Source organism: Amblyomma americanum, chromosome 2 (assembly GCF_052857255.1).
Source record: "Amblyomma americanum isolate KBUSLIRL-KWMA chromosome 2, ASM5285725v1, whole genome shotgun sequence".
NCBI lineage: Eukaryota > Metazoa > Arthropoda > Arachnida > Ixodida > Ixodidae > Amblyomma > Amblyomma americanum.
Genome location: NC_135498.1, coordinates 108,274,301 through 108,346,389, shown reverse-complemented (window position 1 = coordinate 108,346,389; position 72,089 = coordinate 108,274,301). Strand labels below are relative to the sequence as shown.

The window sequence follows — 72,089 nt, the reverse complement described above, 5'->3', positions numbered from 1 at the left end:
CTCCACCATTCCTTTGCACATTTAATGGTAAGGGTTCGTGCTTAGATGTTTCACCTCCAAGGAATCAATGAACTCAGTGATGATTTCGAAAGTGAAACAGGAACCCTGGTCTCAAAGGATCTTTCTCGGAAAACCTATTGTTCAGAACATCTCCACCAAACCTTCTTCCACGGTTGCTGAATCTATCTTCGGCAGAGCCACGGCGTCGGGGTACCGCGTGGCAATATTGACGAGAGTGAGAATATACCTATTCTCTTTCACCGATGTGGGCGACAGCAGACCGACAATATCAACAGCGACCCGATCAAATGGAGTGTCGTTAAGAGGTCTGTGTCCCAACGGAGCTTTCTCTACTTTGCCTTTAGGGCACGTACTTTGAAAGGAGTCGCACGACCCGAGGTACCTCTTAATGTCCTCCTGCACTCCCGGTCAGTAGAATTCTTCCAGAACTCGATGTGTAGACTCCTTAATGCCCAGGTGCCCCGTCATCGGGCTATCGTGGGCAAGCCTTAACACCTGTGGTCGGCAAGACTTGGGAAGTACTACCTGTCGAAACTCTGCCACAGGCGCGATGATAGAGACGGTACAGCAAACTCTTTTCAACAGAATACGAGTGCCAAGTGCCGTGCTTTCCATAGAACACCTTTCCTACTTTCACCCAGCGAGCCTTCAATGACTCATCGTCACTTTGCTGTGTTTTTAGCATTTCCTTGGTGAACCTCATGCGACCAACGCTTAAAACAGTATTTTCTCTCCTTCGTCCGGAAACTTCTTTTCCAGCCAACACCACTTTTGGGCCCTCGCCCTCACCATTTTCATTGGCGACCTCGTCATTGAATATGTGAGGACATAATTTAGCAACGCACTCCGATTTCTTCCAATTAATATCTGGATTTCACAGCTTACAGGCCACTCGTATATTTCCAATTACGACATCGTACAATGATGTCTCTATGCACTTTACCAAGGCCATGCCAGTGAAATTAGGGGAAGAGATATAGACTTCTGCTTCGGGAACTTCCAGACTACTGCAATCAACGACGAGCCGGTGAGAGCTGAGTCAGGAACTAGGGTTTTCCGCACCACTTTCATATTGCTCCCCGTGTCTCGTAAAACCCGTACGGGTAGGCTTCTGAGCTCGCCCTCTAGTACAGACATCTCTTGGGCGTCTGCAGAATTTTTCTGGACAAGTCTGACTACCACCTTATCCTCGACTGGTTCAAGCCTATCTGTTGTTGTGGCCACCGTTCCAGGCGCAACACTCTCTGGCTGAACACAACAGGACGACTGCTTCTGGTTTTCGTGCTTTCTTGAGCAGGAGCTTATATATCATGCCCTGTTTTTCAGCAATAAAGGGAGTAAAGTTGTTTTGGCTTAGAGTGACAGTCGTCAGCATTATGCCCAGGTCGGTTAAAAATGAGGCACCTTCCTGACTGTCTACTTGATGAAACATTCTTCTCTCTCGGGATGCCCACCTGGAACGATTCTTTGAATGAAGACAAGTTTGTTTCCCGCTGGGCCCCAAGAAAGTTGTAAGCTTCCTCACACATTTTGTACAGCGTGTTGCACTCTCTTTCTCGAAAGAAAATTGCTAGACGACTATGACAGTTCCTCATGAACTCTTCGGCCACCGCAAAGTCTCGTAAATCGTTGTACGTTGTGGCCGTTCCCGACATCCCGACCCATCGATCGAAAAGACTGAGCAAACGAGCTGCGTATTGCTTGCCTATTTCTTTATCATGCGGCCTACTTTCACAAAACCTTTCGCGATAACCTTCTGCTATAAACCAAAAATGTTGGAGCAGGGCTATTTTTACCTTAATATAATCCGCTCAATCTGCAGGAGACAGTCGACCGAACACACAGAGAGCCTCTCCAGTTAAAGGTACTCAGTCCTGTAGCCCATTTTTGCTAGGCCAGCTGTGCCCTTCTTCGATACGCTCAAAACGTTTGAGGTATGAGTCCAAATCACCATGCGATCGTCGGAAGGTGTGATCAATTTGTGTGTGCTAACAGCTTCTGAGGGCCACCATGCGGGTTCACGATTACCCTCACCAGCTTCTGCGAGCCTTAATTGGAGCTGCAATTTACGCTCTTCAGACTCTGCTAGCGATTTTGCATGCTCGCGTTCGGCTTCTGCTTGCGCCTTTGCATGCTCGCATTCGTCTTGTGCTTTACGCTCTTCAGCCTCTGCTAGCGATTTTGCATGCTCGCGTTTGGCTTCTGCTTGCGCCTTTGCATGCTCGCATTCGTTTTGTGCTTTACGCTTTTCAGCCTCTGCTTGCGCCTTGGCATGCTCGCGTTCGGCTTGTGCTTTACGCTCTTCAGCCTCCTCTTGCGCCTTGGCGCACTTACGTTTGGCTTCTGCTAGCACTTTTCATGCTCGCGTTAAGCCAGGGGTTTGGATGCACGTGCTGCGCGTTCCTTCTCTTGCTCGGCAGCAACCCACGTGCGCAGCTCAGCGTTTTTCAACCCCATGCGTTCGCCCAACTCGACAAAATCCTTTAGTGTCGCCATCGTTCTCTTTACGGACCCACGAAAGGGGAAAAAACGGCTTCGTCCTGTCGCGGAAGCCATTTGTCGCGAATCAGTAACGCGTCCCCGACATTCTGAAGGGGAACGCTATCGCGTGAAGGTTAGAAAACGATACTAAAGAGATTAAACAAAGCAAAAGGAAGCCGTATTTATAATTTAAAGGTAAAGGCCAATAAGAAACGGAAACTATAACAAGAAAAACGCACACTAAACACGCGTACAATACTAGAGAATAAAGGAAAACGTTCACCAGGTACTGAGCGCCCCAGGTAAAGCGGGGATGCCTTGCAGACCAGTGTGACGCGGGTGGATGGGGTGCGACGCATCGCTAGCGTTGCGTCGAAGGAAGCGGCTGAAGGGAACCAGGTGGTAGTAGGAGCGGAGAGGAACATAGGGAGCCGTCGGTGGTCTCCCGTCAACAGCCCGAAGAACTTGGCAGCAGCAGCAGAATCGTAGCCAGATCCACTAGACGGCGGCTCGAAAGGCCAGAGGCTTAAAACAGGCTATCCAAGGGTGCCATTAAGCGGTACTGACCCTCAGTTCATTGGCTGCCAACTCCAAGCTTGAAAGGGACGCAGTAGGCTTGCGCCGGTTATCCAAGGAAGGTCACGGCAGCCGGGACCCGACGTCCGACGGCTGCCACCTCTCCGCTTGAATGACACGAACTCCGCCGCACTGTCTGCCTTAACACCTCGAATTTCTGACACGTCAGCTCTCCGCTCCTCGTTCTCGCCACGCTCTTTGTCGCCGTCGCCCTTTGTCGACACACCCTTCGCACGCACAGACGCGCAACGCTGGGACGGCACGCACTGCGTTCCACTGTCCAACGCACCGCTTTCACAAATCCTCCGGGGATCTTTTATGCATTTAACAAGGATTATATGGCTCTTGAGGCGGAAAATCTGTCGTTGTGGTAGTTGTCCACGCCAGACGGTCCGGGAACCCACTTGACCTCTTGACGTTAGCGGTAGTGCCTCCATCATCAGGAATAATAAACAAAGGTCCTTCCGATGTGGATTTTGAACCCAAAACGGAGTGAAATATTAGCTTCGCTGGCCACTTCATTAGGGCGCTGCACCATTACTGCATTGTTTTTAATTCTCTGACTGAGCCATTGCCACAGCACAACACCACGCGCGCTAAACTGCGAGTTCCTCGTGCTGGGATTGGGTATCGTCGTTTTGATCAACTTATTTGGTTCGGTCTGGTTTGGTATATGGGGCCTTAAGGCCCCAAAGAAAATCAGGCTATGAGGAACGTCGTAGTAAAGGGCTCCGGAAATTTGACCATCTGGGGTTTTTTAACGTGCACTGACATCGCACAGTACACTGCCTCTAGACTTTCGCCTGCATAGAAATTCGACCGCCGCGGCCAGTATCGAACCCGCGTCTTTCGGGCCAGCAGCCGAGCGCCTAGCCACTGAGCCACTACGGCGGCTCTTCGTCAAATTCCATCAGACAAGCGAGAGAAGATCAGCTTTCCTGGACATTGCGTTACAGTAGAAAGGCATCGCCGCGGCCGAGCATCCCGCGTGCATGCTTACGCATTCATATTTGGTTCTGCCGAAATTGCCGTCGATAATTTATTAATCTAAGACAAGTGTACGCACTACATCTATGTTACGATAGCCATCGATTTCTTTTCTTAATCTTGCAATGGCATTCATGATAATTTTTTTATCGCCATATTTGTGCTTTTTCATTGCCTCTCATGCTATAATCTCTAGTCTTCATACTTTAATTCACAAGATCTTCGGAACGGATGCCGCGACAATTCAGCCGATCGTAGTTAATGTTTTTTTTTAATTCTGCCCTGATACGCAGGAATCATTGTCATTAAAAGGCGCTTTGTTTGATTTGAATTACGCGGTGCCGGTTTTGTAATTGCAAAAATTGTGATCTCTGACCTCATTTCCCCCGTTCAGTTGAATGCTCACTTCATTGCTTTTTATTGCGTTTTCTCTATATGGTGCTCTATAGACTTTATATGGTGCGCTATAGTAGAAGTAGCACGACAGAAAAAGGGCGGCTGCGACTTTTGATTCATAAGACGAAACTCCTGAAGTTGCAGCCTACATAAATATTCTTCTCAGTTTATGGCGTTTTTCTAGAAACAGGCAAAACCCTATTATACTTCTCTTAAACAGTATATTTCCATGCGCACCGGCAGTTGCATCGCAAGGTTACCTGAAAAGCCTTTTTTTCTAAAGCATGACAAATTTACCAGAGTTCATTTGTCAGGCTTACCCGAAAAGAATATAAACAAGGTATTTAACCTTTCTAATGAAATGTAGATTTGTATGTGCTATAGAAGAGTGCCAATTTTTGAACCAGGGCACCAGGACCATTGCCCAGATTGCAAAGTAGAGAGCGAAATCAAATTCTATGGCCGCTGCTTGTAGCCGCAAGTCGAAGACTTGAATAGTCGACATTTTGCAACAGGGCCGGTAAAGTTTCTGTGCGCTACAACCGACATCTCGTACTGTTGTCCTTTGCCTGTAGCTTCGTCTGTACAGAAGGCTAACACCTTTTCAGGTGCATCCTAACTTCCCCAGAGATCTTTGCGAAGCCTGTGGATGCCTTTTGTCGCGAGGAAGCTTTCGGCAGGCGACTATTCTGTCACTCGGAAGATTTCCACAAGCTCTTAATTCAATTGTTTAATGAAGGTAGGCAGACATATATGCACATGGAGGGAAGTGTTTCTGCTCTTGATGCTGAAAATGAAGCTCCACAACATTAATGAGTGTGTTAACCCTGCAGAACACGAACCGTCTATTGAGCTTTGTGCCTGGCATGCTTAATCTTCATCAGCTTTGACAGAATGTCAGCTTAGATGAAAGAGAGATAGATGACATTAGCTGGACATAATCAGCTAATGCCATTTCGACCACTAGTACCGAATACTGTTTTTCATTTTGATTGGAGCCATGAAAAAAGCGCGGTAAGATGCTGCGCGGAGCGTTCAATACGAATGGGTTGCACTTTCTACCCGTCGCAGAGTCTGACTTAAAAAAATACTTCCTGCGTTCGAAACTAACTAGTTCTCTTGGCTATAGAAAATCAGTAGTGTGTAAAAACAATTAAAAAATAATGGGTTAGTTTTTGGTGTTCTGAGTCATTAAGCTTATGTTGGCCGCCGCAAAAACTAGAAGCGCTTCTATATATATACTGGGCTTGCATATATCCTGATGCATTGCGAGTACCACTGAAACAAGAACAGTCCAAGTTTCCGAGGCTCGCGGCTTGAATGAAGTGGTTTCTTTACATATTCCCCTGAGAATATAAAACTCTTTGTGGCGTTACTTTTTAGGCTGGCTTTGTTATCAATTATTGTCAACCTTAATTTCTTGTATTTAGTGTTTGATGATCAGATTCTAGTTTCACCGTCACATATTGTGTTCACTAGGTTTAGCCCGTCCGGATTCAATGCAACTACAAAATGCTACGGCTGCAGCTAGAGTTCCGAGACTTCATGCGCACATGAAGCTCTTGCTGCTCTGTGAAAAGGAAGTTTGTTGACATTTCCTGGTATGCCAAGAAGTATGCATTATAAATATTAATCAAGGAAATTTTTTCAGCGTACGCAAATGTGAAGTATAATCAAGAATTCGTATAAACATCAGCTATACATGGATGGCCTTTTGCTTTCTAGCTAGTGGCTTCAGTGGTGCTGAATGTACGCCTAATTTCTGTGTTAAGCGATGCTCGAAACTCGAACTTGGGAGGGTTGGAGAGACATAGTTCGGATCAAAAAGATGGCTTGAAATTTTTAATTTTCCAGTGAGAACTCAAAGGCTTCCAGTAGTTACTTTTGCTTCGGGAGACCAGGAGCTCTAGAGATCTGCCGGACCTGCTGCTATATGTTCTCGAACAGATCATGTAATAGAAATCACCTATAAAAAAACGCGGCTGCGTAAGATTTTGTTCAATAACTTAATGGGGCGCATTACGAAAAAGAGAAACCAGAGGAGATGTATCACACGAATTCTTTCCTCAGATGCGCCTTGTTTACCATCATCCAGGAAGTCTAAAAACATGCATTCATATTTTTCTTTCGTTGGCGGATGGAAACTTTTAAAGGCGCTACGCCCTTTCAGCAAGTGTCAAACAAGTGCGTTCACTTGTTTGATGACGGTTGTGTCATTTAGCCACTATCAGTCCTTTCCTATTGAAAAATAAGTGAAACGATGAACTTCTGTTTTTTTCTGAGAAACTTTAAAGGCGGTACGCCCTTTCAACAAGTGTAAAACCAGTGCGTTCACTTTTTTGACGTCTGTTGTGTCCTTTAACACCTAGCAGTCCTTTTCCATTTCTAAACAAGTGCAACGATGAACTTGTGTTTTTTTCTGTGGAACATAAAACCTAAATAAAAAATAATAATAATTGGTTTTTTGGGGGAAAGGAAATGGCGCAGTATCTGTCTCATATATCGTTGGACACCTGAACCATGCCGTAAGGGAAGGGATAAAGGAGGGAGTGAAAGAAGAAAGGAAGAGGTGCCGTAGTGGAGGGCTCCGGAATAATTTCGACCACCTGGGGATCTTTAACGTGCACTGACATCGCACTTACCTGGTGCCGAGGAATTATAAAAATATACAACTTCAAATTTTGCGCCTGTAGTCTCAACTAAGAAAATCACTAAGAGGAGCATTTTCAAAGCGACAAGAACTAGTACAAGTAAATCTGGCAGTTCGAAATAGAGAATGGTTACATTGTTAGTGTTTCATTGTGTCAATTCAACAGCCATCATGACAAGTGAAAATATCATACGTTAAACACTGAGGTGGCGAAGCAGTGTTAACCGATTTTGCCGCGATGGTTATTGATAATGAATTCATGGAGTGTGCACTGCATGTGAGCCTTATGATGTTGCTTTCTGATTTGAGGTCGAGGACTAAAGATGAGGTCTAGCAGGTATTGCGCAACGTTTTTGATTACAAAGGTTGCGTTTCTAGAACGGTGACTTAGCGTCTGATGTCGGCAAAGAATTGTTTCTGCTTCCTACCCAGAAAACTTAACATTTTGGTGTGAGGATGCCTATTATAGCCCATCATAGTATGCCCATCATGTAGCACTGTCATGATAGGTGAAATCCAGCCCTATACGGCCAGTCGAAGAATTTGCGCCATCGTTTTCGCGGACATTGAGAGATGCTGCGGGACATGCACACTCCAGGAGGTAGATTACTGTTCTGTGTTTCACGGTGAACTGGATTCTTAATAAGCGTTCACTTGAGAGTCAGCGCTTGACTGCTGTCTACCTATGTACCTGCGTTTTTAGCGCTGTTTACCATGCGAGGCAAAGGGGGGAATCCCTCTAGCTAGAGGGGGTGCAGTGGGGAGATGGAGATATGGCTGGTGTGTAGTGTTTTTGTAGAGTAAGGCGGAGGGCTCGTGCTCCTCGCTGGGCTGCACGCTTCACTTAACAGACATCAGATCCCAGAGGAAGCAGGGATAGAGCTGCACTGCTTAAGCAATGAATTCCCCTACCAACGATAATGCTGCGTGAAGTACACTCCGCTCTATGACGTTTTACAAAGTATGCTGTAGAGCCTGTTGCTCAGACATTCTTAACAAAAACGTAGCGTAAAGACGGGACGAAGATAGGCGAGGACAGGGTGGTGCTACATGATGGGCACTACGATGGGCTGTGGTCGGCATCATCACATCAAAATGTTTAGTTTTCTGTGTAGGCCGCACGGACAGGAGCGGCTAAACCAGCGGGAAAAATGAGGGTGTGCCGACTGGAGTGGGAGCAGCACTGGTAAGAGGTAGCTCTCGTCACTCCAGCTTTTGTTTTTGAAATAATCACGTGTATAAGCCTATGAATCAGTTTTTTTCATTCGATTTTTTATTGAATCGGATAGCGTGTGGTACACAGCGAAGCGAGTTCACTATAGACGCAGGTCATGAGATATAAGAAGACAGGGGGGGGGGGGGGGGGGGCGGGTGGAGAGGTGCGGTTTGCTGGGTGGTGCTTAGGGTCACTGCACAAGTGTCAGGCTTTCAAGTGGCGCTATTGGTCGAAAGGAGTGCGTTGTGACAGGATGTAGAGACACGTCGGCATTCTTGTCGGGCTTAACATCGACTACCGTACACTTACAGTTGCGTCTGAAGGTAGCAGCCCAAATTTTTCTCTACACATTTAGTAGGCTAATATCGGTTTGAGTTTATTTCGCCGCAAATGTATAAAAGATTGACTAAAGACAAGTGGCGAGTAGAGCGGGGGAAAAAAGCTGCGTGTTATGGAGCTTGACTAGCTCCGCCTCACCTTGAATTTGGCAAACATAAATCGCAAAACTACTCAATCACAACAAAAATTGCACAGCACGTGGAATACTATTCATCACTAGGGAAAGAGAAAATAAATAAGAGGAGTAAAAGAAAACTAAAATGAAATCGAAATAAAAGTAATCAATTTTTTACAACTAAATATGGCATGCAATACATTCGTTTATAATCGATGAATAATAAACCTTCATTCATTTTCTATTGTTGCTCTCACGAGGCGCTGTATTAATTGTGAGCATTGTGTTCTGATCATCGTGGGTACAGAGAGCTTCAGCAGAAAGGTGCGCAGCCAGTTAGCACAAAGACAAATACGCGAATGTGTCTCATGGGCAAAACCTTTCTAGGCGATGACCATTGAGAACAGCTGAAAAAAAGTGTGATTTTCACTCACGGTTACGGAGAATTCATTTTTGATTGTGAATAATATTTGCCCTTTCTTCTAGAGCTGCGTGCACAGGCGCGGCTCTGTTCAGACCATTCTAATTGCGGGCTTCTCGCCATCCTTTATTTTCTGCTCCACCTGTTAGCATTGCGTCTACTGACATAGCCTGAAACTCGTATGCATGGTCATAGCTGTCTGAAGGCTACCTTCGCGTAGAGTGTGAATTAGTGGCTTTCGGTTAGTAGCTGTTTCACACTGTGTTTGACTCAGAGCTAGCTTTGGTTCCCAGAGACTGCCAAGGAGGGAAGCAACATCTGCATTAAGTATTCCTGAATGTAAAAAAAAGGTCAAAAGAAACGCGTCCCCGTTACTGCACTTTGCCGCTTTGAGACGAAAAAGAGGCTTTCAAGATATGAAAGGCATTTGACTTGTTCTTTGTACCATAATGCCTTCATAGAACCTGCGAACTCTTAAACATGTGTGGTATGGATTGCTGATTGGGGTGGCCAACCCTGTTCCCATTTTGAGTTATCGATCAATTCAGTCTGGCCCTACCTTGTGATAGCTGTCCCGGCTTGCTCATCTGGTAGAGCGACTACTCACGTGAAGCGGTGGTCTCGGATTCGAAGCCCGGAGCACGACGAATTTTTCTTTAACTGCGAAGTTTCCTAAAAGGCTGTATAGTTTTCCTTTGTAGCCGTATGGCTGCGCCTGAGTTAATGCAAATGAGTAACTACTTCTTTATTAGAAATCAACTCTACTTTGGGGGATTCCTTAATACATTTGACGATCTTTGTTCCCATTTCAAGTTATTGATCAGTTAACTCTCGCCCTCCCATATGCTAGCCATGCCGGTTAGCTGTATGCTCTATAGTATCCCTGTCATGCATGTAAAAACTGTAAATATCGTCAGTGGTCTGAACTTTTTCCTTATATCACTTCGTCCTAAAGCACCCATCCCGGGCCTTGAAATGTAAACTACTCCCTTTGGAATTAGCAGAAACGCTTTAATTTCCAATCTTTGATTTAGCCGTGCTAGAGAGCTCCAACGTTAGCTTATCCAGCATTTTCTTTTAGCAGTGTATATTTTCAGAGCGTCGGACTTTAGGTTTCTAGGTTGTCAAACTATCCGTTTCTTCACTTTGATATTGGTATTTATTATCAAGCATCTAGTTCTTCGCCGCCATGTATTATCGATACATGGAGGATCATAGTCGGCCTGACATGCTCACTGCAGGGCGAAGACCTCTCGAATATATCTCTAATTAACCCTGTCCTTTAAGTTGTCCAATTAACCAAATTAACCCCGGCAAACTTCTTATCTCATCCGCCCACCTAACTTTCTTCCACCCTGTGCTATGCTTGCCTTCTACTGGAATCCATTACGTTACTCTTAAGGACCATCGGTTACCTTGCCTTCGCACTGCATGGTCTGCCCACTCCCTTTTCTTCATCTTGATTTCCACTAGCATATCAATAAATTGCGTTTGTTCTCTGACCCACTCTGCCTTCCTTCTATCTGTAAACATTAAACCTATCATTTTCCTTTCCATAGCTCGCTGAGTGGTCCTGAATTTAAGTTGAACGCTTTTCGTTATCCTTCACGTTTCTGCTCCATAGTTCAGTACCGGTGAGGTGCAGCTTTTATGTACTTTTCTATTGATACTGATACCAATACTCCATCGGTATAAGTACCTGAAAATTCTTGCCACACATCATTTCTCATTTCATATGCCTCATCCGTTCTTCATACTGCGTCTTGCTTTTTGCCTTACAAGCTTAAAATGTTGACCAGCTCATATCACTTTGAACTGTTTCATTAGCAGTGTCTCCATGTGTCCCCAAGGTAAGTGTACCGACTATCATCTGCTTTATTTCAAGTCAACAAATTAGGGCAGGTCCCAAGCACACCACCGCATTTGCGAACGTCAAGCACGTACCATTGCGCCTTCGCAAATTTCCCGAAGAACTTCATGTTTGTTATATCCCCTGAATTGCGCGACTCATGATGACAGTTGCTTTTCTTTCCTTCCTTTATATTTTCCTGCCCTTTGTCTCACACGTAATCTCTGCCGCCATTTATTTATATAACAAGGTATTTGTACGTCTTAACTATAGGTAACAAATTTTTGTAGTTTGTTCGTACCAGGCTCATCATTATAATCGATGAATTCACGCTTTTTCAACGCTATATGTCAGTCCTAAAGCCACCGTCTCTAATCCTAAAGCCACTGTCGTAATCTAGAAGAGCGATATCATCGGCATATATCAGTTCCGGTATGCAATTTGTCTCTTTTTTTTGCAATGGAAGCGCTACCTGTGATAGAATGCCGACAGATATAGAGACGAGGAAAAGAACGACGAACGGAACAACTGCTTTTGAATTTTATTTTTCAGACAGGAAAACTTTTTTAAGGAATTGGGGGGGGGGGGTGTTCTACAATAATTAGTGCTTCCATTGCAAAACTGCTGTACCAACTAGCCCTATTCGGGCTTAATTAACTGGAGCCGTGTTACGGAACTGTCAAATAGCAACGTTGCCAAAACGTGTCAAAAACAGGCCAATTAGCTTCGCTCCTATTGGTCGGTCGTGACCGGCGGCCATATTGCGTTTTTGTGTCATGGGTGGCTTCAGATTACGTCACGGATATGGCAGAAGTGATGACGTTGCGCACTCAATTATACAGGCGCTAATTGACAGTTTTTTTGTGACAGCCTCGAGACGGTCAATTTGACCGCTGCGTTTTTGACAGGAAATTGCGCCGGCGTAAGCGGCGATACGTGTGAGGCGGCTGCGCCGGTGCGAGCAACGGCGAAGGAAAGCGCACGAAGACACGTTTGATTATGTTTAGCTTGCCGGACAAGCTGTTTCGACGCCTTTTTCGACTGGAGAAGCAGACCATGGAGTGACTGCGCGACGAAGTCACCGATGATCTGGGAGGATTGCGTGCGAGCGCGCAGTCGGTGAGGTGGCAGGTGCTCTGTGCACTGCGATTCTTTGCTACCGGCGGCTTTGAAGCTGCCGTTTATAACAAGGCGGACGTCAGCATCGCACAACCGACGGTAAGCAAATCCGTGCTGGAGGTGTTAGAGGCGATCTGCAAATTTAGCGAGCAGAAGGGATGGGTTCCCGTGGTCACCTCTGTGTCACAGGTACATATAAATAAAACACTCTTATGCTGCCAAATCAATTTGTTTTTTCGCAGAAAATCGCACTTCGTGGTCATCTGCTGTTCCTCAATAGAAACTAAACAGACAACCATACATCACATACTGCAACATCTCACCTTTTGGCATTTTTGCATCCATCGAAAGAGCCGAACAACGCAGACTTCCACAAGTTGTCTTCTTCGAGTTCATACCAAGCGCTTCTTGCAAGTTTGCTCGGTAGGCGCGTAGCCTTCACTGAATTCGTTCAACTTTTTTCTGCGCACTTAGGTCAAGAGTACAGTAGCTTGGTTTGAGTCGCCGCGTAAAAACAATAACACGGTATGAAATCGGCGGCTTTCGTGCAAAGCGACTTGACGTTTTACCGCCGTCAGCGCATCCCTGCGGCAGCAAAAGTTGCCCACCAGCAAATTTAATAGCAAAAAATGGAACGCTTTTTGCTTTGCTTAATATTTTCAATGTTTTGGCAAAATAAATAAATAGTTATTTTGATCACTGCGTATTTCTTAAGTCTCTTTACAAAAATTTAGCAGACGGCCCCTCGCCGTGCAAATAAATGCTCTCGAGGCGTAATTGGCTGATTCCTCTTTGCGTCAAGCGGTGATGTTTCATCGTTTCGTCATTCTAACGTCACTGCCAATAACTTTTGACAGTGACTTTTCAGTTATTTCTCTTATATGGCCCCTGGTCTCCATTTGGTCTCTTCGCTTCCCAGTCCGCCTGTATCTATCCCTCGTTCAATCTATCTGATAGAGAGCATAAATAGCACTGCGATAAACGACATCATTCCTTCAGACCCTTGTTACCGCAATTCATTTTGCGGCTTCGAGTTGACAGCTGAGTTGTTCACCTTGTAAACTTATTTTAATATACTTATTCAGAGAGAGACTTACTTTTAAGAAAGATTGGGGCCACGAAAAGGGGTATTCCTCCCATCTTCATGATGGGCCAGTCCTACGCCGGAGGCAAGGTGGCCGACCAGCAATTATGTTCGGCGACCTATTCGGACCTTCTTGTAACCCTGAGTTAAACTTTACGTTTCAGTATAAGCAGGACAGACAAATATTCGCCGAACCACACAAATCCTTAAGCAAACCGCAACAAATCTGCTGGAGGCAACTGCTGACAAACACATTCTTTAACAAGCACATGTAGTCAGAATAGCTCCCCGAAGAGTTCAGTCCCGTCTGTTCTCTTTGTGGGGACCCAAAAGCAAACACTCCTCGTTTCTCACGCCAGCTTCGTCGCTTGCAACACTTGGCGGGCCGACACTTCTCCCCGCAATCCTGCAGTATCTGATCGTTATCAAACTCCTGTAAATCGCTCCTACAAACACTAACAGACTCCTAAAATATGCCTTAGTAAACGCTAATCGACTTTTACCAAAATCAGAAGAATTATGCGTTGATATTTACTATAAACTGAATACTAACAACAACTCGCTTCTAATAGCGTGTTTTAATTAAAAATGGCACCAGCCAAACATGCCTTCTCTTTTAGGTTTCTCACCAATTTCCTGGAAAGGAGGCAACTGTCTGCCTAGAATACATAAACGACATTACTGGTGCTCCTGGTAGCTTGTTTATTATCGCTTCCGGATGTTGGCGAAAACATCATTTAATGAAGAAATTTGTTCACGATGGTCACATTCTTAAGCGATTTTTGTTATATCTGTCAAACAGTTGCCTTGAAAATTGGTTTTCTGGAAAGTGGCGCAGCAACTGTCTCACATACTTCGGTGGACACCATAGCCGCGCCGTAATGGAAGGGATAAAGGATGGAGTAAAAGAAGAAAGGAAAATATTTCAGGGGCACTTACGTCTGCTTACGTAGAGGAATGAGAATGCATGGAACTTTCTCGAACGCGAGTTTTTTCCAGCACGCCAGAATGCGTTCCATTTCTTTTTATTTTTTTTATTTCCAGTCTTGGCGTCCAGGTGCTATGTCGACGGCCGCGGCTGTTCTGATATCCAGGTGTTATGTCGTCGTCCGTGGGTATTATGACGTCCAAGTGCAATTTTTGCATTCGATTAATTAACTAATTCCAATTCATCAGCAAATTTTAATGACGGCAAGATGTCACAACGCACTATGTAACAAGATTTTTCACATTTATCTTTACGGGAAGACACAATCCTGCGGAGAAGCTTTTGCTGACGCAACATAAGAAATTGTAATTTTATCGTTTAATTAACTAATTAAAACTCATGAACCAAAGTTTTCCCACAGGAAGCTTTCAAAACTCACTATCTAACGCAATTAATCTTTATTAATAATAATAATTGGTTTTGGGGGAAAGGAAATGGCGCAGTATCTGTCTCATATATCGTTGGACACCTGAACCGCGCCGTAAGGCAAGGGATGATGGAGGGAGTGAAAGAAGATAATTAATCTTTATTCCGATTTATTTTTATGGCACGACACAATCGTACGGAGAAGGTTTTGTTTACACAACAAAGCCATATAATGCTTTCGCATTAAAAGCAGGTGCCGTAGTGGAGGGCTCCGGAAAAATTTCAACCACCTGGGGATCTTTAACGCGCGTTTACATCGCACAGCACACGGGCATTTTTTGCGTTTCGCCTCCATTGAAACGCGGCCGCCTCGGTCGGGTTCGAACCCGTCTACTCCGGATCAGTAGCCGAATGCCGTGACCTCTGAGCCTCCGCGGCGGGTACAAATAGTTGCCTTCATAGGCGTTTTTTTCACTGCTGTTTGCATCGCCGCGTTATTTTAATAGATATTGGTATTTCCGTGGGCTCTCACCTTCCAAGCTTTCTAAAGTATGCGCTGTGCAGAGAAGAGGTGAATTTTAAGGGCAGCGCTCGACATTCAGGTGTTTGATTTCTGGAAAAACTTCATGTATGAAAAATTTCATGTATGACCTTCATTTCTGAAGATTTTTTTTTAATTTATAACTTTCAGGCGTGTTTAAACCTTTGCAAAGTACTTTACTGTCTGCGAAAGCAGCTGCTCTCACGTCATGGAAAATTCGTTCCCAACCGACGTCAGCATTATCTATTTTAGGATTTAGCACGCGGCGTGTACGAAAACAAAGTTTCCACACAAGAGCTGCGTGATTTCGAAGTGCGTTGACGTGCGAAGACAGTTATAAAGGTCACGGTTGGAATAGCATTTATTTGCACTGGAAGTACTTACACCGTTTTATAATGAAATAAGCGATCAGTAAAAAATAAAAAAAACACTGCCGACGTTTGTGTATAAAACCCCGCAGGAATCATTCATCCCGTGAAATACGGCCCTCCGTCTAAGAACGCCTCGTTGTCTCCAGTGCAAAGAGGATGCATTCGACAATCGCCTACGTTTTTGTGTCTGCGCTGGCACTCTTTGCAGCTCTGCATGGTGAGTTCTGCGTTAAAATCTCTCATGAGTTCTTTTTTTAATTCTCTGGCGCGAAATATTTTATTGAAGCCGTCATTAGGAACCATAGCTTTTGCAACAACTGATAATAAAAGCTTATCCAGAAAGTGCCCTTGTTTTAAGCTATGAACACTTTCATTATTTCAGATCATAGTGTTTATTATAAACATATGGCCTGCCTTCGGTCAAGAGCGTGGCCACACTGTAGAACGACTTCGCCCTTTCGAACTGTGTGCTCTAGAATTCTAAGGCAGCTTGAGCATGCAGTGTGAGCAATTTCCTTCTTTGAGCCTAATACTAGTGTTGTCTGTTACTGCCCAGAGACAGCTATAATCAGCAGCTAACGATATTTTTCATGACGCGGCTTTAATTTAGTGAACCAGTGCTTTCTGTCACAAACTTGTCTTGTTTACACCGTATTGCCCGGAGTAGCTATATTTTTGGAATACGGGCGACCAGATCAGCATTTTAATTCAGGATCGCACAGCGAGACAGGTGGAAAACGTGAGCGTAGTTTTGTTTCAGTTCGAAATAAAACAGCAGGTTAGAATTAGTTGAGTGAATTATCAATATTTTGCCGGTCGGTGCCTTCTTACTTTCACCCCCGCCTGCGCACTTATTTTAGGGGAGGTAACGGAATAATTTAAACCGTGCTCCTGAGTGTTTCCTGCGCTAACATCATGGACCTTTTTCGGTGAAAAATCCGCGCTCTCTGTGTCCGCGTGAAGCACCCACACCTCATCGCCGCTAAAATATTGGAGCAGACCGGGGCACGTTTTGGAGATATCGCTGAGGTAAAACTTCCTAAAATAATATTATTATCATTTTCGTTGTCTTCTCCTGAAAATAAGACCTTTTTATTGTATGTTCTCTCGAGCCACGATGTTAAGATTAAAAACAGAATTCCTAACTGGGGTTGAAATTTACTTATTCACTTACGAAGCCGACGTGGAAGAAACTTTGGGAAACGGTGCAGACACAAGCTGGCCATTGCGTGAGCTAGTGTCGTGGTGTTGGAAGTCTTTGAATGTGCTTGAGTATACAAGGGAAGGGACGAGGCGGGCTCGTTATGGCATGAATGGCCGAAGCCAACATTCACTGACACTAAGAAGTAGAGGGGTTTTTGTTTTTTTATATTTAGTGACGCTTATCAATGGGTGATGATTAGGGCAATAATGTTTTCAAGATAATTTTCAAGAAGAAAAAACAGCAGTCCTGCTTCTGATGGCATCCGAAACAACGACCTCCGGTTTCGATTGTCGGCGTGTTGGCGGCCACTTTTGTAAGACGTTATAAACTTGAACACTTGAAGGCGTAATGCTAAGCGGGGCAGCCGACCGCAGGGTTTGCACAGATTCGCAAGCCAGCAAAAGAAGGATGGTTGTGACGACTGTAAGAGTACATAAAGGTACGAACGAAATCGTTGTACGCCGAAAACAAGGGCAATCCACTTTGTCACAGTGTAAATGCAATCAAACTTGCCAGAGGTGCGACTTACATAAGCGACACGTGCTAATTTCCTTCGTGCGTTAGATGAGCACAGCCCCAAGCCGATTCCGCTGGCGTCAATGTTGAGTTCAGTGGCCGCTGTCAGGAATAATAACTGGCGCAATATTGGCCCCGAAGTAAGGAGAAACTTGAGTTGGCAAAACGCGGAGTCGCATTCGAGAGTCCACTGAAAAGAAGTGTCTTTCTGCAAGAGATAAGTAAGCGGATAGGCTAAGTAAGAAAACTTCGGAACGAGGCGCCGAAAGTACGAGCAAAGTCTTTGGAACCTCCTGAGCTCTTCCAGCGATTTGGTCTCTTTGACACTGCTGGCAGCTTCAGTATTCCGCGGGTCGGGCCGGACACCATCGTTGTAAACGAGATGACTAGGCATATTAATTTACCGTTCACTGAAGCGACACTTCTTAGTGTTAAGCACGAGGCCCACTCTATGCAGTCAAGGGCAACGGCTAAGTGGCTGTTATGTTCGGCGAAGGTCCTTCAAATAACATCGTCCAGATAACACATACAAACTTGCCACATCTGTCCACGTAAAAGCCTATCCATAAATCGTTCAAAAGCAGCCGAATGGCAAAGGACCGAATAGCATCAGAATAAATTGACGCAACCCATCAACGGTGACGAACTCCGTCTTCCCTTTGTCGGCCAGGTGCACCGGGATCTGCCAGTAATCGCACCGTAAATCGGCGGAGTAAAAGTAGGAGTCTGAGTGAAGGTGCTAGACGGCATCATCAATGCGCGGAAGCGTGTATGCATAGTTCTTTCTGACAACGTTAAGGCGGCGATAGTCGATATAAAATCGCCATGTGCCATCTTTCTTTCGGTCGAGGATCGCTTCAGTGTCCCATGGGCTCAATATTACTCAATATTACTGTTCCAAAATACGAGGCGCCTGGGAGATACGTCTTTTTCAAGATTTGACTAACCCAGTGATGATATTTTCGTGGACCTGCAAGCGAAGCATAAAACATGTTATTGTGTGCCTTCAATGGTAATTTTAACGAAATTTTAAGAGTAACGCTAATTTCTTTCAATTCTGATTATATTCAATGTTTATTATTGATTATGATCAATTTATACATTCCTGTAGAGTTTATAAATGGTCATAGCTTTCATCTGCTGATATTGCCTGCTGTTGTCACGCCAGCTTGATCATTGACTTGACATGATACTTTTCTGATTCATTTGCCGGATAGATGCCATTAGCATAATATTATTATAATTTCTAGTGCTTGATGAAAGCCACTGCCCCCGCCATAACAGACAGGCATGAACTGAAGGTAGTGTAACGGAAGTCAATATCCCTTAGAAGACATTCTAATTGCTGCTCGCAACTTGTCGATGGTCTATCAGCATTTTGGGTCCACGCCAGCGGTCAAAGACTAGCTTTGGCACATGAATACGCTACTGGTTTTATTTATTGTTGGACTGAAGAATTTATTGTATTCTTTATTGTTGGAAATCGAGAGCTTGAACCAGAGGAGGACGATTTCAGTTTTGAACATAAATAACGTTTCGCAATTTTTCAGTGCACTCAAAAAGGTTCAATACCTTTTTGCTCTTTCATGTTGTGTTTTTTGTTGTCTGAATTGTGCTGAAAATTGTTTTTTTTCTGTTTTATTTTACCCTCCTAAAATTTGTCGCTACAGGTGACCTTATAAATATTAGAGGCTTGAAAGAACTGATTTAAATTTTAAAAAAAGTCACCAGTGGTCGTCAACTACAGTTTCAAAAAATATTCCGAAAATTAAAACAGTTAGGTCACAGTAGTGCATAATTGATCCCAGCAGAAGAAATTTTAACTGTCTACTGATATTCTTGGTCAAGTAATATGATTTACTTTGTGTTTTGGAAAACGTGAGTAAAATATTAGTTATCAGTTTATATTGACTTCCGTTTACTGTGCGCGCAAGCTTTACCTTGGAAGTGTGTTGTTCTTTCGGTTTTCCTAATGGTGAGTTTTTGCAAACCATAACGAGTCCATATGAATTTTTCAACAATTCGTTTTCCGACAGTCTGGAAGCCTGCTGTGACATATCCTTGCAATTATGTAATGATCAATGTTAAAATTAACATATTACTTTTCCGTAATATTTTCTGCAGGTTCAACATCAGCTCGCAATCATACGGAAGGTGAGTCCACAAAACCATCGTCTTCCTATATTGGAAATCGTACAGATTAAAACGGAAGCTGCTGTCCCTATACATGCCCAAGAATATGCTATGTAAAGATGCCATTCTCCTAAACAACCCCATATATGTATAGCGTTAAGTGGGAAAATTTCACATGTACACCACACCAAATACTTTATTTCAGTTAGGGCACCCACAATGCGCCGAACTGGACGTGCACTAACCAACCCACTTCCCTAATTAGATCTCAACCAGGCAGTGAGGCATAATTATAACATCTGTACTGTCTAGTGCAGTACAGCCAGCCTAATAAACAGCACCACCCGTTTAGCAGAAGTATGTGGCGTTGTACGTATTTGATAACTACAAATTTCATCGAATACCATTTATTTTTCTTGCCCTATAGAATAATAAGTGCTTTCGAAATAAAGAAATAAAAATAAACAGCGTGAAGTTCTACGGCGCGCGATGGAATACCTACCTGGCGCTGCCACTTTTTTCTTCTCTGGCGTGGGGGGAGTTCTTAATAAAAGGCTCTTTAGCAGTGTATTAGTTACGTAAACAGCTTCGGATGGTAACGGAAGTAAATAATTGAGCATAATAGAGTTTAATACAAGCAAATTCTGTGATTCCGCCAATGTCTCAAAGTTCCGCGTGGTGGAATTCCTAAAGTTCTTCAGCCATTCAGTTTTTTTTGTCATATATGAGGTTCTAAATAAACACACGCTAATTTCAAGATTTTTTCAATTGTGAAACATAATAAATGTTTTTATAGGTTAAGCGATTTGCTTTAATAGAGCATGGAAGATAAAAAATTAACTACGCAAGAAGGAAAACGCTCTTGTCAAGTTTTCATATTATTCACAGCTTTTGCCTCCGCGTTCCTGCGTAGACCGAAGGCTGCGAGCTCCGGCTCTAGAGTACTTTTCTTTCCTGCTACCTGTGGTCACAGAACGCGCGCCATGTCCTTTCTGTTGACCGCTCCATTCAACGTGCCCATGATGTCCATCTATCCCAAACACTGTGCGCCTAGCTGCTTGAGGGAGCTCCTTAGCAGTGTCCACAGAAATTCTGGGCGCCAGAGCAGCAGGATTGGGCGCCTAAAGAAGCTCAATGTGGCAGTAGAATGGAGGCAAGGCTGCTACGGCGTTGTCTTCGTACTAAACTACTGAGAGGACGCCTTCTGCCACGACCTGTTCCAAAAGAGAAGTCTCAAGGCAATCGTTAAACTGCACTCAGTCAGTAAAGTTTTCACTCGATGAAGAATGCCTGTCAAAGCAGGAAGATTGGCCACGGTCGAGTCGATGAGTTTGCTAGCCTTGTTGCGCAGAATAGTACAAAAAGCTCGACTGGCACAACGCCTTATACGCAGTGCATGATTTTTCGATTAACGGCTCATTTTCACCGTGTCGGCTCCATTGTTGAGTCCAGCATTTTAGCGCCGCAAATTATAACGAACAACCCTGAAATCAGGCTTAGTTCCGGGCATTGCTGCCACGTTTCGATGAAGCCGAAACGCATGAGTCGGCCGCGTGCTGTGTGATGACTGCGAATATTAAGGGACATCAGGTGGTTTAAATTATTCAGGAGTCCTCCACAGCCACGTCCATCACAGGCCTGCGTCACCTGGCAACGTTAAACCCAACATTTATTTTTATAAATCCACGTCTACCTACTTTCATCTCCTTCTGCTACTATGGCGCTCTCTTCAAATCTCTGCAGTTAATAAGGGCATGCAGATTGGCAATTAGCCTGCCGTATTTCGAGCGCTCAAATCTTGTATCTTCCTTAAGCGCCAGGCGCCAATCTTCAAGCACCCGCCGCGAGAAAGTGACGTTTCGTGAGCCGCTCGTGTGCGCCGATCACACACCTGAATATCGGGCGACGAATCACCTTCTATTTGATTCATTTCAAGGACCTTTATTTATCTAATCATTCTCCCAAGGCAAGCGGTTCTAAAGCGCTGACGCTTAACAGGACACTGAGGACAAATTGACGTCTATCATTCGCCGATGCGATCGCTCTGTCAGAAAGATCCCACGATCTCTCACGGCAGTGATTGAGTACACGGCGCACAGGTGAGAACTTATCAAGTCTGATAAGTGTCATTGATTCCTCGTTGCTCCATGAAACCCAAGAATTTCGGCGTGAGGAGATCCAACGGCAGCTTTCATTGATTTCTTGCTCCCAGGGCTCATCATGTCCGCTTGCTTCCGCTCTCATCCTCCCACTCGTCATCAGCCGGACAATGTTTACCGCATGGCAGATGCTTAATTCTCTCATATATCACCAATTAACCCTGTCCTGTGTAGCTTCGGCCACCCTACACCCTCCAAATTTATAATAAAATCCGCCCACCAAACATTTTGCCGCCCCCTGCTACGCTTCCGTTCTTATCAAATCCAGTCCGTTCCCTCAACGAGCACCGGTTATATTGTACTCGCATTACATCCCCTGTCTAAGCCCATTCCTTCCCCTCGACGTCGATTAGGTTATCATTAACACGCGTTTCTTCCGTGACCCACTCTGCCCTCCTCATCTCTCTTAACTTTACGCCTAGCATTTTTTTTTCCATAGGTAGTTGCATTGTCACTAACCCTATTTGTTCGCGGTGAGTACCAGTAAAATGCGCCTGTTGAATACTTTTCTCTTGAGGGATATTGTTGATATTCATGATCTCGGAGAACCTGCCTGATGCGGTCCAACAAGTTCTTATTCTCATAGTTATTTCCTTCCCGTGATCCGAATGTGCGCTCACCACCTGCCCTAAGCAGATGCATTTCCTTACTACTTCCAGCGCCTCGCTACTAATTGTATACTACTGCTCCCATCCGAGGCTGTTGAACATTAGTCAAGTTTTCTGCATACTAAATTTTACAACCACCGTCCTGCTCTGCTTGGATAAGTCATTGTTCATGTTTTGCAATTTATCTCTTGAGTGACATTGCAGCCAAAGCCATCAGCGACTTGGAAATTACTAAGTATTCTTCGTTAAATTTAAACCCCCATTGCTTCAAATCCATACCTCTAGATATCTCCTCTAAACAGGCGCTTAATAGCATTGGCGAGATCGTGTGTTCCTTCCTGACACCCTTCATTATATTAATTTTATTGCTGACTTTATGGAGGACTATGGTGACCGTGCACCCGTTAGAGCTATCTTCCAGCTTTTTACATAAGGATGTTCTAGATTTCATTATGAAATGCCTGAATGACTGTTGAAGTTTCGACTCTGTAAATTGCTCTCTCGTAATCTGTGAAGGCCACACACTTATATATATATATATATATATATATATATATATATATATATATATATATATATATATATATATATATATATATATATATATATATATATATATATATATATATAGAGAGAGAGAGAGAGAGAGAGAGAGAGAGAGAGAGAGAGAGAGAGAGAGAGAGGACGTGCTACGTCCACCGCTAAGACGTGGGTGGCACTGGTGAACACTCTCAAGGTTCGCTTACACGCAACACATAAATACCCACGAGACAGCAGTTTGGACAGCCGTCGCCGTAGCTCAGTTGGTAGAGCACCGAACGCGATATTCAGAGGTCGTGGGTTCGGATCCTACCGGCGGCATGGTTGTTTTTTTCTGCTGCTTTATAAGTAATTTTCTTTAAACCAATTGATTGGCATTACAAATAAAAAAATTTAGAAACATTCCCCTATGCACCTTGGTTTCAGTGATAGCGGCGGACGTAGCACGTCCTGTATTACCATATATATATATATAAGTGACACACACACACACACACACACACACACGCACACACACGCGCACACACACACACACACACACACACACACACACACACACACACACACGCACACACACGCACGCACACGCACGCACACGCACGCACACGCACGCACACGCACGCACACGCACGCACACGCACGCACACGCACGCACACGCACGCACACACACACACACACACACACACATATATATATATATATATATATATATATATATATATATATATATATATATATATATTAGTGATCCCCTTAGGCAACATTCGCAACGGACCAGCTGCATCCCACTTGGCATTAATCCTAACGCTTCCCCTCACCCACGCTATACGGCATGTCATCCAGGGTCATACCACAGCCGGTGTTCCTCGTGTCTACTAGGGAAGCCACCTGACTGTTCCACTCACGTATGGCGAAGCCGTCTCTAGGTCTGAAGTAAGCTTCCTTTCTTATTAGCTGCCCCCCCCCCACCATTCAGATGTCTGCATTCCCATGCGTTGTGCCACAAGCCGTCACCCGCTGTCGCAGAGGAGATACCCGCTCTGTATTTTGTGCCTGCGGCATCATTGGCCATATCGCGCGCTGGTGCCGACGCCGCACGCTCCCGGCGTGCAATCCACCGCTACCAGCCTTCTATGCTCCCGGGCAAAGTGCTGTCTGGTCATGCCAGACTTCTCAGTCACAGCCAACGTCACTCAATAGCACTTGCCTACTCTACATCACTTCCGGTCCATCTCAACCCGTCGTCGTTCGCGGGCCCTGATGCGGCACCGCTGCAGCCCAGTCCCGACAGGAAACCATTAGCTGCAGCTCCCGAAGCAATAACTGCGCTTCTGTACTCATTTGAAAGCCCTCCTCTGTGGCCTGGCAATGTTATTCACCTTTGCGTCGAAGCAGTTGCTACATACGCCCTTGGTGATAATGGCGCCGCCATTTTCGTCATCGAAGCTCGTCTTTGCGTTTGTTCCGTAATGTAGCCACTCCGGTGTCTTGTGTTTCCCCGTGTACTGCGACAGCGCACCCTGTCCAGCCTATAGTGTGCAGGTCTCGGGTTTAGACTCCGAACAGCCTGTACATGTTGACTTCGTTTTACTACGCTATCGCTCCTGTGACGTCTTGCGATTTCTTTTCTGAGCTCCATGCTACTGCCGACGGCACGTGCGAGCTGCCACTGGACGCCGCGGCGCGTTTCTTTGGGAAACGCAGTGTTACAAAAATGCTTACATGCCTGCACAATCTTTCATCGTCTCCAGACTCTCTTGTGATTCTTTTTCTAATTTTACTGTGTTGTTCGCTTCTTCCAATGCGTTTGTTTCAAGCAGTTCTGTTCCCTCCCACTTGCTGTGCTCACTGAGGATCACTTCTTCAACAGAATGAGTCTGTGATACGTTTCCTTCTCATTTTAGATTACGTGCTGTATCTGCCTCGGACGCGCTGACCAAGCTGACTCGAACCTTATAAACCCTTTCCAGTCTGCATCAAAATGTTCTGACGCTGAATGCCCTTAGCCCTTTTCGTCCTGCCCCAGACTCGGTCACTATATCCGTTTTTGCGAACGCTCTACATTCCAGATTAGGTGCGATCACATGCTTGCATTACTGAGCTAGTTTCATCAATGTTTCGACTTCCAGTAAGCATGCTTACGCCGCACCACGACTATTACCCGTTACATCGACACCGTTACGCACTCCGCATTACGGCATAACCCTTGCAGTGTCTTCTCTAAAGAGCTTTGGGTCCTCCAAGGAAGAGGCCCGCTACACGTTACAGCGCTACGTCATTCAGCCGCCCAAGAGACATTGGCCTTCACCGGTCATCCATGTGACTAAAAGACGATGGGTTTATAGGCTTGTCTGTCGATTATTGTTGTTCAACATGATCACGCGTAACGATGTTTACCTGCTGCCCAGCACTAATGATGCCCCAGACTGCCTCCACGGTGCGGAATTATTTTCATCTTTGGATTTACGCTCAGGACACTGGCGAGGTTCCAATGACCGACTTAACTGTCCGGAGACAACCTCTGTGGCTACGGATGGTATATTTGAATGGAATGTCATGCCGTTTGGGCTGTGCAACGCTCCTGCAGCAGTTTGTTTTTTGTGTAAGCTATATGAGTCTTATTAGGAGACAATACCGGCGTGTGTCTTTGAGTAGCCGCCGTATTTTGCCTCCGGCGCCTGCATCTATCTGCGCGCGAGTACCGCCCATTGACGGCAGGCGGGAGGGAAAATGTGCATCGGCACAGAGGCGGGCGGAACGACGCTCTCAGGCGAGCAGTGGGTGGGGAGGATGGAAAGCGGGCCGGAAAACGAGTGCGCGTCATTGGCTGATCCAATGCTTTGTGCCAAGTACGCCGAAATGGGCAGAATCCAACTAACGTAAAAGCATAAAAAAAAGGATCATAAGGGAGGACGCCAGCCAAATCAATGCGAAGTGTAAGTGCAGGAAACGCAGCGCATAAAATCATTCGCAATAAAAAAGAACTTCCAATCGGAAGCCAAGTATGACGCATTTTTCAAGCAATGGTATGCGCCAAGAGGGTGCAGCAGTAAATAAAAAACCATCACAATAAACAACAATTCTTATTATGTTACTCGTTGCATTTCACCATCTCATCGTTATTATTTGTGTGTGTGTGTGTGTGGTGGAAGCATCTTGGCTTTTTCACACGGGTGCATTAAACTGAAAGCGCATTCTATTTATGCAGCTCGTCGCATCAGACCATCCAACCACCTGCTAATTATTTTGGGCAGTTGCAGTGGTTTGAGCTTCTCGCTCACCTTGGAAAAACTGAAAAATGCAACACTAGAAAAGCGGGCACCCGAAACGTGCATAATATTAGGAGCTATTCCTGTGATTCTCAGTACCTGCTTATATAGTGGTTTTGGAAAGTTTGAGAAAGAGTGCTCAGTTTCAGTGTTATGCAGTTTCGCTTTCTCAGGACTCTCGTTCTACCTTTTTAATTCTTTTTTCCTGAGGGGAGGGTTTTAACCGACTTGTACTATCATCCGTAGCGCACTCTATATATCTTGTTGCCCGATCATACATACGTACCTTAACGCATTCCTGTTATCAAATTAGACATGAAATGGCAAATAAAGCTTTATTTCTGTTTTTCCCATGTGAAAGGGCTACTGAGTACTATGGTAGTATGTACTGCATCATATTTTTTCTGCGCTGAGTGATGTTACTAGATTTACAAGCGAACTCTTTATGAAACAAGACCAGCCATGCTATATTTTATGCGACGCTGATTTTTGTAAAGAATAAGTGAACAAGTGGAACTTGGCAAACTGCTACTCTCCGCGTCGTCTGCTGAATCTTTCAAGCAATAATTACGAGCATCAGTAGCACCTGTCAGTTTTCCTTTTTTTCTCCTTACGGATGCATTTCAATAGCTCTTTTTTTAGATGCCTGTTGTAAAAAATCATAACGTTTTATCTCTAATATTCTCTGCAGATAATACTACTGAGGATTATTATTATGACCGTAAGTATGCCATACCAATTTATAATATTGCATGAGGAATGGTAATAGTACAATTTTATGTTCCCCGATCCATTCTGGGTTCTTTGTTTTGTGACGGTACTCTGAACGGATGCCTTCCTTTTTAGGCGATTAAGGTAATTAGTTTCTGGCTTTGATCAATTTAATCTAGCTTTGCGATTATCGATGTTGCTCTAGACGTGTTTATTTTTATTATCGCATGTAGTCATTTTCAAACGGTGCTGTCTCTTTTCGGCGTTGTGAAATAGTCGTAACTTAAGTCCAGAATACTTCTGCGGAATGTTGTTCACGAGAGAACATCAAGGTGGGTACGCAACACCAACTCACGATCAATTTGAACTCAACAGTTTTTTGGTTTGAAAACTTCTTCAGGCGTATCAAGGCAAAACTGGAACGCTTAAGTCAAGCACGTCGGTGTACGCGTTTTCTGCGTAAATACTATGTAGCTGCAGTAATGCAGATTCGATAATTATACATTCTCTACCGCTTTAATTTCTGATATGAAATAATTTATCTTAGCTCCTCCTCTGCGTCCTTTAGTGATGCCTTATTTAAATCCTTCTCTAAAGAGGACAGTTGCTACCGAATGTTCTGCCTAAATGTGTCACGAGCCTCCTCTTTTTGGAGACCCATAAATATCCCGGGATTAGGTTGCTACCGCGATCAGCAGTGAGCTCTGCGTGGCAGTTACTTCGCCGATAGCGAGTTCAGTTATTGTTGCTTCATTTGGTATAAGCTTCGACCGTTAATGTATCACATCGGTGACATTCGGAGAGCATAGGTTGCGTGCCCAACTTGATTAATGGAAAAAAAAGGACGGTCAATTGCGCTCTCTTTTGTATGGCGTCGTTACGCTCATTGCGCTGGGCGAAAATAGAGCGATGTCTCCCGATTCGCGATATGCGACACGCTGTGCCGAGCACCTTTGTCGCGTGCTGACGGATCAGAGATTCCGTTCGGCGACTTCTAGTACATTTCACCATTAACATAAAGTGTTTGTTTTTCTTGAGCAAGCTGATCACTTTAGCGACAGATCTACTACTTTGGAAGCACAGATGTGCCCAAAATATTACGAAGCGCGCTTCGGCGTTTAAAATTTTCTCATGCGTTCCATAGAAGAGATGTTATCGTTTACTGAATTCATAAGCGAGTAAACGAGCGGCATGCGCCGCAGATGTACTGTCTAATTTTTTCTGACATTATTCTGATCGATGTAAGCTTCAGATTGAACTAGTTTTTTTCTCATTCAAACCTTTCCCTAAGTATCACCATATCACTCAGAACAGAGCTGAGATAGGCGATACGTGGTATCTTATTATTTATTACTATACCTTGAAGGCCCCAGAGGGGCGTAAATGAAGAGAGAAGAATAATAAAATGTGAAGTCATAATGCAACAAAACGAGAACAAAATGTAATATAGCACAGAGAGAGCGCAAGCTTATACAGAATGCAAGATCAGGTTAAGTAAAGAACTAGAATTTTAAAAACACAAATTTTATAAGGGCTGGTTTAAATAAACACGTGTCAGAGGTATCTGCAACAGAAGTGGGCCGGTGGTTCCAATCGCTAGCCGCCTTCCGTATAAATGAGATTAATGTGCAGTGATCAGGCACTGTGGGATGCGTACCTTATGGCAATGATCTGTGCGAGCTGATATGAATGATGATACGAATGCAAGCGGATTGTAACGCAGACAGCAAGTTGGTTAAAACAACATCTGACACGTTCCGCTCATGCGTTTGCTGCACCACTTACTGTAATAGAAATATAAACAAAATTTTGACATTTCTTGACATGTCACCTATACTTCAAGCCAAGCCTCTGTTGTACCATTCCATTCAAGGAAAAACACAGAGGGACTGAGGTCCAACTCAAAACCGGTCTTTATAGATAGAGTATAGCGTTTGTACGGCGAAGACGCCAGTGCGAGTGAAAGCAGAGCTTTCACAGGCTAGAGAAGGTGAACAAATTATCCGCAGTTGTCACCATCAGCGCCCGATTTATCGAGTAAACTCCAAATTAGAGACGCAGTTTTTTGGCCTTGCGTCACAGACGTTCGGTTCCGCGAACAAGCAGTAGTAAACCATTTCTTCCCTGCCAAGAAAGGAACTGTTGATAGAAAGTGTGGCTGTTTAATGAATTACTTTTCATGATGTGGGATGTTTGCCGATCGTTCATTATATAATTTTGTTACTTCCTTCAATCGCTAATATTTAATGCAGTTTTCGGGCCCAATCTTTATGCATCACTAGTGTTAACAGAACCGGGCACTAAGGCTGTTTCCGGCTCAAGTAATTGGTTTCGATTACTTGAAGTAAGATACTCTGAAGTTGCTACGAACCCAACATTATTAGGAAATCAAGTGGCTCTGGCGTTACTTTCCCGAGCAATGACTTTACAGTTTGCAGTTGCAAAAATTATTAACGTTTTCACTTCCCTGCTTTGCTTTCTTTCACTTTTATTAACTGTAGAATGTACGTGTCCTGCTCCGCATCTTAACAATACCAATGGAACTTCATTGGTAAGTGCATAAAACAATTTATTTCTTAAACCAGGCAAAAAATTGAAAAGGATGCTTAAGTTCCGCTTTAAGAGTATTAAGCGATAGCAAATGGGTTGGTGACCATATATATGCAGTATTCGTCCTTCTCTATTTCACATTCAAAGCTCACTGGGAGTCCTCATTTCCCTTCTGGCACTTTGATGCAGCGGTTAAGAGATGCGCCACTGCCCTGCGATGGCAGGTGCTGCCACCGGTGGGACTTGTGCGATCCAGGTTGCTCTTCGCAAGCAACCTCTCGCGACTACTCTTTAATTTAATTGCCACCTGCCACTGCGAGTGAGTGCACAATCCGGTGAACAGGTTTTGATGATGCCACAATGCCACGTGACCTTGGTGGCCCATCTGCCTCTTAAGTTCCTTCTCTGGGGAGTTTTAGGGCGTTTTTCGCTTACGGTGAACGACACCGGATTTTCTACGATACCAGCTTCTTAACGCGCTGTGGCGTTAATTGCAGACACAAATAGCATTGTAAGGCATAAATAATTTTGTCTTGAAATCATTGCTATGTATTCAAATATTTAAAGTTATAAAAACTCAAATGGTCACTTCTAACGCGCATTTTCATGTCGTTAGATTTCATATCACCTACTTACAATTAAGGTGATGTTTCATTCGCTTTACTCATTACCAAAAAAAAAGCTATTGTTTGTGCTCAGGAAAGTTTACGTCTGTTTTTTCAGGTTTAACACTTCCGGTTCCCTCTAATCGTTTTGAACAGGTGCTCACATGTAGATTGTAGAATTAATAATGAAAATTACAACCTAATATTTCATCCATTTTACATCGAAGGAAAACTTTCAGGCATTTTGTTACTTTCTTCAGTCCCTAATATTTAATGCACATTTCGGGCCCAATCTTTAACTAGTGTTAACAGAACCGGGTACTAAAGGGTTGGGATACAAGCTTCAGTTCTGAGTTTCGTCTGCTTTATTGATTATTTTTTTATTCAGTTGAGAACTCACGTGCGCTAGTTTGGTAACGCAGTCTATGCTGCATTATATAGATGGATATTTTAGAAGCACTTAAGATGATATCTTAGAGTTGTACCTGCTTCGTGGGCAGTATCGGAACGGAGCAGAAAATTAGGATAGGTAGCGAAGTGTTTAAAGCGGTAAGAAAATACATAATCGACTTAGGGCAGGTAGTGGACGCAGGTGCTGACCAAGAGAAATAAATAACTAGGAGAATGTAAGGTCGGGGCTTGATATATTTAGCGAGGTATACAGATTTATGAATTTTTGTTTACAAATATCACTCAAGAAGTATAATTAACAGCTGTATTATACCGGTAGTCATCTACGAGCCAGAACCGATGATGTCAGAGAAAATTTTGAACTCAAATTGAGGACATCGCTGCGAGGTAAAAAAAAGATGAAAATGACGGGTATAACTTGTAGACATAAGAAGAGAGCAATGCAGGCCAGTGGAAAAACGCGAGTTTTTGACGCCCTAGTTGAAACTAAGAAGTTGAAATTGCATAAGGGCGGAAAATTGGCCGAGTTTGTAGGGATACATGTTACTGAGGCACCACTACGACGAGAACAGAGTCGAAGAAAGAAAGAACAAGTTCTTACTATCAAAAAAGAAAAATTTATTTATTCCAATATTATACGCTAAACAGAAAACAAAAGAAAGGAACAATACATCTATACATAGCATATAAATTTTTGTCCATAGAGAGCTCGTGTTATTTCTTCATCTTCGTCCTCGTCCTTGTAGTGCCTTTGTAACTTAGAAAGAATTGGCTTGACCAGGCCACGCAATCCGAAAGAAAGGTAACCAATTTTCGTTAAATGTAGTGGACAGGATTCCAACGGTGGGCAAGAACAGCAAGGGGCGTCAGCGAATAGGGGAGTCGGGGGGTGTTTGATTGATTAAGTTTGTGGGGATAAGGCGGGGACAGCTGTCAAAGGACATTGTTAACGGGAGAGGTCTTTGTCCAGCTGTGGACGACGTCAATAGCTAAACCAGAGGGCGCAGCGTGTTTATGAGCAGCCGTAGTGGCTTTGTGATAGTATATCCAGCGATTTTCGCGTGTTGAAGGAAATAAATAAATCCCGCCACTCAGTATAGGTGACGTTTAGAATGTAACTTAGGGAGGAAAAACGCTAAGGCGCCCGTGTGCTGTGCGATGTCAGTGCACGTTAAAGGTCCCCAGGTGGTCGAAATTATTCCGGAGCCCTCCACTACGGCACCTCATCTTTCTTCTTTCACTCCCTCCTTTACCCCTTCCCTTACGGCGCGGTTCAGCTGTCCAACGATATATGAGACAGATACTGCACCATTTCCATTCCCCCCAAAAAACAATTATTATTATTATTATGTAGGCCAGTTGGTGAAACATCAAGATGCTATAGGGACCCCAGCCTAAAGTTTGCTGCGCGACAACAGCGCCGTGCACTTTCCGTAGCGGCGGAATTCTGAGGCCTGCGTTGATGCCGCGCGACGGCGCCGCGGCGCACTGACTGGCCGTGTTCGCCTGCTGCGCGTGCTTTCTCCCTCCGCAAGCTGCTCGCACCCGTGCGCTCGTCCCGTCCCGGGCGCGGCGGATGCGAGCACACGCCTGACGACTGCACAGTGCGCCGTTTATGTCCATCGGTGGGCAGATTTTATGCGGTAATTGAAGTGGCACGTGGCACCGTGGTTGACTAAAGGCTGAGAAGCGTCTAGCTTGACTTGTGGGATTCCCCGGAATGATGCATTTGCTTACCGCCGTATGTGCTGTCAACAGAAATTACGCAGCTGGCAGACATCGTTCAATGCGAAGTACCGGTGCAGTATCGGGCGCTGCAGTATTGATTAAAAAAGAGTACTAATGATCCATCCCCTGCGGCAACAGGAGAGAGCGCAGGTGGGCACTTAATATATGTGCACTTACTCGGCCGACACCACGTAAACTGGCAGCGCATACAATTGCGAAGGCGAAGATGGCAGGCAGCATTCCACATGTGAGCTAACATTTTGTCGTACACAAGAGGTAGCAGTGTGGCTCTGCAGATTGCAGACCACGAACTGTAGACCTCGGACGGCCGCCCAATAGTGTTACGGGCCCGGTCGATGCGCATCAAAACTCAGTCGTTCCAGTGCTTTGAGAGTTTAACATCCCAAGGCTCTACGTAGATTGTGCGCAAAGCCATTTTTGAAGGGCTCCGGATTAACAGGCTTTTTTTAGATATCTGTATGGTAAATACGCTATCTGCGGTAACTACGGCCATACGCAAAAGGAGCTAGGCAAGCGCGACACCGGCAGGACGGCAGGAACGGCAATGAGCTACCATATTCAAATTAAATCCGTTTATTCGGACATGAAACACAGTACATGTCTAAGGAATGAGGCAAAAAGAAAGCAAATAAAGCACTTCCTGGCGAGGCTTCACCCCGGATTACACATCAAGGGCAGAAGGATGGACAAATCAATTTTCCTAAAAAAAAATGAAATAACAAAATATATAAAAACAAAACCAAATACCGTCAATCTATGTTTTGACCTAGTTAGATATCAAAACACACACATGACATTATAAACACAGAAAAATACAGCCATACCGCTACAATTCGCGACACAAAAGAAAAGTTGGGACTAGGCAAAAAAACCTCATGTCATAAGTATTTGGTACATCAGGAAGAAGTGAAAATAGCAACTTTATTTCCTTTTTAAATTGAGAAATGGTTTTCCAGGTTAGATCGTCATGGATAAATCAAGGGTAGGCATTACATACTGAAGTAATTTGGTTATGTATGTGTTGGGGGCCGTAGTTAGTTCGAGCTCGAGTGTAGATGAGAGAAGTAACATGTAGACTGTAGTGTATATTTCTGTTCACATATCTTTGTCTGAAAGATGTGATGTTCTGGTGAATTATCTGAGAAATATGTACAGCAGCAGAATAGTTATAACACAATGGTAATGCAGGAATATGAAATACCTGAAATAAGTGGTCGCCCATACACTGGTCTGGGGAACATACGCGCAAAGCTCTTTTTTTGTAAAGCAAAAATCTCTCTGAGTCGTATTTGTTGCATGTACCCCAGAGTGATCTGCAGTATACCAGTTTAGAAGAAATTAGAGAAAAATACAACTGCCTTCTAGTCTGCACGGGCAACAGGTGCCTGATGCGATTGAGCACACCACTCGATCGACCTACACGCAAACGAACATGATTTGCATGGTCGTATCAGCCGTAGGCTCATGTTAAACATCTCAAACTTCAATTGAATGGGATTCATTAATGTGCACCGACAACGCGAAATGCGCTTTCATATTTCGCACAAATCGAAACGCGACGCGATTCGGCCTGTGACAATGGGGTGAGGATTCCGCCAAAGCTTTTGAAACATTGCGGAAAGGGAAAGGAAAAAGGTAACAGAAACGTGTGACCAGCACGCACGGCGGAAGCAAGCAGATCGAAGCTGAGCAAGCACAGATTGAAAACGCTAAGAAAAATTATCGCGAAACGCAATAGTGACGCATTTTTCTTCGAACGTCGGTTTTAGGTTGTTTTCACTTCGTACAGCACGTGGTTATGCACTGTGGGCACAAAACTAGGCTTAACAAAAACAGCGCCCTTTCGGGCTTTGTTCTTGACACCGCGCACAGGAGCTGCTCCCTCTATAAAGCACGAGAGCAACCGCTAAATTTCCGCAACAGTGCTAAAGCGCGAGAACAACCCTCGAGCGCGCACGCACTTCTCTCATAACGGCGTCCATGCACGAGGCAACAGAGCATAACGTACGCGAAGCAAGCTCCTCTCACAACGGCGCCAAATGTCGAACCAGACAGACGAGTGCGCGCGCGCGCAAAACGAGTTCTCTTTGCGTGCAAGCGGTGCAGACGCACACAAGTCAGTGGCCAAGCTCATCGTCCTGCCGGATCAATCACGAGAAATCGCACGGACAGGGCGCTGTTCACTGGCATGCGCAGCGCCCTCTGGCCACGTTGTTTCCGCTATAAACTGCAGCACACACATGACCGAGGGAGGTGACGACACAGGGCGGTCGCTAGAACAATTTCTGTGACCGCCGGTATATATAGTTTTCAGCACCTCAGTACTGAAGCCAAGGACGAACACGTGGAAGGTGATCCACATTTATTGGAGGTCCCGGTAGCCGCGGCTGGTGAGCCGGCGTTGCGGGCTGTCGACGTTGCTGGCCAGGCCGCTTGGCAAATGCGTTCTGTTTGCGCTCCGAGCTTCGTCTTCGTCATCGCCGCTGGCGATACCAACGCCGCTACAGGTGCTCCCTCCCGCTAGCGCGGTGCGCGATAAAGAAACAAGAAAAAAATGTATGTACAAGTTTCAACATGTCGGTCAAGTTCAAGACACAGTTAGGTCCGTTAAGGCCGCCGGGCGGGAGATGCAAACTCGGGCGGTCGAACCTGGCTACTTCGCAAAGGGTGAGGGGAGCCAGAAAAGAATGGTGACGGAATGAACTGGCGGGAACAGAAATCCACGAATTGGCTTCGAGCTGGGTGTGCGCCAGTCTTAAGGTCAACTGGTGTGGCCGGCGGTTGGGTTGAAGCGGGCCGGGAAATACCAGTGCAGAAAATGCGGTCGCGTGGGGATGTACGCGAGATATGCGATGTGCGCGGGCCGAGGTGGTGCGGACGAAGGTATGGCGTGGGGAAGACACATCCGTAGAAGTGAAGGCGATGCATCCGCCACTGGCGATGGTGAAACGACGGCGGACGGCACGGTGCTTGAGGTCTGCTCCGTGGGGCACGGGCTGCTTTGTCAGGAAGTTGTCGAAACGGGCGACAGGGTGCACCGGCTGTCTTCAAAAACGAGCTCATTGTGGCATAGGGACAGGTGACTGGGGGCACAGGACGCAAATCCGAGCGTTGTTGTCGGAATTAGAAGGATGGGGCAGTGCCAAGTCCATAGGAGGTGTTGGATGGGGCCCGCTGTAATGCATCGCAAACATGCCACCCCCTTCGGTGCCTGTTCCGTCTCTAGCGGAGGCACAGTTACGTGGGAAGGTGCCAGGGGGGCAGGAAGACTTGGCGGGCGGTTCAGGTGGTGCGTTATGCGCGACAAGGCTCTGGTGTGGCTTGCATGCACGCCTCACGACAAGAAGGACCGATGGACTCAGTGGGGTTGGGCTTGTGGTAGCCGGCGAACATGGGACTAGAAGTGATGCGGCGCCGATCAGAAAACATTGCGAAGAGGTAGGACACGTGCCGAGGAAGAACTCTTCTGGTGATGATCCGAGGGCAGGCGCCACAGATAGCAAGCAGGGCTGGACAGGAGGCGCCCTGGGCCGGGAGCTCGCAGGTAGATGGCCGTCCGTAGGGGCCAGTGGAGCAAACTTGGGAGATACCGGGGTTGAGGGCGGCTCCTGGGTAGTAGCTGGCAGAGGGAAAACGGAAGCAGCTATGAGGGGGGATTCGGCCAGTGGTCGCGAGTTAGTGGCGGCGTAGCTTCTGAACCCGGAACAGCTGTGCAGAGAGTCAGCGGGAGCTCAAATCCAAAATACGCCGTCAGGCCCTCCTTGAAGTCGGCGTAAATGTCGATGCCAGGAGCCGGCAACCGCAGCTTTCCCAGGAGACTGTGTGGGAGTTCGCGGCTGGCGTGCTGATATCGCAGCAGCTGGCTGGACACATGGTTGACATGAAAGTGCGAGACCAGCAGCGCTAGCCTCAAAACAGGGTCCCTGGCATAAAACGCAGGCAGGCCGGGCAGCCGAGGAACTAAGGAACGCTGATACGGCTGAAGGAGCTCACCAGATGCGATGGTAGACGTGTACATGGCGGCTAGAATAAGCTGCCTAAAACCGGGCGCGAACAACGGGCGTTTAGCGGCAAGACCAAGAGGAGGGACAGGACGGGCAGGAGCGCAGATCCGTCGGGAGCAGCGTTGCGTGCGCCGAAGCTGTCGTGCGGAGTCACCAGACGTGGAAGGTTATCGACATTTATTAGATTTATTGGAGGTCCCTGTAGCCGCGGCTGGTGAGCCGGTAGAGCGGGCTGTCGATGTTGCTAGCCAGGCCGGTTGCCGAATGCGTTCTGTTCAGCGCGAGGGACCTCGCGCTCCGAGCTTCATCTTCGTCATCAGCTCCGCTGGCGACGCCAGCGCCGCTGTAAACACTTGTAATACATCAGAATTTTTTTCGTGTCTAGGTAATAATATTATAATTATAAAATTTTATTCAAAGTAGGGATATATTATAGGACGCAGACAGGCCAAAGCCACAATTGGTCTTGTAGGGCGCCGTTCGGCAGCATCGACAACCTATGTTGCTTTTGTCACCCATAGTTTATGTTGAGAAATTCCAGTAAGGGTTAGCAATTCCTCTAACCTAGCAATGACATCATGTGTCTGACTGCGAGTGCTTAAGTAAAAAATATATTCAAGCATCTCATTGAATATTTGAATATTTATGGTACATAGTATGATATTGTGAATTCGCTAAAATTGGTTCGTACTCTGTGGAGAACATATCGAGGAATGTTTCGCAATGGGACTGTTTTAACATTTTCGAACTTGAAATCACATTTCCAGAAATACAGCAATGAAGTAATTGTTTCAACAAGCTGTCAAAAAAAGGTAGACTAGAGGAGCGGAATAAACTTTGTTAATCGTTAGGTTTTGAATATATAACACTTTTAGCCATGTTTCTAAAAATACGATTGATCCTTTTTTCCATGTAAGAGAACAGTTAAAGAAACAGCACATGCTATACTTAAGCAGACCATATGCCATAGCTAAGCAGAGCCATTAAACATCTAACAGCAGATGATAGGAAGGCTTTCAGAGCATACAACAAGCTTGCCACGCCTCTGAGCTTCTGGCTCAGTTAAGTCATGTGTGTATTCTAGGAAAAATTGCCGTCAAGGTATATGCCAACACATTTTACATAGAGAACACAGGTACTTATGGGCAAGAACATGATGTGCAGTTGGAACTATGCAATAAAACAGATCCATCATTGTAGACAAGCTTGTTCGTATTTTCAGAGCAGAATAGTTCAGTTTTCAGGGGGTTAATTTCAATGAACTAATATTATAAGTAATCATAAAGCTTAGTAGCACCATGCTGAAGTTTCATAGATGAAAAATTGGCGTTAGTTTAGATGAGCAGGGTGTCATCTGCGTATTGATAAAGCTGTGATGAAGTTATAGCATTGGGGAGGTCATTAACATAAAGATTAAATAAGATAAGAGAGGTGTTAAGGTGAATCGCTGCAGAATACCGCTAAGTAAATTTATAATTCTGTTTTGTGTCGGTCCAATTGTCACTGTTGAGACCGCTCAGATAGATAGTTCCTTATTAACATCAGAAAAGGACCATGGAAGCCATAGCGAGACAGTTTTTCACACAGGATATCATGATTTGTAGTACTAAGAATCTTAACATACAAGAAAATACCAAATGACAATTCGTTTTTATGAGAACTGGAAGGAGGGGAATCCGACTGATTTTCACCTACCCAAGCGCAGCCATACGGCTACAGAGGAAATCATTACAGATTTCATAGAAGCATGGCTGTTGAAGAAAAAAGAAACAGTACAAGGTGAACACTTGTACTGCTTTCATCTAAACAGCACCCTCAGCTCATATCAGCAAGTTCTTTGTATAGCTATCGGTGGCGCGTACAGTGATAAGGAGATGCATTGGCCCCAGCCTTCAGTCATCTTGCAGTGTATGGTCGTTCTTTCTGCTGTATTGCGGTTCTGTAGATAAATTAATAGTCATGAATTCTTGGTTTGGCTGCAAAAAGATGTTTTCAAAGGAAAGGTTCACGAACATTAAATGCTTCAACAGCTGGCGTCATTATTATGAGAGTGCTGGTATTGAAGCCCCAGAGACTCCAAAGCATGTTTTCATGTGTAAGAAGCGTTTGGGTGTTGCTATGCGGCAAAAATAAGAACAAATTATTCTACATTTAAGACCCAAGAGTTCCCGGTGCTTTGTTTCTTTTCCGGTTCTAAAAAAATACTAAAGAGCGCCGCTGTGCGGGGTCGTGAAAAAGGGTCTCCAGAGTAACAGATCAAATATGAACACCGCTTTTAAATACAAACTGTATGGTGGGGCAGCCTAAAAAGAATGTAAACAATTAAGCCCCTGCGTGTGCCACTACGTACAACAGGCTACGCTTTTAAATGCAGCTCACAACACGGCAGGAATTCAGACAAATTCTACACATAAATTACGTTAATCATTTTTGTCGGTACAGCCAGTCCTTAAGGCTTGCCAAGAGCTGTAAGTCTTTAAATGCGCGCACAGATACCAATATGTTCACCGCGGCTTCATTATTGCAAAAGGGGACTAAAATCTATTCTCGGCAACATGACTATAGAGAGGCAGCTTTTCGCAGAGCGTAGTCTCAGTACTTCATTCGCGCCCTACGCAATTTCCAGCCTGGTAATGTCGCACTTCTCTAGTCGGTTTCTCAAACACTGCTTTTGACTTGACCCTACACGGAACTTGGGACCATGGTGATGAAAGCGCTGCGAAAGCTAGCGGGAAGAGAGAAGTGCACCAACCTTGTGCTGTGCGCAACGCACCCCAATGGATTGGTGAGGCTGAGCACCCTAGGGAAGTTGTGACCTAGAGGTGGTTGTGAAGGAAAACAGTTTTACGTGACTGTGGCGACGGCAGCACTAAAGTTGTCGAAAGACTAGTGCTTTCGAAACACACACACTGTCTGACCAGTGGCTCGTTTGGTGCAGTCGTGCACGTACTTGTCTAGAGCGCTAAGAACGGCTCCCACTTTTTTACAGCTATGAGAGTCCCTGCTGGTTTTTCAGGCCGGCACAGCTTTTCAATACATCAAGAGTTAAAACACGATCCATGGTAATCTGCATGCACGAGAGTCTAGTTTCTAGCCATAGACCGCCTGTAAATGACAGAAGTGTGATTTTTTTTATTAAAAAAGTGTGTGATTCTCGGTGCGCCGTTTCCGCGTTCTGAACAGCTATGTGGACGAGTGTACATGCACTCATTACTATTTCTGAACCGCGCGCGGCCGGTGCTGATAAAATGTGGACAAGTGGCTGTGCCAAACCAAAGAGCGCCTCTGTAAGAGTATTGGTACACGAATACCTAACATACATCCTTTCGCTCAGTGTTTAAAAGCGCGTTCTCAACAATTATCCAAACAAGCACCTAAATTTTACAAGTTCTTTTAGAATGCGATTGGTGCGCGCTTTTGTAGTTTTTCGTTTAATTGCCAAGATGAGTGAAAAGCCGGTCATAAAATGGCAACTTCGACATCAAAGCGAAATTAGAAATTTTTCGTGCAATACATAGATTTCTTGTTTTCCCCTAGAAACTATTGGGATGCTACTACACATGCGACGGCGCATACTGCGAAGCACCAAATGGCTACCCATGTTATGTATGTATTTTATTTCAAAATTTGGCATTTTATTCTTTAACGATGACTTTTCTCAACCTTTCATACTACTATTGCCTTGGCTTTGTGTTGCGACATCTTTAGCAATTTCCGATCCAACTGCTGTCAACTTTGCCCGAAGCTTGCTTTCGTATTTCTAATAACAAGGTTTTTAAGGCATAGAGGCCTGGAAACAATTTTCCGAGCATTGGAAGCAATGTTAGTGCTGGAAGAAGAATATCTCGGCAGTGCATACAGGAGCGCTAACTTCCAGGTGCTGCCTTTGTTGCGACAGTGACGCGCAGTCTTGATAGATAATTAGCGATTAGAAGTTTTGGAAAAAATTTCCCACGCCACCGCACCGGAGGCAAGAGCGGATGCTCTTTGTTAGCGTCGCGCTGGTATCGCAGGCGCGCTACGACACTCACCGGCTGCGATGGCAACGTTGCAAGGGGGTACGGTGTTCTGTTTCTTCAGCTCCTATGGAATGAAGTCTCCGGAGAGCCAGTGCGTTGTTTGACTCGACTTTTTACGCCTCTAAATGCGCTGCGTTAAGGCGCTTGCCAGCAGGAAAGATTTTGCAAACTGCAACTGGTAAGCAACTCAGCACAAAATAACTTGTAAAGAATTCAGTCAAAGGAAGTAAACAAGAGAAAGGTCAAGTACGCGATTCGGCGGCATTTCGAAAATTACAGTTGAGTTTTTCAGAACGCTCCTAATTTTTTTTTTTTCTGCGGTGTCTCACAATAATTTCCGCAAATTTTCTTTCATCTTGTTCCTACCCTTTAGTTCTAAGACGTTCGCGCTTAGCTTTGATATCGAATGGTATTTTTTTATTGTCTTAATTTTTTGCTATGCATGTTTTCCCCGTCCAGAACAACAGCCTGTAGTTAATAACTATGTACACTAAATAAACAGAATTTGAAAATAAAGGCTAAACAACAATATCAGACGAAATGTAGAGCTCATCGCAGCACCGCGCAATGCGATTAAGATATGTCACTACTCAACCGGACTGTTCCTGTTGCGCAATACCCTCCTGCAGTTTAACGCGGCATCAAGAGCTAAATCAAGCCATCGAAGAATTCTTCATTGGGAAATAGCGAAATAAGTACAATGTGCTTGAGCGTACCTTAAAAAAACGACTGTGCAGGAGCGATGTCTTTAGAACGACCTTTCTTAGCGCAACCGGACAAAAAAAAGTAGGCAACCAGACAGCGCTACTTTGCAGTGTTATCTCACTACCGTCTCGTCGTGCTACAAAAGGCCCTTCTAAGAATGTGAACCAACACCCTTAGCATTAAATTTTGCTGCAATGTCGCTGTCTTGGTATCCATTTAGTGGAGCATGAAATTGGCGTAAGCGCGCCCGTACTAACGCCTCGTGAGCGCTTGCTATTGCTTCCCATAATTGATATTTGCAGTTTGGAGGGCGTGCTTTGTACAGGAAGAAACAAAAATTTGGTGAGCCAGGTCATGCACAAAAACATATCTCTTGCACCACCCACTGCAAAGCAGCGGATCGAAGGGCAGTCGAGGCAAATGGCTTATAAGCTTTTTCGCTGCTAAACTTTCAAGAAGAGTGAGAAAGAGAGAGAGGACGAACCCTCGCAGCGTCTATCCTCGCTGCCGGCAGGCGCCGGAGCGCGCACGCTATACCAACGCCGCGAAAGCGGGCAGCCTGCGCTCCTCTCGCCAATTGGTGGGCCTGCGAATTGTTGACAAATCCTGTACATTTACATCTCTCCAAGGTGGCATACTAGCCAGGTTTTTGGCAGCAGTAATTTTTTTTATGCAGCATTAAATAATGAACTTTGACACTCGACTGAACACTTAAAATATGTAACTTGTCTGAGAAATGTGCCGTTGAGTGCGATTATCGAAAATAAATATTTTTGTTTTGTTTTGTGCAATAAACCGAGCGGCTGCAGAACGGGTGGCGCCATGGAAGGCGGGCGTTCTGGCCTTAAACGCACTTTCGTTCCCCAATGTTGAACAAGTCACTACACCTAAATTAAATTGCAATCATATGGTGTATCAGCTGCAGAGAATCTGCGACTGAAGTGGCGACTGCACGGCTTAATTCCTATGTCTTGATAGATCTCCTATCCGCAATGCTCTTAAGCTGCGAAAATTGCACACTGCTCTAGGTATTGAGGTGACTAGAAAGCATGCAGAATATCTAAAATAGTCGCGATTTACATGCACTTTTTTTGTCCTGATGCTTCCGATGGACAAAAGCCAATAGCTACCCGCTGTAATATTTGCTCCAGTGCAGATTCCCTTCCTATCATTTCCGCATGAATTCTCCTTGCGTACTGTAGTACATGTGCCATCCGAGAAGCAGCGAAAGTACCCTTATCATACAGGGAATCGGCTCAAAATTACGCCCAAGAACGCTGAAGTTCATTCATCTTGAGAACTGGCCGAAAAAAACACAGGACAAAGCAAGAGACACGTACACAAGCACTGATTCCAACTTTTATTTGAAAAATTACAAGGGAGTTGGAAGTTTGTCCTTGAGAGTGTGTCCCTTGCTCTGTCCTGTGTTTTTTTCGTGCAGTTTCGAAGATTTACCTAACGAACGAACTAGGCCGCCAGAAAATAGCTCAGGTTGAGTTTATCAGTTTTCGTTTTTATCTGCCTCGGGCAAACAAGAGAGCCGTAAACACAAAAGAATGCTTACCGTACAAAATTCGGTGCAAGATGCTCCTTACATGAATTTCCAACTAATTCTTTATTTAGGGCATAACGTCATGTTCTTGTTAACACAAATCATCAATAGTCGCTATACCCTAAATTGTACGTTCGGTGTGCTTTTACAATTTAATATCTTGCCACCGTGAAAGATCTAACGAAGGAACTGAATAGGCCGTTTGACATTGCGTTGGGAGCACGTCGTGAGCACGTCGTGAAGGAGTGAGAGTAACAAACAAAATGTACGCTGCACCTCCGCTGGGCTGCATACAAAAACCTAACGTAAAAAACCTTCACGAAGCTTCATTCTTATCGGTGCACTGGCGTACTTGTCACGTGGAACCGAACTCGTCTCTATCGGATACCAAAATCAATGCTGGGTGCGCGCATTTTGCGTGAGTAGATTTTTGGCATACGAGCTGCGGCTTGAGTTTTCTTTAATCAATAAAATTTCAGCTCATCCTTGTAAAAAAAGGACAAAAATAAAACCAGAAGAGCTGCCGTACCTCATAACTTTGATGCATATATTTTGATATGTGAGAAGATACTATGGCGGTAACTTTTTTTCATCTTCAAATATGGGTAAATAGTGCTCAAACTTTTAGCCGTTTTATTCAAATTATACATACAAAACGCATAAAGAGCAGTTACATTTTCTCGTATTGTTCGCCGTCTTTTAAGCAGTTGTACAGAAAGAGCATTAAACAATGTTTTCTTCAAAATCTCACGCGCATATCTTATGTTTTTTTTTGTTCTCTCTCAGAGCTCAACCGTTTATCAAGCCCTAGCGCTCAATACTAATGTCACTTTGATGTCGTGTGCCGTGGGAAACTGCAACAACGGAACCTGTGTTGCAAATGGCACAGTGGAGCAGTGCTTTCAGCAACCGAAGTAGAAGAATGAGGTCTCTCGGCGTCGGCACATTCCTGCTATCTGATGGGATGTTACAAAAATAAAAGATGCACAGCCGTTGATGTCTTTTTGGTATGCATCTTTGAAATATCTGCAAATATCGGCTACATTCTTACAGACATGGCAGCCCTTAGGGGTAAAAGGCTATTAAACATCCATTTCAAAAAAATTGTAATAATTTGATAGTATTATTTTTGTTTCTTTTTGTTCATATGCTTAAATAAACAATGAATGCTTTCTGAGTAAGATACGAGTAAAATTAAGAACCTTCTTGCAGATATGCCGAAAATGCACCTCTTGCCCGCTTAGTACCCGCCGCTGTGGCTCAGTCGTTAGAACGCTCGGGTACTGATCCGGAGTTCCCGGGCTCGAACCCGACCTCGGCGGCTGTGTTTTTAAGGAGGCAAAACGCTAAGGCGCACGTGTGCTATGCTATGTCAGTGCACGTTAAAGATCTGCAGGTGGTCGACATTATTCCGGAGCCCTCCAGTACGGCACCTCGTCCATCCTTTCTTCTTTCACTCCCTCCTTTATCTCTTCCCTTACTGCGCGTTTCAGGTGTCCGCCAATATATGAGACAGATACTGCGCCATTTCCTTTCCCCAAAAACTAATTATTATAATTATTGCCCGCTTAGTATATTCCTTGCACGTTAAAATGCACCATATACACTTAGGCTTAAGAAATGGGCTGAGACAAATTAAAGCTGTTTATTGGCGGCAGTGTTCACTCACTCTCCTACGAAACACATCGGTCGATGATAATTTTGATATGTTTCTGGCGCAAAGACTGTGAACCTCCAAAGTGTGGCGGTAGAGTGGGACAAGTGGCATTCAAATTTGTGGGCGATCGAGAACCGAACAGCTAGTCGCAAGTTGTGTCCGGCATCCATAAGGAGTCGAACTGTCAACCACCAAATACATGGGGGCCCACGGGAGCCGGTCGTACCTGCGAGTCTGGGTGCTTTCTGCTGACAGGTTCGGGTCAGAAGGTGCCCGTACACACCTGCCGGTCTAAAGCAATCACGTTCTCTACAGGTTATGTGGTCAAATGGTGGTTTTCTATTTGCCAGAAGTTACGATACACGAAAGGACGACAGAAAAGGAAGTTTTTTGAATGTTTTCAGAAACGTGAATTCGAGCACTAGATGGTTCCGCGGCAGCTTCAAAAGTTCTGCAAATATGTTTAGGGTGATTGTCCACTTGTTATAATTCAAATATATTTTGGACAGTATAACTTCACGTTTACGAAGAGAGAGAAGCGGTTTAATTCACAAAGTATTTAGGTGGCTTTTAAGTCTGCTGATTTGCAACTCTACGTCGAGAACGAATTCGGGGAGAGAAAGATGAAGTGAGAGATGTGCAGAAAATGGGTTGACAGATTATACTACATGGTGAATGCGCATTGAGAGTGCTGAACGGATGGATTGCGGTTTGGCTAGAAGAACAGTGTCATCCAAATAATTAAATAAAAAGCTCCTAGAATAGCTGTGCTCTCCATGGCAGGCTAAGGGTCCTAATAATCAGTCAAGAGATAGAGGCACTTCAGTGAGGCATTTCACAATTTGTTGATAATGAGCACGCTCCTCAGTATATGCTGGGCATTCTAACGAAATGTGTTGTACTGTTTGTACTAAGCTGCAGTTTTCAGTTCACGGACTGTTCTATTGACCTATATGAAAGTGTAGGGCATTTATAAAGGCAGCGTTAGGACGAAATCGATGATAAAGAGCTTCCAGATAGCAACGAAGTCTGGGTGACAGTCGTGATCTGAGGTGCGGGTTGGTGGACTGCATAAATTAATGATGATATGTTAGCGATCTCCACAGCTGGTTTATTTCTTTGCAGGTGCTTTTATTAGCTAGTTGGGACGCCTCAAACCTCGTGAAGTATATGAGCTTGTCATTCCGGTATTGACGTCTTCTGCGGGCTGCGGCAGTAGCCTAGTGGTTTTTTTAACTAATGTCCTTAGAAAATAGCTGGTGATTATTTTTCTTCAATAGGTTGGACAGAGGCTGTGACGTTGTTTGATATTTCTTGAAGACAATCAAACAGCCAGGGCTTCGGCGCGAGATATATGAGACAGCTTCTTTAATTACGTCGACCTCTGCTATCATCGAGGATGTATTTTGCTGCAGGCGATGGGAAAACGTAAGGAACATTCCTGTGAAGTTGAGGCGTCCATGGAGATGTGGATGTGCGCACAGTATTTGTAAGCGAAGATAGCTGCAGTTGCACCGCTTGTGGCATGTCTTTCTGTGTTTACTTCCGGTACGTGCGCATTTATCCTCAGACTAGTGAGTGTCCAGGACGGAAAGGTTCGAGGCAGGAATTATTTTGGCTGAATAATATTAGGGAGGCTGAGCGGGTTCAAATCGTGTACAAAGGCAGAGTTTTGTGGGTTATGTGATTCCGATGCAGAAAGTGCATTTTTCGTCGCAGCACATGCAGGAGGTGTGTTCCCATAGTTTGCATAGATGCGATGACGCCGAGCGATATGTATCCTGCTTCTGGTACTGTTCTTGAAGCATCAGCGATGAACCTTTTGGGAGGCCAAAACAGGTTCGCAGGCAGTTGTTCTGAGTGGCCTCTAGTGACCTCTGGTGGAGATACTTTGTGAACAACTGGCAGGAAGTAACGCAATATACCTTCAGTATAGGTTTTTGAACATCCATGGAGCAGCAGTTGCAGCCTCATCGCGTTTCAGTGATGAATCTCAGAATTGAAAGTGTCTCGGCAACTCTCTCGCTACGCATTTTAATCTGCTGAGTCCAAGATAAATTGTTGTCCATAACAATGGCAACGATCGTTGGTATCGAACGTGAAGTAATGCCCGTCGACTTAGGAGAAGTATGCACCTGGTCTTTTTATTTCTTGTGAAAGTCATGAGAACACTTTTTTTCTGGCGATAGTTGCAGACCTCGAAGAACCAAATAAGCGAAAATGTTCAATAACGCTCCCTTCGGAAGTTTCTCGTGACATGGCGCGAATTTAAAGCGTTCCAGATGCAGACGCTATCGGTATAAATCGTAATGTGCACACCTCCGGGTATGTTTCTTGGTATGTGTAACAGGATGATGTTGAACAGGAGAAGGATGTTGAACAGGAGTACGACCCTCTGAAATACATCCTTCTCTACTGAGTGAAACGACGTCGGATCGTTTGCAGAACTCATAAAAATTTGATCTTTTAATAATTTTAAGTCCACCTTTATATTTCCCTTAATATGTTGCTTTAGCTTATGCTAAACATAATTTCAAATTGTTAAATAGTACTTTTCAGGAAAATTAGTTCCACATTTTTCAAAAAGTGAACTTAGGTTGAGATTCAAGCATAAATTTATGATCATGGCTGTACCTTTGAAAATACATGAGTTGACTAAAAATGTACATCAGCTTATTTGTTTGGAAGTCAGAAATTGAATTAAAAGTTGCTTGAGACACTCAAAAAAGGAGACCAACGTCTTCTAAATAATCCAATAAATAGTTCATGGCGTGTCTGTGCTACCTATGGCGGGTATAGTAAGGGTCCAAATAGACAGTCGTGCGTTAGAGGCACTCAAGTGAGTGATTCTATAATATGTTCATATTTTGCACGCTCATCCGTATATGTTGGGCATTCTAAGAAAATATACTTCACTGTTTCTACTAAGCAGCAGTTGTCGCAGCAGGGACTATTCGCTTGAGCTAAACGGAACTGCAGAGCGTTTGTAAAAGCAGCGTTTTGACGAAATCGATGATTGCAGAAAGAAAACCAGAGCAATGGACGGAGACATAGAACAGGAACACAGGACGACGCTGGAGTATAGACTGCATTTATTTCAGAAACGATCACATTTACACCTTTCAGTATCAAACCACGCTTGCGCACACATGAGAGATTTACAAGAAAAGGTAGATTGCAGCATCACAGACAATCATCAGAACCGCGATCATTGTGCAACACATTACGTTACGGACTTCAAAAATCTAGCTTCTTTATCGAATAGACTAACCGTCGTGTCACTAACACATCGATCTGCTTGTTTCATAATATGGTATGCCTCTAGAATTTCGCGTTGACTCTTAGTTTTACCGGGCCCAAAAATTGTAGTCTTCTTGAAAAGAGGAGTGCATTTGCGCTTCCTGCAATGTTTAGGCAAAGTTCGCCCCGTCATCTGTGGAAAGCTACCTTTCATGTTCTCTGGGCCTACACTCTACGAAATTGATGAGTACGCGTTTCCAGATTGCAATACAGTCTTGGTGACAGTATTGATCTGAGGTGTGGGTCGATGGGGAGCAGAAACTGGTTGTGATATGTTGACAGGCTGCACAGCCGGTGTTTTTTTCTCGTAAGCGATTTTTCTAGCTAGTTGGTAGGCATCAATCAACACAAAGCAAATCAGCTTGTAATTGAGGTGTTGATGTCCTCTGAGGTCTTCTCCACTTTTTCGTTGGCTGTGACTGTACAGTGAGGTGGAATTCACTGAAATTCTATAGAGTGGCCTGCAGAAATGGGCCGCTGATTTATGTAATAAATGTGCACAAAAAGTGGTTAGTGATTGTTTTTCCTTAGGAGTTCGAACAGAGATTGTGGCGCTGTTTGAAATTCCATAAAGACAACCGAACGACCAGGGCTTCGAAGCGAGATATAGGAGACCGCTTTGTTAATCCCGCGGAGCTCTGCTGCCATCGAGGATGTCTTTCGTAGCAGGCGATGGAAAATTGTTGGGACCGTCGAAAGCACATAAAGACCACAAGAGGAAGACTCTAGTGAATTCTAGTCGTCTGTGAAGGCGTGTATGTATGCAGAGTTAATGCACGAATTTTTCAGCAAAGGAAGTCACAGTAGCTTTCAGTAGCACCGCTTTTGGCATATGTCTTTTCCTATTTACGCACGGTATGTGCAGCTTTAACTTTAGAGGAGAGAGTGTTCAGGGTGGAAAGTTTGGAGGCAGGAATTTATTTGGCTCACTAATATTAGGGAGGCTGAGCGGTTTCGCCGCTTGGCCAAAGCTAAATTTACTGTGGCGCATGCGTATCCGGTGCAGGAAGTGCGTTTTTCCTTGGAGCACATGTGTGTGTTGTGTTCGCAAGCTTTCCTGAGAAATGATGACGTCGAGGGAAAGGTATCCTGCTTCCGTAACTGTTCGAGAAGCCGATGAACCCCTTGGGAGGCCAAGACAAGTTCGCAGGCTTTTATTCCGCGCGGCCTCTAGTGACCTATAGTGGCGATACTTTGTGAAAAACTGGCAGGAAGTAACGGAACATTCCTTCAGCATAGGCTTTTCGAAGAAAAACCATGGAGCGTCCATCGCAGCGCCATCGTGTTCGCGCCTTTATCTGAAAACTAGGGATGCTGAGGCAACTCTCTCGTGACGCATTTTACTTTGGGGAGTCCAAGAGAGATTCCCATCTATAACAATGCTAACGAATCGTTGGTATCACACGTCCACCTAGAAAAAGCGGACACCTGGTCATTTGTTTCCGTAAAAGCCATGACAGTGTTTTTTTTTCTTGCGAGGGTTGAAGACCAACTGGGAGAAAATACATTAGAGTGTTCAATAAATTTCTGGGGACGTTTCTTGGTAACGTGGGGGGAATTTAAAGCGTTCCAGATCCAGATCTCATAGGAATAAATCCTACTGTGTATTCTTCGTTGTATATTTGTTACTTTTATCAGGGTGATGGTGAACACCAGGAGCTGAATACGGCCCCCTGATGTGCGCCTTTCTCTAATATGTGAAACGACGTTGGAGCGTTTGGAGTACTGATAAAATCTTGCCGATCTTTTAAGTTGTCTTCAGTGCACTTGCATACTATTCCTCCAATTCTAATACTGGCCAAGGCTGCGAGTATGGCGTGATGAAAAATAGAATTGAAATTAGCCTTGATATAGAGAAAGTCAGCTGCTGTGATGCGCCCAGCATGGCGGTTTTCTTTAAGTGACGAAACGAGAGGGATGAGATTATAAACCTGTGACCACCTTTGGCGGAACCATTTCATTTCTTGGGGATTCTGTATTCGGATTTTAAGGAAAATGTGATGCCCTGGTAGATCATTCTGTCCATAAGCTTAACTCCGTAACTCGATAGGGCGATGGCCGGAAAGATGCGTAGCTTGTTGGCTGCTTTTCAGGTCTCAAAACGGGCATAATTTTCGCCAGCTTTCATTTTGCAGAGACCTCACCAGTTATTCAAGAAGCAGTGTAAAATTCGAGGACTCGAAGGCGAGAAATGCGAGGTAGCTTTGAGATAGTCTCATAGCTCACTTTGCCACGACCTGCAGGAGTGCGACTGTATGTCTCGGGGACAGCGGTGTTCAGTTATACTGTTTATTTATTTTTACATACTGCAGCCCCTACAGGGGCTATCGCAGGAGGGACATGTACATTTAAAAACTAAAGACGTGGTAGCAAAAATTAAAAAAAAATTAAATAAATAAAGTTTATTACATAGAGAAAATTGCATAACTTGGGAGCATGGGTACAGTAAATAAAGGGATCACGAATCAGTTATGGCCTGTATAAATTATAAATTTGTTTGTAGGGAGGCAACGCACTAGACCGGGCAATGTATTCCAGTGTGCGCGGAAACTGTATTTAAACACATTAGTGCAAGGAAAGTAAGGTGAAAAATTAAGACTATGATAACTTGCTGTTGACGATGGTATGATAATCGTGATGTAACTGCCGCTTAAGAATCGATAGTGCGAATTAACGACACAGAGCTGAAATTTTAACGATTCTAGTTGCCGGCAGTAGCGAGGGTAGTTATTTGTATTGATTTCATGGCAGAAGAGATTGAAAGATCACTGCGATATTTATTACAATGAAGCGAAGTGATTTCCTGTGGATGGCCTAAATTTTCTCGATCTCTGTTACTTTGTAAGAATTCCACACGAAACAAGCATAGTCAAGAATTGGACGGTTTTGGGATTTATACGTTAGAAACCTTGTTTCTTTCGGAGCCTGAGCTAATCTTCTAAGATACCAGCAATTTTCAGGGCTCTATTACAGAAGAAGTCAATATATTTGGGCCATGGTAACGTAGAATTTGTTTATTTGTTTATTGTAATACCCATAGCGCCACAAGTGGCATTACAGTGGGGGGGAATAACACATCATACAAACGAAAAGAAATGTAACAAAGTGCAGCACATACAATGCAACCATGATGCAACAGTAATACAGCCTAAAAACAGCATTCACAGAGATGAAGAGAATAAATCACCTGACGTAATTAATTCCACCTCTTCAGAGAGCCGGTTCCAATCTCTTATAGACCTGGGGAAAAAAGCATATTTGTACATCTCTGATTTACAGTTAATTTCCTTAACTTTTAATCGATGGTCACGACGTAGCGAAATATAATTTGGTGAATGGATGTACAGGTCACGGTTTATGCCAGTATTGGAATAGTAAATACTATGAAAAAATTAAAAATAATTCCTAGATACTTTACTCGGAGCCCCTTTGAAGAGGTATGTTATGAAAACTAATCAAAAAGCGGTGAAGAGGAACTATTGCTGAATGTCAAGACAATAGTTTTACTAAAGATAATATTCATCTGCCAACTTTCACACCACCTACAGAAGCTATAAAATGATTCATTAATGCGAGAATGATCATCAGAAGAGTGAATGATGTCATATAAAACGCAGTCATCAGTGCACTTGCGAATGTTCGAGGTGATGGTAGAAGGGAGGTTATTTATATACAATAGAATCAATAAAGGTCCTTAGACAGGGCCTAGTGGCACACCAGATTTACGGAGGCGACGAAAGGCTGGGCTTAACTGTAGTTAATAAACTGTAAGCGCTCAGAGGGGAAATTAGATATCCAGGTCACTTATAAGGTTGAATTCCTCAATGTAACATTTAATTTGAACCTTAGCCTAGATTGAATAACAGCGTCAAATGTTTTTAGAGTTCAATGAAAGAGCGTCGATTCGACAACCACAGTCCAGATTATGAGCAATGTCGTGCACAAATTCCGTTAATTGGGTAGTTGTGCTAAAACCCCGCCTAAAGACAAGCTGAACACTGGATAAAATATTATTCGATTCAAGAAATTGTACGATGTGTGTATGGATATTATGCTCAAGCATTTTACAAGATGATGACGTAAGCGAGATATGCCTGTAGTTTCCAAGATGTTGCTTATTGCCTGACTTAAATAACGGCAGAACATTTGCCAATTTCCAGGACTTAGGGACAATACCCGAACTAAGAGATTTAATAAAAAGAACATATTGTCACGGAGTTCTCACGGAGAGACGCTTCAACAGCTGGAGTCGGCAAGAGGAGACGGTAATGGCGGCCGATCCGCGATAGCACGATCGCAACCTCATCGTCTTCGCGGACAGCTTGCGCCACCTGGCAACACTAGGTGGCATTATTCCCCCCTCCGAAAAAGAAGGGCATCGCAGTGGTGCCGCCAGCAGCGTAGGCGCGCTAAGGTTCAGAAGGGAAACAATTGTCACGGAGTTCTCACGGAGAGACGCTTCAACAGCTGGAGTCGGCAAGAGGAGACGGTAATGGCGGCCGATCCGCGATAGCACGATCGCAACCTCATCGTCTTCGCGGACAGCTTGCGCCACCTGGCAACACTAGGTGGCAATATAAATAACGAGAGGTCTATAATGAGTATCTAACGGAGAATGCATTAGGGATTCCATCAGGCCTGCTTGATTTCTTCATTACCAAATTCAGCATAATATTGACAACCCCCTCCAAGGAAATTGTCACATAATCAACTGAAGGTGATTCGGCATAGAGGAATGATTGGTTGACTAAATTGTCATGTTCAAAAACAGACTGAAAGAATGAGTTAAAAGTGTGCGAATTGGTCTTAAGATTCTGCATTAATTGGTCATTAACAATAAATGAAATTTATGGAGTATCCTAAGGAAGGATCGTGGATCAAAATTTTTTGTGGGTTGCAGATCAGTAAATTTTACAGTTGAAGACGAAAATAAAAACCTCTAGCAAAATTTTTGAAACCATGGAGCTCTTATTTCGCTTTGTTAAACTGGGCAATGCTTTCAGGTTTAGAACATGGTCTCGATGATCTCAACCTTTTTATCCGACGTGACAGATGCAAAATATCCCTTGTAGTCTAGAGAGCATTTAAGTGTTTCTTTTTATTTTTAACAGAGGCAATTTTTAACAATTAATGTAGGTTTTAACAGCACTCTGAACAAAGCAACTAAAGTGTCGTTGTGACTTGTTTTACTAGGTACCAAACATTAATCGAAACGATCAGCAAGACAGTCAGTGATCGAAACATTATCAGCACTAATGAAATCTGGAGAGGACGTGAAAGCATACCGCGGCTTATGAATGGGACAAGTAATCGAAACTTGCACTGCTTTGTGATCCGAGATACCGTATAATATTTCACAATTGTAACCTTTCGCTGTGAGATCAGAACTTCGGAAAACTAGGTCTAGCAATTCGTCATTTCTAGTTGTACCATCGACAATTTGTGAGAGACCAAAGGTTGTAGAAATATCCAAAAGCTCAGTACAAATGAAAATGTCCTTACCAGTAGCACCAGGAGATGAACAGTGAATGCCAGATGCTATAAAATCACCCATACACACGAGGCTGGATGCACCGAAATTGTTTTCAAATTTGAACTGATTCAGATTAAGAAATTTGCCGATAGGAGGCACAGATAACGATGCAGCATTTTGAGAAAATTATTCTGCACCAAACAGACTCCGTATCCGGGGGACTAGTCAAAAGAGTAACCTTAAAATCTGATCGGACAAGCATAGCAACGCCCCCTCTTCTACCTATTGGCCTATGTCCCCGAAATGCAGTATAACCAGGAGGAGTGAATTCACAGTCGTAGATGCCACCATGCAGCCAAGTTTTAGTCATGGCAACAATATGAGGTGAATAGAAAGAAATGAGCGAGAGTAGATTGACACATTTATTGTAGATGCTTCGAACATTAATATTTAAGAGGGTCAGACTTTCCGCGGAGTTACAAGCAAGTCATTCAGAATGTATACTGGGCGGGAAAGACTGCGATGAAGTTGACGGACCAGCTTTTAGCGAGGACGATGGAGACACATTATGCACACAAGGATTACCCGTATTATTTGGTGTACCAGAAAGCTTAACCAAGAAATTTGAAGCGTGATTCCAATCGTGCCAGACGCTATCGATAAACAAATGGTGAAAATGCAACCGCACCCGCCAACTGTTGCTGCGAAAAGAAGCCGAAGCGTCCCACAGTTTTTGTCGAACATAGTGCAACCTAAGCGAAATGTGCTCCGTAATATAAGTTTAGCTTAGACACATTCTTCATTACATTGATTTTTTGGCGAAAGTCAAGGAGTCTTCGATCAACTGGATGAACCCGACCGTTGCGCATTCTGCCTATCCTGTGGCAACGCTTCATCTGAGGGCATTCAATACTTCGTTTTTCCGTAAGAAACTGAGAAAAATTAGTGAGCAATGTGTTGTTGGTGTCCTCTTCTTCCTCAGTCTGGCCATAAACTATGATGTTATTACGTCGCGAGCGGTTTTCCAAGTCATCCATCTTACTAATTAAGTTTGAAATTATACCATTTATTAGAGAAGATAAAGAACGCGGCTCTTCACGGCTTTGGCCACAGAAAAATTATTCTAGTGCTGATATGGGGGATTCCAAAGCTTCAAATCGTACCAAAAACTGTGCCTTGATATCAGATACATCACGAGCATTTTTCTTTTCATTTTCAAGCATTTCCAGTCACGGCAAGATTTCACATGTAGTGGCACTGTGGCCGCAAACTTGAGCCAGTCGTACTTCTGGCGAATTCGGGCCAATGTGCGAGCGAAGCGAATATGGCCAGAAGGGGTTCATCATGACAGGCGCGCAGGAAGTCGGCGCGAAGAGCGACAGGTACGACGAGGAGGTACAATGGCTGAGGGTCGCCAAATGTCTGTTTCTAAAACAGCCGTTGCGGAGGGAAAACAAGGTCAGCGCATGCGACAAAGGGCGAGGTGGGCGTGACGTGCGGCCTTCAAGGTAGTCGATGAGCGGGCAAAGCTCCTGGTCGTCTCACTGCAGTTGAGTAAAGATTGACGTTGTTACAGGTCCAAGGAATGCGTCGTCATCCAGATCACAGTCAGCCACTCCGGATGGACTTTACCTTTCAGTGCTTTTGTAAAACTCCATGGTGTGACGCCTCCAATGGGCAGAAAGAAGAAAACGTCGCCGACATAGTTTCTATTTGACATCAGTGCGCCGCTGTACAAAACAGGACATTTATTAATTCCAACAGTGGTATTTATCAATCCTGTAGGAGCTGTACAGGTTTCTCGCCTTACTCCTATATTTTCTATTTGATCTTTATCAAGTATTTGACCTATTTCGGGAGGGGTCAAAAGAGGCATACTATTCCAAGGTGTAAAGAATCACGAATTATCTTCCGTGCGAACACATGTTGTCGCTTTAAATCAATATTTCGCCTTTATAAACAGAAAGCGGTAAAAATGGAGTAAGATGGCCTCTAATGCACTTCATTTTTTTCATCTACACTGCCCAATATGCTACGCACAAACAGCCGTCAATTCTGGAAGTACATCAATCCTAAGTCGAGCGTTACGATAACCCTTTGCGACGATGATAATAATCCAATCGCGGAGCAAGACGTTGCAGTAATCTTAAATTTAACCTTTACCTCTGTTTTCACTCACGAACCAGATGGTGACCTTCCTTTTTTCCATTCCTTTGATTTCCCGTCCATGCCTGATATTAGTTTTGACCCTAATGGTATTGTAAAACTTATAGACTCTTTCAAACTAATGTCATCTACAGGTATCGACGGCATTAACGCAAAAATACTCGAAAACACCACGCATACTACTAGCGTCATACTGTCCCATATTTTTCGCCAGTGTCTTTCGTCAGGTGTCATGCCACATGACTGGAAATTGGGCAAAGTCATTCCAGTCCCCAAAAAAGGGCCCATCGTCTTATCGTCATAATTACCGACCGATATCAATCACTAGCATTCCTTCAAAGTTAATGGAGAATGTAATATACTGGCTTATTATGAAATTCCTAGTTTCAGTTAATTTTTTTCAGCCTGCTCAACATGGCTTTCTAAAAGGTTTATCGTGCGACACTAAACTAGCATTGTTTGTTAACGACTTAAGCTCCAACCTCGACCTTAACATTCCAGTTGACGCTCTGTTCCTTGATTTTGAAAAGGCCTTCGAAAAATTTCCTCATAATCGGCTCTTTCTAAAACTTTCACGCCTAAATCTTAATTGCTTTGTTTTGGAATGGATTCAGAACTTCCTTACTAACCGATAGCAGTTTGTTTTAGCTAATAAGCGTACATCTTCTCATGCTTCTATTCTGTCTGGGGTGCCACAAGGCACCGTCCTGGGGTCCCTTCTCTTCCTTATTTATATAAATATTAATGACTTACCAGCTAACTGGTGTTCTAACGTGCGCATGTTTGTAGACGACTGCGTTATTTACCGCCCAATAACCAAAAGTAGTGACATCCAACTCCTACAATCCGATATCGACTGTGTAATAACCTGGTGCAACGAATGGCTAACGTCTTTAAACGCGAAGAAAACATCTCTCCTATCCTTTCAACGACGTCGCTCCCAACCTACTTCAAGCTACTCAATCTCGAATTCCGAAATCACTGCTGTAATGGAGTATATATACTTGGGTGTTCATTTAACCCGCGATCTCAATTGGTCACATCACGTAACGCAGATTATTACCGATGCTAATCGTGTTCTCGGTTATTTTCGCCGAACCATTCGCCTAGCTCCTCCATCAGTAAAGTTGTTAGCTTATTTAACATTCATTCGTCCCAAACTTGAATAGGCATGCGCGGTTTGGGACCCCTATCAAAGTAACCTTTCTAAATTACTGGAAGCAACAAAAAACTGCGCAGCAAGATTCATCCACTCAGCCTATTCCTATCATGTAAGTGTCACTGAATTAAACGTAATTCTCATATTACAAACTTGGCAAACCGCCGTACTATTGCAAGACTATGTCTTTTTCATAAATTTTACTATCACCCCATGACCAAGTGTATTATCAGCCCTGCCCACCGCGTCTCCAGCTGCACGAACCACCAGCAGGCCGTTTACCCTCCCCCTACCCGCACTAGGGCTCACCTGTCATCATTTCTTGTCCGCACTGTAAAGGACTGGAATGACTTGCCCAACACCGTCGTACTTCACACCGACCCATCATCATTCAAAAAATCTACCGAATTAACCATGTGCCCTGAATTCCACTCCCTCATGTAATACCCCTGTAATAGGGCCTTTGAGGTTGTAATAAATAAATGAATAAATAAATAAATAAATAAATAAATAAATAAATAAATAAATAAATAAAAATAAATAAATAAATAAATAAATAAATAAATAAATAAATAAATAAATAAATAAATAAATAAATAAATAAAAATAAATAAATAATGTAAAAGGGAGTGCGCTAGAGCACAAGGTACTCCTTTTTTCTCCCATACAGGCGTATCCGTGCTTAGTGTGTAGGCGCAAAGAAATATCGACGCGTTTCAGTTACTGGACATTTGCTGACGTTGCCAAATGGTCCAGTCCAACTTCGCCATTGCCTGTTACAAGGTAAATTGGGCTGGAACACTGGTAGACTGATCATCACCGGCTCAGAAGACTTCCCAGCATGCACAGACGCCATACGCCTCCTTCACACTGCACCTCCTAAACTGTAACATAGCAGTTGATGATGTCTGCTGTAAGGCTACAGCAGGAGGTGCAAGGACGTCTTGGTTCTTTAGCAGTTATTGCTTTTTTTCGGCATCCTAAGCACACTGATTAATACAGTCTCGCTGTGAAGTCTCTCATTCAATTTCTCTGGCGGGCAGTTCTCGGTTGCTCTGTTGCTCACAGCGACATTCACGAAGCACTTCTGGATGCTGCCCCGACCGGCAGTAATGTGCCGCGATAGCGAATGGCTGAGGGACGGCACAGTTACGTGCCAAGAATGACACAGCTGTCGAAGCACGAGTCACGCCACGGCTGTTGCGGAGCGCCCTGATGCCGCTTTGTGGATGACTTCATTTTTATCCGTCCACAGTGCTCAGCCTGGCGCACTGCTTAAAGAGAGCACTGCTCGGGACTGCAGTGACCATGTGTGACTTTCCACTATGAATGCCAAGTTCGTCATCAATAAGTTCGAGGGCTGTGAGCTTAGGCGAAGCTATAGATAAGCGGCAGCCCCGCAGTCGTACCACGAACCGAGTGAGCTCCCGCTGCCCTACATCATGTGTTCCACGCCGACTACGAAATTTTTCTGGAAAAAATTGGGCATCCGCTGCAACCTCACTTTTTGCTAGAGCAGCAAAATCCACTGCTTCTGCTTGAACTTGAAATAAACTTCCAGTTGTGCTTTCTTATTCACAGCTGTTCCTTAAGACTATTGGAGACATTACATATGCCTCAAGGTACTCAGCTTGATGTAAAAGACGAATGTTTATTCAGCCAATTAATATGGCTTGTCACTGGGGAAAATAGAATATCTACAATAATGCGTGTTTGGCCACGCGTTTCTCTCATCGCTTAAAAAACCAAAAAGAAGTTCTGACGAGGAAACTTATGCGCCGGCTACTCAAGACTGAAGGTGTAGTGCAGGCATGTGACGAGAGATAAAAAACAACGGCAACGATGCGAGATATGGCTCCGAATACTGTCAGTGTCTTACCACTACATCTGCCTGCTGCTCAGATATTACTTTGCGACGCTCCGAAAGAGAGCGTTTTAGTCATGCTAACGCAGACGGTGCACACGACCAGCCCTCATGTGGATGTAACTGGCTCTCTCCCCCGCACCATGCTTGCCCACTCTGCAGGTTTCTTCATATCTTTAGAACATTGCCTGAAATTGCGAATTCACACAACGTTTCATCGCGACTCATTACATGGCATATCTGCATCTTTCGCCAAGAAGTGCAACATCTGTTGGTCACACTGGATGGCGTAAATGTGCTGAAGGTTTGTTTACCCGCACGTAGAGTGAACTAGAAGATAGAGCGTGCCAGACGAAAGCCGAAAAGTGAGGCAAAAGAAGTGTAATTTTCGCTAGGATTGCTGCGAACGTTATCCTCCCCTAGGTACTTTTTTAAAGGTGGCAGAACCCGCTGTGCGTAGCGTAGTGGTTAGGGAACTCGCTTCACACGCGGAATACTAGTTCGATTCCCGCTGAATGAGCATTTTATTTTTTAGTTTTTATTTATTGAAAATCAAAGTGTGTTTTAGTGCAAACAAGCCGTGGTAAATAAAAAAGCCAACCGAAATCAAAACCGAAGTTTGAGCAGCGCCTTGCTGCTCCCGTGGACTTCAGGGCCGGAATCTCAATGCCAAGCAGAACGAACTTTGAATGCGTGTTTAGAGCGCATCCGACGTTACTCTTCAAGCTGCGATGTGTGCTTTCAGCGGATGAGTAAGGCAAACACTCCTTTCAAACAGTGCTGGGAATTGTTTCGTTCAGCTTGACGTCTGCGACCTGCACAGAGTGCGTCACGCAGACGTGCGCTGTCACTGAACGAAGTTTTACTCTGCGAGGTGACTGTGGTGTTTTCTTTCTGCTTGTGATAGAAAGAGGGAAATTAAAGCACAACTGGATCAGCTCAGACATGGCGGCACACTGCACACAGTGCAGCCAAAGTTTCGTTGTCAAGGGCCCCACAGCCACCGGCTAGACATATATGTGTCAGCCGATGGATGCCCGAGCTGCATGATTGCGAAGCATGGACGGCTAGGTCATCGACAAAGTGGGCACACTTCGTTCTAGTCATTGTGGAAGTATGAGTAAACTCTGAAGTGCAATCAAGCCGCCTTACCGAACTGCAGTGCAGCGTATGCAACAAGGACAGCTTTATTCAAAAAAATGGGCGCTGTTATACACTTAACTGCATGAAGAAAAAGATTGCAGTAATGAAGACATCAGAGCACCTTCTCACATCAGGCTATAATGAGAGTATATACATATGTGCAGTATAAATGGATACAAACGCGGCTAAAATATATATTGTTCATTATTTTCACTCGATAATGTTGTACATACATAATCTCTATTTCTTTTCAGTGTACAGTCATAGGAGGCAAGGAAAAGGCTATTTTAAATCGGCTTCAGCCCCCAAAACTCCACAACTGCACCTTCAAAGGGGGAAGGAATAGAATTTTTACGTTCCGCATTTTCTCATACGTTGGTAACTATAGATAACTACGTGGTAATCTACTAGGTACCGGGTAAACAGACTATGATTGCGATCACGAAGAAATACAGAAACCTCAATAGCTCTTTGTTCAGCCGCTCGCATTCTGGCTCATCGAGAAGTCTAGTATGGGTAAGAAGCACAGGTTAATAAAACCGCAAAGAAGTAATTGTAGCTCTTTGTACATGTTACGTGAGCAAAAAATTTACTTTTCCTGTTTCACAAGCTCAAAGAAAGCACACTACAATCTCCTCGGTAGTGGTGGCGCCAAGGGTAGGCTAGGGGTGGCGGCCGCCACATCACAAATTTTTTTGACCACATTGCAAATTCGCCTACCGTTTCAGGAGGAATGCAATTGAAAGAAAGGGGGCACATGTACAAACCTCACTTAACATGTGACACCATTTTTATGATTATGATGTGGCCTTTATGATTAAAAAGAAGGAGATCGCATGCATTAGTGATACAGCTCTGGCTCTGCGAAATAATTAATCTGCTATCTTGAAACGTTTTTACGAAAACCTGTGCCACCAAGACGACTTTCTTCCTTTCCGGCGTCCGACACCCAAACCTGGGTGGGGCTGTTGTTGTAGCTTTTATTATGCTTATTTTTGTTCTTTTATGTTGTTTTTGTTTTGCTTTTACGTTTAAGGTTTTGAGTGTTTTGCATACATCGAATGCATGACACTGCTATTGCTAGGATTTTGTATGGATTATCTTTCTAATATAACCTAGTGCTTAGTGTAATCTTTACATAAGCTAGGGCTTTAAGCGAATTGAATATAATCCTTCTGCGTTTTGTTTTTAATATTGTAATTTGCATATTACTTGTTACTGGGTTGTGAGCAATAGAGCGGTGGCATATGGTAAATGAGGATTATAAATGTGCCCTTTTTCTTTCAATAAACAGTTGGTTGTGGGAGCATGTGTCGTCTATTTCTTCCTTGTGTTGTCTTCATTGCGACATAGTTTTTAAAGTCCTGCACCAAGTCGCCCCAGAGGCCGTCATTCTAAAGTAACAGCGCACGTCTGCATGACGCACACTCTGAAGCTCGCTGACGTCAAGCTGAACGAAACAATTCTCCGCACTCTTTGAAGGGCGTGTTTGTCTGACTCATCTGTTTGGAGAGTAACGTCGGTGGTGCTGTAAACGCGCATTTAAAACTGGCGCTGCAGGTGGCACGGAGATTCCGTCCGTTATATTTTGCCGGTAGGAGCAAGGCCGCGCAGCACAAACGTCAGTTTAGGTTTCGGTTGGCTTTTTGTTTGCTACCACGGCTTGCTTGCACGGCTCCTGCTCTCCCAAAAAGTTATTTACGTAAATGTTATCTTATAAGCTGAGTACGTCCGGCAGTTCCCGCAGCTGATGCATTCTGTCCCTGTATTGCTATGGTTGGAAATGCTAAATGAAACAGAAGCCTTACGATTACTAGAGCAAGAGAGCTAGTAAAAGGGCAAAGTAAACAACAAAACCTTACTTTAGCAGGCAGATAAACAATATGTAAAATACCGAACATCCAGTGGAAGCGCTTATCAGGATTAACGAGCAAGAAAAATACAATGCGAGAGCAATCTGTATAAAATTATTCACTGTCCTAGCTCGCTCGTACGTCTTCTTCAATATCTATTGTCAGTTAAAGCTTATGCGGTGTTAAAACTAGATCCCCCTCCGATTCCAGTGCTGTTTAGATCGTGCTGGGGCAAGTGTGGACTCTGGCCACCACAGGAATGGAGAGCAGGCTGTCCAGCGATTTGCCAATGCTTCCCCAAGTCACGGTCGAAAGGGCCAGCTGGTCCTTACAGGTGCTGCTGCTTTCGGGCGCAACGCCTACACTGTCTTTCGCTGCAGCAGCGTTGGACCCGTGGCGGTGCTCATTCTCGGCTGGTGCCACGACGTGCTGGTTCACACTCGAAGGATGGTCTTCATGTCGGCGCTGGCCTTTATTGACGGGCAGCGAGGACAAATCTCTTCCCTTCTTCCTTCTCACCTGCAAGTGAAAATAGATTAGGCGCACTAAAATACAATTCCGCCAACAAGGATAACGCCTGAACTACTTCACTAGGGCAAAAAATTTGCGAACGTCGTTTTGGATGGCTAGTTACACAAAATTTTCGAGGCATGGAACATCAGCAGAGAGCCTCTATTACCGGACAATACCTACTTGAATCAATTCTTCAATGCACGGCGTACCCACTGCCTCATCATTTAACGCAAGCATTCCTCTGGATTTGCGCTCGGTTTCTTTGATGCGAAATTCTTGGACCAAGTATATAAAGGTTTGTGGAAGGTGAATCCACATTTATTCGAGTCCCGGTAGCCGCGGCTGGTGAGCCGACGTAGCGGGCTGTCGACGTTGCTGGCTAGGCCGGTTGGCGAAAGCGTTAGCTTCTGTGCGAGCCAGGTCGCGCTCCCAGCTTCACCTTCATAAGCGCCGCTGGTGATGCCAGCGCACCTACAGGTTAAGCGCTACTCTATCGGTTGCCCCCTGAAATACCAATTTGTGAGCGCTGCTTGTGAGCTTCGCTCCACAATAACACAGAAAATGAGGACGCCTTAAATACATTCCACGAAAAAAGATATTAAAGAAACAAAACAAACGAGGGGCTACTATGATGCTTCCTGCCATTATGATTATTATATTCAAAGATGTATTGTGTACGAAACGTCTTTAAGAATTTTGATGTGAATGTCATGGTAGCGAGCGAAGCTTTCATAAATGCATCAGAAAAGATAGTTTCTTTGGCCCTCAATACTTTTAGTAGAGTGCTCCGGTTGTATTCCAAACCATCTTCTTTGAAAACCTTCAAGCCACACCTTTTGGGACGCAGTGCCGGTCTTCCGCCTGCCTTTCATCCCGTTGACGTGTCGAGAAGGCGTGCTGATGTTTTGCAGCAGCGGGTACTTGGCACTGCGTGAATTTCGAATGGAGGAATCGCTCCACGAACGAAGCTGGCGGCTACGCTCGCTGACGTTCGGCGTCTCGCTCGCGGCACGCGCAATGCGAGCCTGCAGAGAGAAAGATATATATCGCCAATGAACGCCCGCGTTGTGAATGTACGAGAAGTTGCTGTTTTCAGCTACGCAGTGAAATTAGCTCTCAATTGGACGTGGTTTTTACTTTCCCGCTTAAAAAACTAAAAGCTTGGACCGTATCCTGAGAGCCACTCGTCATGCCGTGTGCGTATTCTTGCACCTTCAACGCAAAGTTCCATGACCACTACTAGTTTGAGAGGAGAAGCCTACATTCCATAGCTAAAATATTTATTGTCACGCAAGCTGTCAGTTTTCACCAGAACGCGTTGACGTTTTTTCTTATATAGTCATCTTCGTTTCGTCGTTGAAACGCTACGAGTCTAACAGAGGAAAACTTGTCTGCTCCTTAAAACAGAACATGACATTTTCTCTTACGCAGAAAAACCTTTTTTACTTATCGTTTTACTCTGAGCCTCACTATCAAATTAGTTACCACTTGCTCACGCAATATATGACGTATTTTCTACTTTAAAGTTAGCAGATTGTTGGTAGCAAGAAAACAAAGGGAACCATAAGTGATAATTGCAGTACTTCCGTTAGCGTTTTCCGCGCGTGTGGTACGAGTCAATTGTCACAGTAACCAAATATCTTCCACATAGTGTAGCTCCCAACCGACATCTCCATTCGTCATGAAGATTGGGAGTAAACGTTTGAAAAGCTGATAGTCAGGATGCAGCAATCTACCGGATTTATAGGCTGAACGTACTGTCGTGCTGCGCCAAGATCTGGAGAAAAGAACAGTGCTGAGACTAAATTAGGCTGGTGCTAGCTTGGAAAGTTCAATAACAAAATTAAAAAGTTTACGATTGCAGCTCAAATGACGACAACCTACGAGCGCATACACAAATAATATTTTTTAAATATGCTTTAGTACCTGTTTAATCTGGAAACCTCGGTTCCTGTGCGAAGGTTTCCGTAAATTTAAAGCGAATCGTATGCAGTAACGAATTGTGAAGAAAACAAAATGCTCAGGAAAAGAATTTACACTCCAGCTAGGTCTGCTTATGAGCATAGTGGTGAAAACTGCAATAGCAATTATCAAAACCTTCGGAGCTTCGAATATTTTATCCTAGTCGTCATTATGCTTAAAACAATTTGGTGCAGTTTTGAACACCCAGTGCTCTATGAGACACGTGACGAGGTCCAGTGGCGTCATGACGTATCTCGTACTAAGACTGTTCACATCTCACCACCCGCTACCAAATATATGTGCTCAGTCGGCAGACAGCTGCTTAATGCGGCTTTGAATATTCTGTACTCAACAGAAGGACTTTTCATCCCAACTATTCATGCAGTCCAGGAAATTGGTAGTATTCGGCAAAGCGCGTGGGCGAGCGCCTTGAAGCTGTAAAGTTTAACCCCTCCCTCCACCCCCCCCCCCAAAAAAAAAAGTGATTTCTTAAGCATTTGCACGTTCCTGCTGCTTTTGAATCAGGTCCTGCAATCAGAATGCAGCAAAGGAAAGATATGGTAGTGAAAGTTGTCCTTATGAGCTCGGAAAAAATGCATGCACATCAATCAATTCTGTGCACTTTCACTCTGTGCTTTGCCCAGAGAGCGGGTTTCCATATTAATCAGGCGCAAGTACATTGAAGAAATTTTCTTCCTATGAAAATTTTCCACAATTCGAGTAGTGCATATTAGGCGGGCCGTGCTGGCGAGGCACGATTGCATTCATCTGTTAAGGTTTCTTTTCTGCCTTTGTTCACGGCGCGGTCCAGGCGACCACTTTCTACAAGTGTCCTACTAACGCATTTCCTTACAACTGCTCGCAGCCTAAACACAAACTTATTATCTATGCCTTCGGCACAGAGAGGGTGCTCATGCCTCGAGCAACTCAAATATGAGTAGGTGCAAAAGAACTATAATGGAGCGTGTAAAGGGTGATAAGCAGGTAGCAGTTGGTGCATTCCCAGGCAGGAAAATGGATGCAGTGCTGAGAGAAAAAAAAAACGTACTTTCTAAGAATGTTGAAGAGCGCAATTTGGTAGTGATAGCGGCGGGACTAAATGATGTCTTGAATGGTGAAGCCGCAAAAGTAGTGGAGAGATTAGCGGAGGGAGTCGACGATTTAAGGGCGATAGCACAGCAAGTCCTGATCGTGGTGTGTACAGTGCCGGAAGTGCAAGGACGGAACGGAGAATTTGCCAAGGACGTTGTGGCTGTTAATCGGGAGATATGGAAGTTAAGCCAGAAGAAAGGCTTTGAAGTGGCAGACATAAACAGGGAAGTGCACAGAGCAGGCTTTGGCGGAGTCTTTACACGAGAATGCATCCACTTTAATAGAAGGCTAGGAGCCGAGATTGGGTGGCGCCTGGCAGGCCGGGCAGTAGATTTTTTAGGGGGTCCACTGCGGCTCAAGGCATAGGGGCAGGTAGAAGCAAAGTAGAAAGTGTAGCAATGAAGGCTGATGCCATATAAAATGGCCAAAAGAAGGTCCAGGAAGAAAACTACAAAAAAGAAATTTACATCAGGTACATGAACATGAAAGGCGGTAGAAAGAGAGCGAAGTGGTTAGAGATAGAACAGCAGTTGAAGGACGAAGAAGTAGGTGTATACGCGCTATGCGAGACACATCTCTGGGATCTAGAAGACCCACCATATATTGATGGCTACGTATGGGAAGGGAGCAACAGAACAACAACAGAGAGGAAGGGAGGAGCAGCAGGTATGCTGATACATCAAGGAACAAATTAGCAAAGAATAAAGTCAACTTGCAAATAACATGTCTGGGTAACGGGTACAATTGCCGGTAAAAGGACATGGCTAGGAGTAGTTTATTTAGGGACCGGGGACAAATGCAGGCAAGAGAACACGGATCTAGTTAAGTGTCTCAATGACGAGTTTGTAGAAGGCGCCAATATTATTCTGTTGGGGGACATGTATGGCCACATCGAGGATCTGGATGGATAACCAGATTATAACGGGAAGTTGATGCTAGACTTCTGTGAGCGACACAAACTAGTTATTGTAAATAGAGAAACTAGGTGTGAGGGAAAAGTCACGTGGGATTCCCGTAACAGGCAAACGACCATTGACTACTGCTTAATCTCGCAGGGGATGTATAGCAAGCTCGCAATGATGGAAATATACGAAGAGGGGAAGTACAGCCTCGGTAGTGATCATAAGCGTAATAGTCGACAGTTTGGAGCCCTGCTTAGAAGAGAAATGAAGGGGAGTCAGACAGAGTGCGGAAAATCAAATGACGAACTAATAGCGCAAATAGCGGCGTGCATAGAGGAAGCAATAGAGACACATCCCATGGAAAAGTGGGATTATAATAAGTTAGAACTCCTCATTAGTACAAAAATAAAACAAGTAAAAGGAGTAAACTGCTGGAGAGGAAAGAGGAAGCCACAAAGTTGGTGGAATAAGGAAATTAGAGAGGCCATCGAACAACGACGGTTGGCATCACGGGAACACAGAGAAGCAAAGAGGGCGCAGTTATCTGAAGAGAAAATAGGCCGAAAATGGGAATCTTATCGACAAAAGAAACCGCAAGTGCGGGTCCTCGTTCAGGCTAAAATAAAGCAGTCCTCTGATCGCTGGCTGGCTGAAGTTCGCGATGCAACTAAAGGGGGGGCCAAGAAAATTCTGGAACCATATAAGCTGGCTGGGCAAAGCGAATCACAGAAAGCAGGAACAGATTCACGATGCTGAAGGAAAATGTTTAGATGGATATGACGCTGTGAACTACATTTCATCAGTTATAGCTGAGTCATTTAAGAAAGACGAAAGAGTAATCACCCCAAATGAGGGAGCAACACAGGAACGCACAATAGAAAACAGCGTGGAACTGACGAATCTTAACTGGAAAAAGGCGGAAGCAAATATTCCAAGATGTGCGTCAGCAGGGATCGACGAAATTCCAATGAAGCTAATTAATGAACTTGGCCCAAGAGGCAAGGAAACGCTGATAAAATTATTGGAGGCAGTCATAACGAATCAGAAAATTCCACACAGCTGGAAACAGAGTAACATGAATTTTATTTATAAAGGAAAAGGCAATAAGACGAACATAAAATCTATCCGACCGATTACGATAACATCAGTTACATACAGGCTGGCGATGCGGGTGGTGAAAATAAAAATGCACTCACGGGTAGAAAGTAATAGAATACTCGGAGAACCAAGGCGGATTTAAAGTGGTGGCGAAGGCTGGGCCGAAAAGTGGTTTAGCGCGACTGCAGCACAACCAGAGGATGGGGGGCAAAACACTCATATAAAGAAATGATAAAGCTACAAAATTGGAATGTAATCTGCCAATAGAAAAGAAAAAATATATTAGCACCTTGTTTTATGAAAGAGGTAAGTCATTTTATTAAAACCTGGCAAATTTTGTATTTTTGCAACACTCTTGACCTGCCCCCTATTCATGAGTGTGCGGTGCATTACAGCGCGTCTTTGCAGGCCTTGTTTCGATACCCGGCTAACCCGGCCACGCCAGTGTCTGGAAGTGTTGCTGCCTTTCTATGCTGCCCCTCCTTTACCAGTCACTTTCATTGCGTTCCCAATTGCACATTAACAAGGCCATAACTAGCAGGAACTCGAGCACACAAGGCGAGCACATTTGACTGGCAAAGGTTGGGGCGCGCTGAAAGGCAGCAACCTTCGAGAGGTACGGGCTCGAAAACGCGGATTCTACAGAAAGACCGCTTTATAATTCGCGCCAAAGCATACGTGTGCGTGACGTCATTCTACGTCACGTTTGCGTAGTTTGCCCCCAAAATCCAGGGGGCGCTGGAGTGCCCACGAGCCGCCATTTTTTGGACCAATGGGCGTCTATGGAGCCTTCGCTACCAGTGTACATCTACCTTGGGAGAAATTCAGAACGGGTTCAGAAGTGGTAGGCGCTTAGATTGTTGCCTATTTATGCTTACCCAGTGCATATAAATAGCTAAGGCGGAAAACAGACCTCTGTATTTAGCCTTCTTTGACATAAGCGGTCATACGACAACGTGAACAGGGAACTCCTGTGGAAAATATTAAAAGGTGAAGGTGTCAGTCTTGAAGTAAATAATTTTCTACAGGAAATATATCGAGAAAATGAAGTTGATATAACATGGGAAGGAATTAAGAGTACAACAACTGTCCAGATACACAAAGAATTAAGGCAAGGTTGTCCTCTATCACCGCTGCTATTCATGCTTTATATGATAAGTATGGAAAGAAGGCTACAAGGAAGCAATCTAGGTTATGATCTGTCATACACATTAGGCGGAAAGGTTGTTGAGCAACGACTACCGGGTTTAATGTATGCGGACGATATTGTACTTTTAGCAGATAGCCAGGAAGATTTGAAAACATTGGTGAATTGCTGTGGAGACAAGGAGACAGTCTAGGTTTCAGTTTTAGCGCAACTAAGTCATGTGTGATGGTTTTCAACGGCACAACAGGTATGAAGTCCTCAGAGGTATTTGGAAAGAAATAATGGTTCCGGGCCTTACTTTTGGAAATGCGGTTCTATGCTTAAGGGCTGAAGTTCAGTCGTGATTAGAAGTAAATCAGAGAACTGTCGGAGGATTACCACTAGGTACCCACGGGAACACCACAAACGAGGCAGTACAGGGGGATATGGGCTGGGAAATGTTCGAAGTACGGGAAGCTCAGAGTAAAGTACTATACGATGAACGCCTGAGGAAATGGGGTGATAACAGGTGGGCAGCTAAGGTATTTAAATACCTGTACAGAAAGAGCGTTGACACACAGTGGCGCAAACGAACTAGAAAGCTGGCCAGTAAGTTTGCCAGAGACGAGAAAGGAGAAAGAAAGAGCATTAAACGACAGGTTAAAAACTTCGAAGGTAAAATTCGATAGATTCAATGGAAAAGAAGCATAGTGTAGAACTATATCGATGCTAGAAAAGGCAGATCAGGAAGGAAACGTTTTATGATAACTCAAGAGGCAGTGCCCTCCTCATTGAAGCTAGGTCAGGGCGTATTAGAACGCGCAGCTACAGAAAAAAAATTAACGAAGAAGATGACACATGTGCTGTGTGTGGTAAATCTGTAGAAACAATAGAACACCTCACCCTAAAATGCGATGGTATCCATCGCGATGTCGATGCAGGCACAGTTACTCTTCCTGAGGCCTTAGGGTTTAGAGATAACAATAGTCATGTAAATAAATCTGCGGTGGAAATTAGCAAAAAGCGATTGGAGGATTGGTGGCACAAAAGCAGAGAGGTGACATAAGTTTTAAAGTGTAGGAAGACGTTTTTTTAAAGGAAATGGCGAATTGTATTAACAACTTACAGCAGAGTAAACAAAAATAAAGGAAAGAAAGAACTGAGCATAGTGGCAACAACCACTGCCCCGTTTCAAAGGGGATTCTCCTACCTTGCATCCATCCATCCATCCATCCATCCATCCATCCATCCATCCATCCATCCATCCATCCATCCATCCATCCATCCATCCATCCATCCATCCATCCATCCATCCATCCATCCATCCATCCATCCATCCATCCGTCCGTCCGTCCGTCCGTCCGTCCGTCCGTCCGTCCGTCCGTCCATCCATCCATCCATCCATCCATCCATCCATCCATCCATCCATCCATCCATCCATCCATCCATCCATTTATCCATCCATCCACGTTATGCGAAGTCTAAGGTGTGACAACAGCGGATAAGCACTGCTCCAAAACCTGAATTGCATGCAGTACTGACCATATCGTTAACATGCATGGCGGTGTAGGTCTTAACACACAACACCACAGATAACACATCTGGCTAATTATCAGAGCATTCCATTCTGAAATTCTGGGAACACAGTTTTAATGCGACAGCGTTAAGGAGCTCGTGTCGCAGAAAATCAGGTGTCGTCGGCGTCAGCCGTGAGCGAAAAATCTCTCCACCTCCTCTCTCCTCCTCCTCCGCGGAATGTACGCCACTGCCCCACAGGTGGCGTGCGACTGCAGCGCATCCTAGCGTTCTTGCATATGCTCCCGCAGGGAGCAGAGTTGCGCGAAGGTCCGCCATTTTGTTCAAGGCTGTGCGGAAAAGCAGCTCCTCGAGCGCACGGGAGCTGGTATAATGACGGGGCTGGCGTTGTAGACCAGTTCGCATTATTTTTAAAAAAGCTTACAAACGGCGCTGGATTGCGGGCATCCTTTTTTCCTTTTACTGTCTCAGTGCTCAGGGATCGATGCTAAGCCCTTCATACTTCGTTGAAAAAAACACCGAAAAATAATCTGATTTGCCGAAAATATCATACAGCATGACAGAAAGATCGCGGAATGACAGCGATAGCTCGCAGTACGGACATTAATGGCGCATAAATGCTTGAAAATGAAAAACCTGCGTGAGTTGTGTAATGAAGAGAAGTGCGGTAATGCATCTCCCTGCAGAACCACATTGAAATACATTATTCTATAGGGTTGCGACCGCCGATGTGGCATGAAGCTTGTGAAACCACGCTGCATACGATGTGAATACGGGCAGTCTAAAGCAATGCGTTTTGCACGCAATTAAATCTAACCAACCAAAGGCACAGATGTCGCAAACTCGCGCGTTATCTTTCACAAAATATACGTATCATTTGTTGCTCTGACTTCTAGCCCTCCATTGCATTTTTCCTCTATGGTCATCTTTTCAAGCCAAACACATCACGTGCCGTACTTTAATAATTAGTTTCTACGGATCTCGAAAAGTGATGTGTATCTCTTTCTGGTGCTGTTATTTGCTCGTTTTTCCCTAAGCACTATTGCGTTTTCTCTTCACCTACTCGAAGTATATGTACCTTCAATGCATTCTGAAATATCTTTGTTTTGGACTGGTCCATGCTTTTACTCAAGGAAAAATAATTATCTGAAAATCCAATTTTGCCTTCAAGTATTTCATGCTATTTTTGTTCCCCTCTCTTCCACTGTTAACAGGGTAGCCAACTGGAACCCCTTTCTGGTTAACATCCCTGCCTTTCCCTCCTCCTCTTTGTCTATCTATCTATCCTTGTCAGTGGAACCTTAACGGTACTCTTAACAAATAAAATAGTTAAATTGCCTAGACAAAGCTTGTTCTCATGCAGAGAGACTGGCCTCCCACTTCTGTGTAGTAGACTGGGACTAGAACAAAATTTCACATAGTGTTTGCTTGTCAAACATTCTTTATTTCGCAAAACAAACAATTTCTGCAAAATGCTGGAGGTGGCAGCAGAATAAGCAGACAGGTAGGCAGCGGCTGCAAATGAGAAATGCTCTGTGACGTACACAGTTAGGTTAGGAACAAAACCTTTGTTCACATTTTCATTTGGAACTTGTAGCGTTGCAGGAAACATTAAGATAATTTGTTGATGGCAAAGATGAGTCGCCGCATGGAGTTTGAGAGAGCCTGCTGAACAATTTTTAATTTATATTGAACTGTAATTTTTATCACACTAGGCTGCCGTCACTGCACACTATCAAAATATATACAACTGGAGCGCACGGAAAAGGCAGCCGACTGCACCGGACTGCACCAGGCGGCCTACTGCACCGCAGCCGACTGCACCGGACGCGTCCGATCACGATGGCAGCCGAGAGGGTACTGGGGCTGGCGAGGAACCGGCGTTGCGCGTGGAAAGTCGGCTCCTCCACTTCAAAATGGAACAAACGTCGTCTGCGGAATCACGTGACGGCCGCTCGGCGAATGGCGTCAAGAGCGGCGCGAGGAAAACAGCCGCGCAAATCTGCTCCCTGCGGGAGCATATACAGGAACACTAGCGCATCCCGTTCGTCTCACTCGGGGACGGTGGGGCCGTGCGGGCACGCAGGAATCACGCGGCAAGCAGCAAACACGCAGCGCACACCCAAAGCGCGTTCACCATGAAGCTTGCGGCTTGCTGTCCGTTCGTTCGGCGCGGAAACTATGCTGGCTTTCGTGGCATCAGATTTATCGAGACCGATGTGCCGACGAACTACGGCTGCAACATAACTCCAGTGCGTTTGCTCAAGGCGCCTGGCAGCGCTTCTACGTGGTTTGCCGCTCCGCCCGTCCGTTTCACCTTACGTAGCAGAGCTATTTGTCTAACGGGCAAAGCGTCGCGCCGAACGGGCAATGGCGTTCCGTGGACTCTCTGGCAGTGCTACAACATGCTGTCGCGTTTCACTCTTAAAGGCGAAGCTTAAGCGTCCTCAAATTTTTTAATTTAGCGACTGTGCTCAGGAGGTGGACACGCGTGCTGCGAAAAATATGGGGAGACATTCCATCGAGGAATGCCACGTGTAGGCAAACAGTTTCTGGAATGAAAGCCTGAACGCGCTTCTCTTGGAGACGACTGTTTGCTACAGAACACTCCATATTCCTAAATCGTTATTCCTCAGGTTTTGCATGCACCGAGCAGTTATAAGTATTCAATAATAATAATAATATTAATAATAATAATTGGTTTTCGGGGAAAGGAAATGGCGCAGTATGTCTCATATATCGTTGGACACCCTAACCGCGCCGTAAGGGAAGGAATAAAGGAGGGAGTGAAAGAAGAAAGGAAGAAAGAGGTGCCGTAGTGGAGGGCTCCGGAATAATTTCGACCACCTGGGGATCTTTAACGTGCACTGACATCGCACAGCACACGGACGCCTTAGCGTTTTTCCTCCATAAAAACGCAGCCGCCGCGGTCGGGTTCGAACCCGGGAACTCCTGAGTAGTCGAGCGCCCTAACCACTGAGCCACCGCG

At 44.5% G+C, this 72,089-nt stretch overlaps 1 long non-coding RNA gene across 1 annotated transcript; it reads left to right on the top strand.

Moving 5' to 3' along the window:
- The first annotated feature begins 39,555 nt into the window (after positions 1–39,555).
- On the top strand, positions 39,556–43,253 carry LOC144118945 (uncharacterized). Its single transcript, XR_013312202.1, has 2 exons — positions 39,556–39,586; positions 43,043–43,253. It is a non-coding gene; the product is annotated as an uncharacterized LOC144118945 (long non-coding RNA).
- Positions 43,254–72,089: the final 28,836 nt, after the last annotated feature.